The sequence below is a fragment of the Rhamphochromis longiceps genome, linkage group LG15, assembly GCF_057381845.1.
Source record: "Rhamphochromis longiceps isolate RC_006_pf linkage group LG15, R_longiceps_female_GT1.1, whole genome shotgun sequence".
NCBI lineage: Eukaryota > Metazoa > Chordata > Actinopteri > Cichliformes > Cichlidae > Rhamphochromis > Rhamphochromis longiceps.
The window spans coordinates 27910736-27981732 of record NC_140571.1 but is presented as its reverse complement, the minus strand read 5'-3'; the positions used below and the strand labels follow the sequence as shown (position 1 = coordinate 27981732).

Sequence of the window (70997 nt, the reverse complement as noted above, 5' to 3'; positions counted from 1 at the left end):
CAAAACACTGCCCCCCCCCCGCGTCCGCAGCGCTGTTGAAAAGGCTGTGGTAGTCCCTGTATTAAACACGTAGTCCTGTGACACAAAAATCACCAAACTCGGACGACCACAGACTGTTTTCCTTCGTGGTGATGAAGGAAAACGCTGGGTTGGCATGTAAAAGGGCATTTATTCCCTTCAAAGACCTGCAGTTCAACAAAAGCGCCCCTCCGACAGCCAAACCCATCTGTTCTCTGATTGGATTGTTACATTTGTGATTGACATGACATTGACCAATCAGATGAAAGGAAGAAAAATAGGGTCAAAATTCGTAGTTGTAACTTGCAGGTTTTTTTTGGCTAAGTCCACACACAAATCTTTTTTACACACACACAAATCTTTTTTACACATACAAATCTTTTTTACACACGCACAAATTTTTTTTACACATACAAATCTTTTTTACAAGTACAAAACCGATTTACAAGTACAAAATATTTATGACCACATTTTGAGCCCATACGCTTGTATTCAAATGGTTTCCACATGTAATGGTCTGCAAGAGGATGTAGAGAGCCATAGCCCCGTCCCCCAGGGCATGAAGCAGGCATGGAGGAGATCCAGGCCCCAGACATCTAGAGGCCCCAGAGTGCGAGAGCCCAAGGAGGACCACCAGAGGGGCATCCGTGCCACCCTCATGGGAAGGGCTGAGGATCCCCAGACGAGGCGTCACCCAGTAGCCACCGAGCAGAAGCTAGAGGGGGCTGCAGAGGGCTTTCTTATAAAGCAGCAAACTATTTCTCCAGGCTAAATAATGATCCTCTAAATTTGTGACACACCATTTCCTCTCCAGCTTATGAGTCATCTGCTTTAGGCTACGTGTTTGAGAATTATACCACGGAGTCAGGCACTTCTGATTAGAGACCTTAGTTTTCACAGGAGCTACAGTATCCAGAGTCGTACGTAGTGAGGAGGTAAAATTATTAACAAGATAATCGATCTCTGTTGCGTTCAGATAGCTGCTCTGCTCTATGAGCATTGAAGATGATAACAGTGGGTTGATTATATTCTTAAACTTAGTTACAGCACTTTCAGAAAGACATCTACTGTAATAAAGTCTGCTCCCCACTGCTGTGTAATCAATTATTGTAAAAGTAAATGTTATCAGGAAATGATCAGACAGGAGAGGGTTTTCAGGAAACACTGTTAAATGTTCAGTTTCTATGCCATATGTTAAAACAAGATCTAGAGTGTGATTAAAGTGGTGGGTGGGTTCTTTTACATTTTGAGAGAAACCAATTGAGTCTAATAACAGATTAAATGCCATGTTGAGGCTGTCACTTTTAGCATCTACATGGATGTTAAAATCACCCACAATAATTATTTTATCTGAGCTCAGAACTAAATTAGATAAAAAGTCTGAGAAATCAGACAGAAACTCAGTGTAAGGCCCGGGTGGACGATAGATGATAACAAGTAAGACTGGTTTCTGAGTTTCACAGCTGGGGTGGACAATGTTAAGCATCAGGCTTTCAGATGAATTAAAAGTCTGTCTTGGTCTTTCATTAATTAATAGGCTGGTGTGAAAAATTGCTGCCACACCGCCCCCTCGGCCTGTGCTTCGAGATTTCTGGTAATTAGAATGACTCGGGGGTGTTGATTCATTTAAACTAACATAATCATCCTGCTGCAACCAGGTTTCTGTAAGGCAGAGTAAATCAATTTGTTGATCAATTATTAAGTCATGTACTAACAGAGACTTGGAGGAGAGAGACCTAATATTTAATAATCCACATTTCACTGTTTTACTCTTAGGTTCAGATGTGGATACTGTATTGTTCTTTCTTTGTAATTGTTTATGTTTAAGTTGTTTGTTGCTGGTTTTTAGTTTGTGTTTTTGGGAGCTGACACAGTCTCTGTGGAGATGGGTTTTTGGGGGGGTAGCAGGAGGAGAGAAGCTGCAGAGAGGCGTGTCAGACTGCAACTCTGCTTCCTGGTCCCAACTCTGGATAGTCATATTTTGGGGGGTTTAATAAATTTGTCCATATTTCTAGAAATGAGAGCTGCTCCATCCAAAGTGGGATGGATGATGTCTCTCCTAACAAGACCAGGTTTCCTCCAGAAGATTTGCCAATTATCTATGAAGCCCACATCCTTTCTGGGACACCACTCAGACAGCCAGCAATTTAAGGAGAACAAGCGGCTAAACATGTCACTCCTGGTCTGATTGGGGAGGGGACCAGAGAAAACTACAGTACAATTGGTTCGAGGTTAGTAAGAACAACCAGAATTCATACTTCAGGCTCACCAGATCATAAGGCACACTGTTGATTTTTGAGAAAATTGAAGGACTTTAAGTGCGCCTTATAGTGTGGAAAAATACAGTAAGCTGTTAGTAGCGGGTGGAGCTACATCAGTGTTGTGGTTGGAGGTTTAGGGGGTGAGGTTAGACGTGCTCATCCTCTTCCTCACCGCTGTGGTTTGGATTTCCACCGTGTTATGCTAACGACGCCGCTGCTCTCTTGGGGAGAATTCCCAACGACGCGGTTTACAAAATATTCCAGTGAGGTCGTTGGAAATGTGATTCAGGAGTCTTGGGGGAAATAAGCTCACAGGGTGGTGTAATATCCTTACCCTGTTAGACGAAGCAATAATCTCCACAGAGCCAGCAAGGGGACGCCTGTATCCCCGGGACGCTGAGCAATGCCAGGGGAGAGACTGCTGGCATTCATGAGGCCGCCATCACAACTGGAGTCATCATGTTGTTAAATCAAAAGACACAATGTCGTAGTCTCATCCAAGCGCTTTATTCCTTATGCCATGTTTTACCGCTCACTCACAACTAAAACTCTCCGCAGGTAACAGTATCTCGCGATATAACAGAAAATAACAAGTTAACAATCTCCCTCTTTCTTTTAGAAAAATAAAAAATAAAAGTATAAACACCCCCTGCAAACATTTGTATACATATAGATATATAAACAAAACAAAAACAACATTTCAGTGTGCTTGCTTTACTTAAAGCATACTATCATTGCACACAATAAACAATAGTGCATTTTAATGCAAAGAAAACTTAGTAAACAAGGGATCACAGTATCCAGAGTCCTTCATGTAGTGCTTTTAGAAGGGTTAAAGGTGAAACTCCCTTTTTTGTTAGACAATCAGCAAGTTGGGATTTTGGAATCTGACCAACAAACCTGTCTGATTTTCTTGGCTTGTATAAGCTCTTTAATGCTGCTTATTTCTAGCCTCAGTCTCTTCTCTGTAACCTGCTTAGTGGACTTGAGTGCATCAAACAAGGAATGATTGTCAGTCACACAGATCAACGGAAGAGCATTCAGACCAGTGTTACCAGTTGTAAGCTCAGAAAAAAGTGTTGCCAGGAAGACAGCACTGTCTATTCCATCTGACATTCACTTCATCAAACACACCATTACTTTGCCAGCTCTCAATCTCCTGCTACTTAGCAGAATCAAAGGAAATATCTTTTGTTATTGTCATCCAGGGAAGGATGGATGTTGTTTTACTTTGCTGTGTTTTAATGTGAAGTGTGCTTATTTATTTTTTATATTGCATGTTTTGGTTATATCTTGTGGAGTGTTTTATTTATCCTGCATGTTTTGGTTGCATCTGTCAATTTGTCCTGGAGAGACTCCGCCCTTTTCCTGTTTTACTAATTGAACACACCTGAGAGGAAAGGAGCGAGTGGTAATTTACAGAGAGTGCTCAGTGACACATGGGACTGGTGAAGCTTGGCGTTCAGGGAGAGAGGAGGATACAGCACCAGCAACGCGGAGCGAGCAGTCCGACTGCTGCAGCAACAGGAGGCCAGATTACGCGTCTGCGGGAAATTAGAGGCGGCGAGGCGGGCTGGTGCCGATTGGCGGTTACAAAGAAGCGGCGGGCAGAGTTAAGAGCTCTGCCCACCCGGGGTAAGTCTTTTGACTTGTCCCCTTTTAATGAATGAAAGCTGCCTAAAAGAGTACTGACTGCCACTGCCTCCCTTTCTTTAGCGTACCGGGGCGCAGAACGCGGAGAGGAAGGCGAGGACGCCGCCAGGTTTCCCTCCTGCACCGCTTCACTGGATTTTTAATTCTTTGTAGTGCCTGTTTATTTCGAGTTATTGTCATGTTTATGAAAATAAATTTTTCATTTGGAAAAATGTTAACATGTGGTCATTTTTCATACATGTATTATGAAACACAACTACATATTAGTTTGTTTGGTTTTTTTAGACTTAGACTACCAGTGAAATACAATAACATTCATGTTTGAATGTTAGGGGGTGTAAGGAAGAGGACTCCATTACTGCATTTATTTATATTGTATTGTCTGTATAGCACTTTAGAGCACACCTTTCACTTTATTAAAAGCACCTTATCAAGCAATTTATGAGCATTGCACTTTAAGCATGGATTTGCACACAAGAAGTTTAAATATTTATTGACTATTTATTGGGAATTTTAAAATCAGTTGGTGGCCTTATTTCAGATCCTGCACAGCTGCTCCTCGTCAAGGAATGTGGTGGTTGTCTGTCAGGAGAGAAGAATGGTGATTGAGATTGTGATTAAGGTTTACCAATAAGGAAAACTAATGCAAGTGTGTGTGTGTGAAATCTAGGGATAAAAGTGGTGCAAATAAGTGTTTGTAAGTTAATGATTACTCACCTTTCTTGCCTGTGTCCTCTTCAAGGTGTTTGGGCAAATGTTTCCCCGGGGGTCCAGACACCATTTAAAGGTTCCGGGAGAGACCATTGGTAAAGAGAGTGTGGTGAATCTTTTTGTGCTTGGGTTTCTGGGTTTTTATAATATTGGGTTTGGTGTAACATTAAAGTGTGAAGTATTTATTAATATGTAAATGTGAAAATGTATTTATGTATTTATTTATTCTTATTGATATATTGTATACTGTGGTGGAAGGTTGGGATTTAAGAATTTACCTGAGAGTGGAATAATGGTTAAGTCTGTGACAGCTGAACATATTTAAGGCTGCCAGTTGTCATTAGAGGATGGATTTTTGTGCTGTGAAGAAGCGCGACAAGTTAATTGTTTTAAGGAGAGCCATATAGCAAATAAATACTTTGTTCCACTACACTTTCCTTGGTCTGTCTCACTGTGTTTCCAGCCGCTAAGGGCTGCCCTGTTACAAGTGGTGTCAGGAGTGTGTCACTCATGCCACAGTGAGAAGATGATGACAAGAGGTGGAAGAAAGCCAGGCCAAGAGGAGCAGCCTGATGAAGGAGTTGGAGCTTCATCTGAGCTAGAGGCCATGGCAGCAACAAGCCCTGAGAACAAATTGGAGGAGTTGACAGGGTTGGTGAAATCTCTTATGCGGTCTCAAGCAGCCAGAGACCAAAAGTGGGAGAAGGATTTGTCACGTCAGGAGCAAAGGTGGAAAGGCATGCAGCATCAATTTCAGCAAATCCAGCTACAAGTTAACGCTGTAACTGATAAGCCTGACCCACCAGAGGCGCCAGCGCCCCCTACAACATCTGAAGAACAAGAACTTGGATTCAATGGTGAAGACATTCCAGTGGCCAGTGGGTCCAGGTCTTTAATTGAACCAAAACTTTTTCCTCTGTCACCAGAAGATGACATTGAACATTTTCTGACTACGTTTGAAAGAATGGCAAACGTGTGTCGATGGCCCAGAGATGAGTGGGCTATTCGTCTGGTTCCCCTGTTGACAGGTAGAGCCCGCACAGCCTACATTCTTATGGATTTAACAGACTCTGAGAATTATGATAAGGTGAAAGAGGCAATTCTGGCAAAATATGAGATTACTGCTGACACCTACAGACGCCGCTTCAGATCTCTGAAAGTGGAGCCAGGTGAGACGCCACGTGAACTTTATGTAAGATTGAAAGACCTGTTTTCAAGATGGATTAAACCTGAAAAATCAACTGTAGAAGAAATATCTGAGCAGATAATTCTGGAGCAGTTTTTGAGAATGGTTAATCCAGAGCTGGAGATTTGGATACGTGAGCATGACCCGAAGACTGCAAAGGAAGCAGCTAGCCTCGCAGAGGTTTTCACTTCAGCCAGAAAAGGAAGCAAGAGCACCTACTTCAGCCGGGAGACCCACTACGCCCAACCAAGTAAGTCCATTGGGGGTGAACAGGGTTCTGGTCAAGTTCAGGCTAGAAATCTTTCTAGTTCTAGGCAGCTCCCTTCCCATAGACCTCACAATGTGAAGAAATCCTTTAAGTCTTCAGTTCAGGATATTAAATGTTATCACTGTCATAACTTTGGCCATACACAACAATTTTGCCCTGCACTTAAGTCAAAACCATCTCTTTTATGTGCAGTTCCAAGACCAGCCACAGAGCCAGTAGGAAAGAAAGCTTGTACTGTCCCTGTTTTAATTAATGGGCGTAAAGAGGAAGCTTTGCTTGACTCTAGGTGCTTCCAAACTCTTGTACACTCTAGCATAATTTCAGGAGAAAAGCTAAGTGGGGTTGGGGCTACAATAAGTTGTGTGCATGGAGACGAACACAGGTACCCCACTGCTGAGGTTTACCTGACAGTAGGAGGTCAAACCTACTTGTTAGTGGTAGCTGTTGTTCCCAGTTTGCCATATTCAGTGATACTTGGTAATGACATCCCCACTCTTTTTGATCTAATAGATCAGTCGGATTATGACCCTCAAGTGAGTGCTGAGAAAGACATTCAAGGCTTAGGTGATGAATCTGGAAGCTCACTTCCTCTAGATATGACAGTTGAGCCATTTAAATCCTGTCATGTAGTCACAAGAGCACAAAGTGCAAAGGAAATGATGCAAGAACTACCCTTTTTTGAGGAGTCTCTCGAAACGGAGCCAGGGAAGATTAGGAAGTCTAGGGCTCAGAAAAGACGAGAAAAGTTCAAAGGCTCAGGGGGAAAAGGTACAGCATTGTTCCCTAAGCCAAATAACCAACTTGAGTTTGATGTTCCCTCAGATTTAGGTGCACTCCAAAGAAGCGACCCTACTCTAAAACCCTGGTTTGAGAAGGTAACCGAGGTAGAGGGGGCTAGTCAAGGTCAGGTAAGCTGTCTTGCAGACACTGTTTACTTGATTAAAGGAGGCATCTTGTACCAGAGAAAGGGGAAGTGCGAAGCTGTGGCACTCCCACAACAGTTCAGAGACAAAGTTATGGATTTGGGTCATTCAATTCCATGGGCAGGTCATATGGCTTTTCACAAAACACTGAATAGGATCAGCAGCCGTTTTGTTTGGCCAGGGATGTATGTCCAGGTTTCTGAGTTTTGCCGTTCCTGTGAAAAATGTCAGTTGACCTCAGGTAAAGGAGTAGCACGAGCCCAGTTGCAACCGCTGCCAATTATTGAAACACTGTTTGAGAGGCTAGGCATGGATATCGTGGGCCCTTTAGAGAGGAGCTCCACAGGTCATCGCTACATATTAGTCATATGTGACTATGCAACACAGTTTCCTGAGGCCTTCCCACTCAGATCAATTAAAGCTCGTCACATTGCTAATCGTCTTCTGCAGCTTTTCTCTAGGGTAGGCATACCAAGAGAAATTCTGACGGATTGTGGAACGAACTTTCTATCAAAGTTTTTGCAGCAGGTTTATAAGCTGTTAGGGATAAAGGGACTTAAGACCACCCCGTATCACCCCCAAACGGACGGGCTAGTGGAGAGATACAACCAGACTCTCAAAAGTATGCTGCGCAAGTTTGTCTCTGACACAGGTGCTGACTGGGATCAATGGCTGCCATACCTTCTGTTCGCCTACCGGGAGGTCCCGCAGGTTTCCACTGGCTTCTCGCCTTTTGAACTTTTATACGGTCGCCAAGTGAGAGGCCCCCTGGATCTGCTTAAGGACTGCTGGGAGGAATCCAAAGCAGAAGGCGAAAACATCGCAGCCTACGTCATCACCATGAGAGAGAGGTTGGAGAAAATGGCATCATTGATGCAAGACAACATGAAAGCTGCACAAAAACATCAAAAGACTTGGTATGATCAGAAGGCCAGGGATAGGGTCTTCCTTCCAGGTCAGAAAGTACTGTTATTGCTTCCCACCAGCGATAACAAGTTGCTGACAAAATGGCATGGACCATACGAGATCGTCAGACAAGTGAGTAAAGTCACTTATGAGCTGAATATGCCAGAAAGAGTTAAAAAATATCAGACATTTCACGTGAACTTGTTGAAGGAATTCCACAGCCGACAAGAGCCGGTCTATCAGTTACTGGTGCGTTCAGTTAAGGATGAGGAGGTGACTGAGAAGTTCTTTCCAACTAACATTCAAGTTTGTGCTTCAGTTGACCTTTCTCATTTGTCTCCTACTGAGCAGGCTGATATAAAACCACTCGTGGACCCACAGCTCTTTCGAGAAACACCAGGTTTCACATCACTGGTTCAGCATAAGATACGGGTGAAGGAGGATGCACCCGTTCGACAAAAGAGCTACAGAATTCCAGAACGGTTGGTGCCAGTGCTGCAGAAAGAAATAAAACTGATGTTGGACCTGGGAATCATTGAGGTGTCAAGTAGTGAGTGGTGCAGCCCGATTGTTTTGGTACCAAAGAAAGATGACACCCTGAGATTCTGTATTGATTTCAGATATTTGAATGCAGTATCCAAGTTTGATCCCTACCCAATGCCCAGGGTGGATGACCTGCTGGAGAGAGTTGGATCAGCAACGTACATTACAACACTTGATTTGTGTAAAGGATACTGGCAAGTGGCTTTGGCACCAGAAGCAAGAGAGCTGACAGCCTTCAAAACTCCGTTTGGTATGTACCAATTTAAAGTCATGCCATTTGGTCTTCAAGGTGCACCAGCGACATTCCAACGATTAATGGACCATGTACTGAGAGATGTCAGCATTCTCTGCAGCATATCTGGATGACGTGGTGGTGTACAGCCAGTCCTGCACTGTAAAACCTAATAAGTTCACAGAACTCAAAAATTGTTGTGTAACAGATTACACAACAATTTTTTAGTGATGTTTTTAAAAGTTTTAAGTTTAACTAAAATAAAAATTATAGTTGCAGTTGCCTTAAATTACCTCAATGTTAACTCATAAATGTTGATATTCCTCAACTTATAATTAGGGAGTAATAAACTCAAAATGTTCAATTTTTTCAACTTAATTAAGGTGGGAAATACACTCAAAATATTTTACATATTGCAACTCATACGATGTGGGAAATAAACTCAAACTTTTTCATATTTTCTAACTTATAATATGGGAAATAACACTTAAAATCTTCAATATTTTTTAAAATACTGTGGGAAATACACTTACAAATAATTCTAAACTGTTTACCCAGTAAATTATAATCAGCTAAAAGTGTTAGAAAACATGAAAGTAACAACACTAACAATTTAACAACTTTTTATTAAACACAATGTGCTTTTAAAAAGGCACAAACAACAGAGCTCACTCATAAAAAAGTGCTTCATAAATAAAACAAGAGAAAAAGACTCCAAGGGTCTCCATCTCAATTCTAAAATTCAATAACATTTTCAGTATTAACAGCAATTGCAGCTATTAGAACATTGATGCATTTAACACTTACTGTACCTTGACAGCTGCAGCTCACTTTCTTTTTTAAAAATACATAAAAAAAACAGTACTGGTTTCCACTGCTGTACTTATAGGGAACAAACATCAAGGCAGTGCATTTACGTATTAGGCAACAGAACATTAAACATGAATAGTGAACTGAACAGTCATTCATCTTAAATGTGAGGTAGAAGAGGCAAATGATTAGGAAAAAAACAAACAAAAAAGCTTCCTCAATACTCAGCTTAACAAGTAGTCCATTCTGAGTGATTCACTCATTGAACAAATCATTCTTCAGCATCAGTAGACGCCCTTTCAGTGGTTTGTTGTCCTCAAGGCACATCACAACCTTCTGGATAAATGTGAATGTAAGCTCAAGTTTCTTTGGGTATTGTAGGTCTAATGCATAGATGTACCCAAAGAGCAGGAGAAATGACTCAACCAGATTTGTGGGACCATTCACAAGTATTTCATCCTCAACGACAATGCAGATGCTTTCGGGACTGAAGAGGGCCGAATCAGTAGTGTCATCCGTGACAACTGTCAGCAGAGCCACAGGAGTGTCAGTGAGGTCTGGACCATCTGCTGACTGCAAAACAAAAATAATACAAGAATGAGTTCAGCCCCACAAGGACACAAATCATGCTATTGATTAGAGGTGTGAATCTTCATAAGTCGCACGTTTCTTTTAGGATTATAATGTCAACGATTTAATTTGATATTGCGATACATCATGATGCATTACAATAATCTTAATTTGGGTTTGGTTTCAAAACATATGTGTAAATAAATGTTTTCAATAATAAATATATGCCAAGATATTTGTTTTTGTTATTTACCAAACATTTCTCTGACCACAACATGGCACCTCCAAAAAAATAGAACACTTGAATTTTAAAAAGGGAGATAGTTTTTATCTGCAGATTTTTTTTGTATAATAATCTTTCAACTATTTTCATGTTTTCTGGTTTATGCGTAACAATCTTCTTGCAATCTTATTCAACAATAGTTGATATATGGGAGAAAACAAGTCAGATGAGGACTGTGTTGAACATCCTTCCTGATATACACCCTGGTTCTCCTTGAGTTCTGAGCGATGTCATATGGTTGATGCTGAGGCCAGTACACTTACATCACAAGTCCTGAATAACGTGGAGGCATCTTCACGCAGGTACACAGGAAGTGCACGAAGGACGAGGGCCCGTCTTGTATTTACATCATGCTGTTCCTAGATGAACACACAATATCTATTAGAATAGTATTTACACAAATGCAGAGTAAAAACAAAGTGTTGGATAGCCATGTTCTGATTGTCATTGTTATAGATCAGGGGTGTCCAAACTTTTTGTGTAACGGGCTAAACCTGTCAATCTAGAAGGGTAACCCAAAAAAAATCTAAAAATTTTGAATAATTCAAGGCAAAATTCTCTAGTTTCTTTGTATTTATTTTTTATTTAAATTGGGACACAAATTATAAAACTCACCCACTGACAACTGGTGAAATGTTGACTCTCTGTAGCGCTCTTTGCAGTCTGATATCTGTAAACAATATGTGCACAAAGACGACTTATTAATGTTCAAAAACATTTTTTGCACAGCACACACACACAAGTAGTCAGCTGATCTCATCTGATGCAGATCTGCTCCTTGATCAAGTGACATTTGTCCGGATTTTTGGCACGAGTGACGTCGAATCAGCACCGCAGCTGGATGGCCCGATTTACATACCCAGCGCAGCTGATACTCACTACAATAATTTACTAAGATTATATGCACTCCTGTTATTAAGTCCAGTTCAGTCTGTTAATGTTAACCGTTTCAAACTAATGTTGATAGGTGTGTTGCTAAGCTTAATAACTTAAATAACAAACTTGAAATTTACCCGTCCTATTTTCCCTTTTATTGTTTTTTCTCTGTGCTGTAAATCTTCTGTCTAAGAAGAAATCTGAGGCTGCTGTTCTGAAAATAAGCTACCAAAGCTTTTTCTGAATGAATCAATAAAGATCCATTTATGGAAAGCTGTGATGAAAGCAGTTTTGTCTTTAATTATATTCAACAATATAACATATTCGACCACTTTTAAGTGATTTTGTGATCTTTAATACACTTTAATACACTAAAGTTAAGGTTATTTACCTAATTTCTAGTAAGTAGCCCTCAGTGAAAAAAGTTTGGACACCCCAGCCTTACAGGTTAGGGAGTATTTGTGATCCGCACAGTCTGCATCAATGATTCTTTCTTAGCCTGGGAGCAGAACGCGGCTCTTTATTTTCATTTCATTTCAATTTATCTAGCAAAGATCGATAGGGTCTGGCTTAAAGGTGTCAAGGAGGCGCCTCAGTCTGGCTGGTTGAGCCTTGTCGAATTAGCGCGAACAATTTAGCTGAACTTCGTTCGTAGCACCGAGTTCGACCAGTGTATAATGTTAGGCTGAATCAGGCGATGCATTTTTCCGCAAGCCTTGACTTGTAGAGCTCGCTTAGTGGAATACCCCTCTAAACTGTTAAAAGGATTTCGAGATTATCTCACAACCACACATTTGAGACTACGAAAAAATACAAACGTGTCTAATTACCATCATGATAACACACTCATGTTGTTTATTATTGTTCGCTTCATGCTAGCACACACACACAGCTCAACAGCGTAAACTACTGACTGTGTAACACGGACACTTATTGAAATAAGTATACTCACAATACGCACGTACATTACCGGCGAATACGACAACCAGTGGAAAGTTTTAGTAGAAAGTTCAAATGCATGGAGCTAGAACTGCCACCGTCAACTTCCCGGGCAAGAATACAATGCATTATGGGAAATGTTGTCCCCCACGGAAAACCGCCAAAACGTTACATCATTCTAATTTGAAATAACATTACGTATTTGTCACATTAGAAAACTTCTAAAATTACAATTACTTGGATTCGAATTCATTTATAACAAACATTCACTGTGCACAAAGTACGAATATATTTCCAGTAAAAAATAAAAAAGAATGTTTATCGAAATTAAATTTAAACAAAACAAAAACACGTTAGACTTACCAAATTTAGGGCAGTTGATGAAAAAAAATAAGGTGGTGGTCGTGGTGGGTTGAAGTTGGGGACTCTTAATCCACACGGGCTGGCCAAAACTTCCCCGTATCAAGGTAAATTCAAGATGGCTGACTAAGCTTTCCTGAGGGAGCGACAAGACTCCACCCACCAGAACGTCACTAATATATGCTTCTTAAACTTTTTGAGCGTTCCAAAAAATTTAGCTAAAAAATATTGAGCCCTGTTCAATTAAAGCTGCATAAAAGCCAACAGAGCTCAATACTTTATAGTTTGCTCAACTACAAAACGACATTTGAGTGTTATGAGCTTATTAGTTATGAGCTAGAACAACTGTTAGGGATTACAGTGTGGGAAGCGCATGTCATTCACCTACAGAAGGTGCTACACTCCATCAGAATGGCTGGACTGACTATCAATCCCAAGAAGTGCTCCATAGCCAAGAGAGAAGTGGAGTACTTGGGCTGTGTAGTTGGCTCTGGGAAGATAAAGCCACAGGTTGGAAAGATTGAAGCAATTCAGTCCTTCCCAGTTCCGACAACTAAAAGGAAGGTGAGAGGTTTTCTGGGTCTAGTAGGCTGGTACCGGAAATTCATACCTTCTTTTGCAGAGCGATCCACTGTACTTAATAACCTCACAAAAGGCTCAGCCCCTAACAAAGTGCGTTGGACGGAAGACTGTGAGCGAGCATTCAGAGACCTCAAGGAAGCAGTTTCCACACATCCAGTTCTACACAGTCCAGACTTCAACAAGCCATTCATCTTGCAAACTGATGCTTCGGGAGTTGGCCTTGGTGCTGTCCTTCAGCAAGAGGTGGATGGTGAAAGAAGGCCTGTGGTGTTTCTGAGTCGGAAACTACTCGACAGGGAGACGAGGTACTCGACGGTGGAGAAAGAGTGCTTGGCCATGAAATGGGCTATTGAGGCCTTGAGGTATTATCTTCTGGGACGTCACTTCACTCTGGAGACTGATCATCGTGCCCTCCAGTGGTTGAACCGCATGAGGGATGCGAATGCCCGCATTGCAGGATGGTACCTGTCTCTGCAGCCTTATGACTTTACGGTCCAGTATAGGCCGGGGAAGTCAAATGTGGTTGCTGATTGTTTATCTAGGATGACAGAGGACTGAAGCACTTCGCGCTTAAGAGAGGGAGGAGGAAATGTAAGGAAGAGGACTCCCTTACTGCATTTATTTATATTGTATTGTCTGTATAGCACTTTAGAGCACACCTTTCACTTTATTAAAAGCACCTTATCAAGCAATTTATGAGCATTGCACTTTAAGCATGGATTTGCACACAAGAAGTTTAAATATTTATTGACTATTTATTGGGAATTTTAAAATCAGTTGGTGGCCTTATTTCAGATCCTGCACAGCTGCTCCTCGTCAAGGAATGTGGTGGTTGTCTGTCAGGAGAGAAGAATGGTGATTGAGATTGTGATTAAGGTTTACCAATAAGGAAAACTAATGCAAATGTGTGTGTGTGAAATCTAGGGATAAAAGTGGTGCAAATAAGTGTTTGTAAGTTAATGATTACTCACCTTTCTTGCCTGTGTCCTCTTCAAGGTGTTTGGGCAAATGTTTCCCCGGGGGTCCAGACACCATTTAAAGGTTCCGGGAGAGACCATTGGTAAAGAGAGTGTGGTGAATCTTTTTGTGCTTGGGTTTCTGGGTTTTTATAATATTGGGTTTGGTGTAACATTAAAGTGTGAAGTATTTATTAATATGTAAATGTGAAAATGTATTTATGTATTTATTTATTCTTATTGATATATTGTATACTGTGGTGGAAGGTTGGGATTTAAGAATTTACCTGAGAGTGGAATAATGGTTAAGTCTGTGACAGCTGAACATATTTAAGGCTGCCAGTTGTCATTAGAGGATGGATTTTTGTGTTGTGAAGAAGCTCGACAAGTTAATTGTTTTAAGGAGAGCCATATAGCAAATAAATACTTTGTTCCACTACACTTTCCTTGGTCTGTCTCACTGTGTTTCCAGCCACTAAGGGCTGCCCTGTTACAGGGGGTGATCGTGGCTCAAGAGTTGGCAGTTCGTTTTGTAATCAGAAGGTTGCTGGTTCGAGCCCCGGCTCTGACAGCCTTGATCATTGTGTCCTTGGGCAAGACACTTCACCCGTTGCCTACTGGTGGTGGTCAGAGGGCCCGGTGGCGCCAGTGTCCGGCAGCCTCGCCTCTGTCAGTGCGCCCCAGGGTGGCTGTGGCTACAATGTAGCTGCCATCACCAGTGTGTGAATGGGTGAATGACTGGATGTGTAAAGCACTTTGGGGTCCTTAGGTACTAAGTAAAGTGCTATACAAATACAGGCCATTTACCATATTTAATACTAAGTAAAATTTTGATTACGTTCAGTTTACAATATTAAGTAAATGGAACAAAATTTTGGATTAACTGACCATCTATATTTCAGTTACATTGACCAGTGTTATTTACTCAATTTTTTCATGTTTGTGTAATGACTACAATTATTCATTTCAAATTAATATGTTTAAGCTTTAGTTATTCAATTGATCAAGTATATTGAACAGATTTGACTGGTTTCAAATCTACTCAATATTTTTAAGTGTAAAAGTGTTGCCTCGAAAATTTTAAGTAAATGTCAGTTTTAGTTTTTAGAGTGAACCACTCCTTGTAACTAAGGTATGAAGTGAAACATGCTGAACATCTCTCCACCCTCTGCCAGTGGCCAAAACATTAAACTTTCAGAATGTGGACAAAAGCTGACATTATGGTTGCTACCCCCATCTTTCATATGGGGGTAACATAACATGGACTGAACCACCACTCACAACCACTAGCACTTTATATAGCCTCTGTAGGAATTATATGTCACTTTTTTGGGTTTTTTAAAAAATATTTTTATTGAAAAAAGAAAACAGTACTTGCATGCAAGTACTGTTGTTAGTACTGTACTTATATCTGATAACATTTGGATAATTAAATGCAAATCAAAAGAATCATGTTGTATTAGCTGAATATCATAATGTTGATCTAACTAACCTTGTTGACTTAAATTGAGAAGACTAAATAAAACCTACTCAACCAAAACAAGCTCTACTTACTTTAAGAAATAACATGTTGTATTTACTCCACCCAGTTATGTCAACCGGTTCCACACAACTGGGTTAGTGAAATATAAAATGTATGATACATTTAATTTGAACAAGAAATTTTAAGTAAATCTGATAAATCTACTCACCCAAAACACGCTCTACTGAAACTATAGGATTAAATCACTTTAACAGAATTGCAACTTACTCTATTTAGGTTGTAAATTAAATAAATCGAACACAAGTTTATTCAGTTAACCTAACTTTAATAAGACTTTGTGTAAAACTTCTTGAAGCACACTTTGAGCAATTCAAATGCTTCTAGATCTTTTTTCATAAACAATCTTTACATATATTCAACTGCATTTTAAGTGCAGGAAGACAAGATACAGAATGTCACGTTAAACTGAAATGATTAAAACTGGAAATTGTTGTGATTCCAACATTTTTAACATCAACATGACTTAATTTAAACTTGATTTGGCTACAATGAAAAGCCCACAATACAGCCCTGCAAACAGCAGGTAGAAATTACTTTAGTGTCATTTTTGTCCATATTTAGAAAAATAACCTTTGCTTCAAAACTTCAACTGAAGTCCAAAGTTAGGAGCAGTCTTTTTCAGTATAGTTGGATGTTGGTAAAAGTTCAAGAACAAAGAACGCAGAAAAGTGAAAGGCCTTGCAGAAGTTCTTGTGGCAATTCAAACACAACAGTTTATAAAGTGCAAAGAGAAGGGTTCGAGAACCTTAAAGTTCAGTGTCCTCTATAGTTCAGTGCAGGCTGTTTTACTCAAGCAGTTTGTTTTTCAGAACCTGCACCTTCATGGATAGGTTGTTCCCATCCAACTCCATCAGCACCTTCTGAAGAAATTCAAATGTGTATTTCAGGTGCTTTGGGTAGCTCAGATTTAGACTGTAGATTAGTCCAAGCAGGAGGGCACAACCCTTTGGCACATCACTAAGAGCTTGCAGCACAGTGCATCCTTCTATGATGACACCAATGTCCTCAGGTGTATCTGCAGAGTCTGCTTCTTCATGTCTGACAACATAGACTCCCAAAGTCAGCTGCTCCGTTTCTCTGCTTGCTCCAAGATCCACATCCTTTAAATAAAAATAAAAGAAAAAGATAAGTTAATTGCATACATATACATATGAACAAGTAAGTCCACCTTCCATTTCCAATCCTAAATTAAAAAAAGGAAAATAACTGATCGTTTTCCTTTTTTAACTTACCAAGAATTCTTTGAACAGGTCATCTGGCTTTTCATTTAAGTAGACACAGACAGCTTTCAGAATGCATTCCCGTCGAACATCAACGCTGGGATTCTGGTGGAGATAAGAACTCAATATGAGAGAAGTTTCCTATTTTGGTTCCTTTCAACCTCTTTACAAAACAAAGTCAAAAATATTAACACATAATCCAGGTAAGTGATTAAGCAATGTTTCATAACGCACATCAGTGACGTGCAGTGAGGTTCATGATTGGTAAGGCACTGACTCCTCTGTGTCAGATTAACAAATATATGAACCCAAAAATCGAAGCTTTTCAATTTTGATATTACGTGAAAGCTTTCATTTTTGCATCCGAAGCTTCTCGGATGAGAGGTGAAACGTCTTCAAGCAACTTGAAGAAGTCCAGACGCTTTTCTTTCCAAGCTCCTTAGATAACAATAAGAGTTACAATAAAACATCATAATAGTATTTTTGCCTATAAATCTATCAATGCAGCCTCACAAATACTGCAAATTAAACTTCGCAAATGTGCTATTTAGACAAACCAGCAGTTATTTATCTTGTTGAATTGATGATAAGTTTGACATTAATGGAAGTAATAGTCTCAACTAAATTATCATTTTTTTTTTTTTTTAGAGGTTTGAAAGCAGTCTATCATTTTAATCACATAGGACGTGTGTTATCACAATATTGATAAGCGATGCAATAAGTGCCCAGCCCTACAGAAGATGCATTAAAATTTATTTAGGTTTGGTGTGTCTCATTTTTTGTGTGTAGTAAATAAATTGGTCAAATGACTTGGAAGCAATTATAGGAAAATCATTAATTTTACATCAATTTATTAATTTATAAATAAGAGATGCATTCAAATAAAATTGGTGCGTCTCATTGCTTAGGACTGATTTGGTGTCAATTTGTCCTTTGTGAAATTTACTTATGTTCCCTAAGTGCGCTGCTTTATCCACTGTGTCAATGGCGCTCTCAGTGTAATGTGATTACACTGTGAATCCATATACGTGTACCTCTTATACATGTTGCCTTTAGGGTTCAGCACTGCCCTCCATCAGCCTCACTCCATGCATTTTTGCAGCACATTTATGACCAACAACATTAAACATGTAACACACATTCATCAAATAAATTAGGTAGTCTACAGAAAGTCATCATTTGTATTACATGTGTAACCAAACATGTATGTTGGCGATTTAGAGAAACAGCAGAGGGATTGCGCATGTGTGTGTCCGTGGTGAGACACAGCATCATCATTGCCCCCTCTCAGCGTTTTACCTTGTATTTGAACAGAAAATCTGTAATGACGGCAATTTTGACCATAAAAATATTGAAATCACACAGAAAGCAAATTTAAAATCTAGTGTACAAATTGAATTTCTCTTTTGTTAGTATTTTACTTCTAATTAAGGTGCCTCACTTGACTGCATGTCACTGATTCACATGTATCCACAAAATATTCAAATACACAAAATTTCAGTTGAAAAAAATTTCTGAGTAATGACAGACACAGAAGTTGAAGCATTCAAATAATTTCAGAGCTCAATCAAGGTAAACTAAAATACATACCCCATCCATGGCTGCCATGATTAAGTTGATATTGCGTTTAGCTGTCCCCCCTTTCTTTTTGAACACTCTAAGAAGGTGGTCAGCGTAGTGGTCCAGCTTGGCCATGAAAGTCGACAACAAAGGGACCATGGTGATGCGGGTGAACTCTGCAACAACCTGAAACATATTAAAAATTACAACTAGAGAGTATTCTCTATTACCGTAATTGTCGGGCTATAAGCCGCTACTTTTTGCACAAGCTTTGAACCCTGCGGCTTTTAGTCAGGTGCGGCTTTTCTATGGATTGTCCATGATTTTTGTGATATCGTAAGACGATTTGTTTTATTTGTTCCGCTGTTGTACGGCACTACGTTGCCTGGCGGAAGGGCATGTGATCAGACACACAGTATCGGGGTTCAAGAGTGGTATGTTGGTCACATGTCCATCCGCCAGGAAACATAGTGCCGTACAAGAAGCGCGAAAAACAAACTTCAAAGTAGCGCTACGCGTTCAGCAGGAGGTGTGGATGACGAGCGGTGATAAACTTGCGAAAAGCAAGTTATGCTCAACTCCACCAGTGGAATCTGACAGCGTGGAAAAGTGTGAAAACATCCATGATCACCAACAGATTTCGAAGGGCTGGACTACTGCATGATGGAGAGGAGGACACCGCCACGGCCCTTCAGAGGGTGTTCGACTCTGACACTGACAACGAGGATTTGTTTGGTTTTGAAAGTGACAACGAAGGAAAGAAGCGGAGAGTGGATGACGAAGCCATCCTGAGCCTGTTCGTTTCCGACACTGGAGAAGAGGACTTTGGTGGTTTTAGTGCGCAGGAAGAAGAGAAAGATGGTGGTGAATGACTGACTTTTCTTTTTGTTAAAGCCGTGTCACTGCACCTGAGCCTAAAAGGTAGTGAGAATCTATTTTTCTGGTGTACTGTAGGTTATTGTTATGTACTACATTTGTTACTCATTTATGAAGCACAGTACATGTTTCGTACTTGTAATTACCGCTACTTGTACATATACCTAAAAAGTTATGCAAATATGTACCCATAACTTGTTTTTCAAAATATTAATAAAAGGGGCGTGTCTCCAAACAGCCATCTCTTTCCTGACAATTCCCTTTGTGCATATTCTCTTACATATGATAAGTCAACATTGAAACACCTGTGGCTTTTAGTCAGGTGCGACTAATGTATGTACAAAACAGGATTTTCCCCTGATTTTAGCTTGTGCGGCTAATATTCAGGTGCGCTTTGTAGTCCGGGAAATACGGTAATTTGATTAGAGGCCACATGCAAGAATGTTACAACTTTCAGTCAAACATTTTGTATCTTTTAAAATTAACAGTTTACAGTACTTTGTTCTTCTTCGCCTTGAGGCAACTTTTGTTGTGATTTGGTGCTATATAAATAAAATTGAATAGAATTCAAATACAAGTTCTTATAAGAATGACTTGCAATAACAAAGTTAGTAAGAATTACCTCAGTCTCTGAAAACAGGGCAGGCCATCTGTTTTTGACCTCTGCAATGAATGGCATGTCTTTGATGATTTCCTGTCTTCGGTAGGCAAAGGTTTTTTCCATTTTTCTTTTTATTAGTTGATCATTATTCTTCTTTTTGACCTCTAGTAGAAGAGCTTTCCTTTCTTCCTCAAGGCTCTCTTTAGTTTCACCTGGTGGATAATCCGGACAGAAGTTGACTTCTGCCTTCCGTGGCTTCTTCACCTGGTTGGGACCTGGACCCATGCCACTTCGCTTTTCTTTCACTGAATTAATGGTCAGCTCTTGGCAGCCGATGTTCCTTAGTCTAGTTCGATAGTTTGCCATTTTGTATTTCAGGCTGATTTTCCATCCATAATAGCCAGTGACTGAACCTTGCTCCTTTAAGCATGGATATTTTGTTATCAAGGCCTCCGCTACATTATCAAATTCTGCGCTGGAAGGATAGATTTTGTATTTGACCATTTCTGATGCCAAACTTTGCAATATATCAGATTTGAGTTTGGTACTTGGATGCAGAAGAGTACCATTGTTAAGGAAGGCTTGGTTTCCTTGTTCTAACTGAAACTGCACCTCATAACTAAACTCAGGTATTTGGAATTTCAAGGGCCATGGTTGTGATCTCAGTGAAGAATCTGATGAGGTAGATTCAGCAGAAGAAAGAATGTCTGTATCAGCTAGAGAACATGGGGTGGAACAGTCATCTCTTTCCTGGGGTGTGGCATTGAGGGAGACTACATCCGACTCAACTGGCAAGTAAACAACTTTAACTGTGGACTTGTCTTTGATTTCTGAAGGCAGTGTCAAGTTCACAAACTCGTTGTCAAATTCAATGTCTCTGTACTGAAGCCTGAAGTTTCCAGTCAAACCAAATTGCCTTCTAATTTCTTCCTTAAGGTACTCTAGTGAACTGGGTATCCCATTGGGAAGAGATAATTTTGATGCGTTGTCCTCTCCAAGAATGATTCTTAAAGTTGCAGCCATCTTGTTTTCATTCTGGAAAACAAAAAAAACCAAACAACTTTTCTTTTCATTTTGGTGGAATTTATTTGCAACTAAATTACCCGTTAATGTTTCTTAATGAAAACCAATCTAAAATTTAATTTTTAAGCCTAGTTTATACTTCTTCATCAGTGTGGGCACAGAGACGTGCCGTGTCATTTTGCGCAAGGCAAGCACCCTGTAGCAAGGACGGACAGAGACATGCCCAAGTTTTTAGATAAATATCAAACTCCATGGACAGCGCAAGCCTGTGATTGGTCAGCTAACTACTTCAATTCAGGAAAGTCACTCTTCCGGTTTTCTCATCTCACAAAAACAGCGATTTAAGAGGTAAAGAGAGAGTAGAAAGCAGAGTTCTACCATGGAGCCGATTGAAGAACATCTAGCTGATGAAGTCTGACAATACAAGCTTTAAACAATCGGTCCCGGAAAGATTAAAAGATAGCGAGTCACATGAGTTGTGCCAGTCTCAAGAAGCAATGCACCACCTTGCTGCCCTGGCAAATTGCTTTGAAACAGTCACAAAGCAGCAGAGAAGTTTGAAAGGATCAAAGCTCCGTCAGTGTGCCTGAGTGTATGTACTGGTCTCCTGGTGGAGAAGTATAAACTAGGCTTTGTGTTACTGTAAATGTGTCAAAGATCTGAAGTCACCACTAAGAAAAAATATAAAATAAAACTTACCAGCAACATGTACAAATCTTTTTAAGGTTACCATTCGTAGGGATCCAACTTTGTATTCAGCCAATGGATAGTGGTCAGCAAGTTCCTTCTGATCAACTGCTGCGAACTCTCTTGTTGGATGCAACTCAAAGGCTCGATAATGTTCTCTATAATCACTGCAAAAACCCACCTCCTTAATACTAGAAAAATACACTTATTTTTGGTGAAGATTTGCTTAAAACAAGTGAAATGTTGGTTGGCAAGATGGCGTCGTAGCGCGAACACCCGTCTCGCTGTGCTCCGGTGAGGTCCCCCGATTATCCATCTAAAATACGTGTTCACCTGGTGAAACGTTACAAATGTGCGTGGGAGTAACTCTATAATGAGTCTGGACGACTATTTTTCTAAAATGCCTAACGTCAGGTCTAAGAAAAAGACAGCTCCGGTTGTGCAAGCTAGCGACATTGTGGGTCCTATGGCGGCTGAGCCTGAAGAAGCTAACGCCAGCGACACAGAAATCTCCGCTGACGCTGAGGAAACTGGGAGTGATATCGACCCGAATATCCTTGCGGCTCTGAGTAAGATAACTGACAGCATTACAACTTTATTGGATGTTAAAGTTGATACTGTGCTGGCCGCAATCCGTGAACAGACGTCTCGGATCCAGGCTCTGGCGACACGGGTGGGAGACGCCGAGATACGGATTTCAGGCGTGGAAGACACGGCAGGTGTATTGCAGGCGAAAGTGGCTCGACTCGAAAAACAAGTAACTGACATGGCAGACCACATGGACGATTTAGAGAACCGCAGCCGCAGATGTAACCTTCGCCTGGTCGGGCTTCCCGAGGGCACGGAGGGAAATGATGTTGTCGCCTTCATGGAGTCATGGCTCCCCTCCTATCTCGAGCTCACAACTAAAAATGGGAAGATCAAACTAGACCGCGCTCACCGCTCTCTAGCACCGAGGCCGGGCCCCAGCCAGCGCGCCAGACCCATCATTATGAAGCTTCACAACTTTGCTGATAAACAACGTGTGATGGCCGCAGCTCGGCGCCTGGCTACGCAGCCGAACCAACCAACAAGTCGGATCAAAGTCTCCTTCTTTAATGATTATTCAGCGGCGGTAGCCAAGAAACGCAAGGCTTTCGACGAGGTGAAAAGCTGCCTGAGGAAGAAGAATGTGGATTATAAGATAAGAGATAAGATAAGATAGAACTTTATTAATCCCTCGGGTGGGTTCCTCTGGGAAATTCGACTTCCAAAAAGCACAGCAACGACCGAAGTTACAGTTACAGAATTGTTATATATATATATATATATATACACACACACACACACACACACATATATAAATACAGAGACAAATATAAATAAAATATACAAAGGGGATAAATAGAATAAATAGGAATAAAAAATAAATGCGCTTCTCTACCCCGCCACACTGAGGCTGTTTGCCAACGGCAAGGAGAAGAGATTTAACACACCGGAGGCAGCTGCGTCCTACGCGGACTCGCTGCCCTGAATCCCCGTAACCACCGGAGTACTCCTTTTCTTCACACTATGCCTTAATTAACCGGTGTGAGTACTTGCCGAATCTAGGCGTATATGACTCTTTTTTTTCGTCCTCGCTGCTTATAAGCGACCAGGTGAAATCTTCCACCCCATCGGGCACCGGACGGACTGTGTTTTCGTCTATGGGTAGGCGTGAGTTACGCGCGTGCAATGCCCTTCGGCTTTCCCGACGGGCAGGAGGAGATTGGTTTTTCCCTACATGTTTAGTAGGGCTGTTGCCAAATCACTGTTCTTTGAATGTTCCGTCACACAGCTCTTTCATGCCTTTTTTATTTTTATTTTATTTATTTATTTTTTCAACCAGGGTGTGGTGAACCCTTTGGCTCAATATGCTTTGTGTGATACATGAATAAGTCTAATAATGAGTAGGCTGCGAATATGCACCTGGAATGTACGAGGGGTTCACAGCCCTATTAAGAGGAGGAAGATATTTACTTGTCTAAGAAAGGACGGTGTAGATGTTGCTATGTTACAAGAGACACATCTTGATAATAATGAACACTTGAAGTTGCAACAAGGATTATATGGACAAGTGTTTTTTTCATCCTTCACTACAAGAAGTAGAGGAGTGGCAGTGTTGATTAGGAAAAATGTACCTTTTGTAGTAACTGATTGCGTTAAGGATCTGAAGGGCCGCTACGTGATAGTCAAAGGGATTTTGCAAGGCCGAAATATCTTATTACTGAATGTTTATTTTCCACCTGCCCACCCAACTACCTTTCTTACCAAAATGTTTCTGGAATTAGCCCCATTTCTTCCTAACTCTACCGTTATTATTGGTGGTGATTTCAACTTAATGTTAAATCCGCTTATGGACAGATTTCCACACAGCATTGCAACTCCTTCTCCTCAGGCCAAAGCGCTTCATGCTCTATGCGACGAGTTTGGACTTGTGGATGCTTGGAGATATACTCACCCCTCCGATAAGCAATACACATTTTTTTCGGCTCCGCATAGGTCCCAAACTAGAATTGATTACTTTTTTCTCCCGAAAACTGACTTAGGTTCAGTAGTATCGTGCGACATAACAAGTATAATCATCTCAGATCACGCTAGGGTAATCATGGATCTCGATCTTAAAGCTGCGCTTCATAGGTCCCGCCACTGGAGGCTTAATACCATTATTCTTAAGGATGAGGAATTTACCTCTCACTTCTCTGCAGAATTTAAAGCGTTTTTGGATATCAACACCCCCTCAGCTACTACTGCCTCTGTTTTGTGGGAAACATGCAAAGCTTATGCGAGGGGCCTAATTATTTCGTATTCTGCGACAAAGAAGCGACAACGGATGGAGGAACAAAAATCTTTAGAGAGCGAATTGATGGATAAGGAGAAAACATATATTGCCTCCCCATCACCACCATTATGGCAAGAAATAACCGCACTCAGGTCAGCGCTGAATTGCCTTCTTACCAGAGATGCAGAGAAGAAACTTAAATACACCAGACAGAGGTTCTACGAGCATGGAGATAAGGCCGGTAAATGTCTGGCGTACTATGTTAAGAAGCGCGCAGAATCGAATACCATTGCAGCGATATCTGATGAAGGTGGCCACAAGATATATGAAAACAAACTGATAAATGACTGTGTTAAGAAGTTCTACGAAGCCTTGTACTCTTCTCAACAAGTCCCGGAGGGGGTGCAGCTGATGCATAATTTCTTCACCCAATTCGACTTACCAAATTTGTCAGAGGAACAGAAGACTGCCCTTAACAGCCCTATAACTAAGACCGAAGTGTTTAAGGCTATTAAATCACTGCGAAGTGGAAAGTCGCCAGGGCCTGATGGCTTCTGTTGTGAATTTTATAAACAGTTTCGGGATATTATTGTGGAACCGCTTCTTGATATGTTCAACCACTCCTTCATTACGGGTGAATTCCCGCAGACACTGAAGGAAGCCAACATTTCCCTAATTCTAAAGAAAGGGAAGTGTCCTGATTTGTGCGGATCCTATAGACCTATAGCCCTCTTGAATGTAGATAGGAAACTGCTTTCTAAAATTCTGGCCACCCGCTTAGAAAATTTTTTACCTGTGCTGATAAGGGAGGACCAGACAGGCTTTATAAAGGGTCGAAACTCAGCCACCAATGTTAGACGCTTACTGAACGCTATTGTAGCTTTCAAGCAAAAATCTATTGACGGCCTGGTGCTTTCTCTCGATGCGGAGAAAGCATTTGACAGAATTGAGTGGTCTTATTTGTTGTATACTCTGGGCAAATTCGGCTTAGGGGAGAATTTTATAAAATGGGTCAAAGTTATCTACAATAATCCACAGGCAGCAGTCCTGACTAATGGACTTAGGTCTGATTACTTCAACACTCATAGGGGAGTTATGCAGGGCTGCCCCTTATCGCCCCTTCTATTCGCTCTGGCCATAGAGCCTCTTGCTGAGGCCATAAGGGCGACGCCCACAATACGTAGTTTAGAGATTGGACAGCTGTGTCATAAAATAACCTTATACGCGGACGACATCTTGATTCTTTTGACTAACCCTGTAACATCCGTACCCAGTCTCATTGAGGTGATTGACAGGTTTAGCCATTTCTCTGGCTATAGAATCAATTTGGCTAAGTCAGAGGCCATGCCTCTCGGTACTCTTTTCACAATGCCGGCTACTGTTCCTTCCTTTCCTTTTAAATGGTCTCCTAATGGATTTGTGTATTTGGGGATCTTTATTACCCCGTCTCTTGACCAATTGTACAAAGCCAACTTCACACCCTTATTTGGCAAACTCAAACAGGACCTAGAGCGGTGGGCGTCACTTCCTGTCTCCTGGCTAGGACGCATTGCCCTGATCAAAATGAATGTGCTGCCCAGGCTATTGTATCCTATCCAAATGATCCCCGTCTTGTTCTCTAAGAGAGTACTGAAGGACATAAATGGTTGGCTCACCTCTTTCATCTGGAACAAGCGCAGACCCAGACTCAAGATGGCAGTGTTGCATCTGCCAAGCTCCAGGGGCGGCTTGGATCTACCTAATATTAGATTGTATCAGCTTTCTGCCCATTTAAGATTTGTGAGCGACTGGGTTAGGGGTAAAACCTCAATCTGGTCGGATATTGAGACAGCTCTGTCACAATGCAAACTGAGCGATCTATTATTTTGTAATGATTTTAACGGAATTAAGGCCCTTTGTACAAATCCTGTAACAATCAACACCCTAAAAGCGTGGCGAATTGTCCGCCGTCTTGAGGGAAGATCGAGAATAACATCAACCTTTACCCCTATAATGAATAACCCTGCTTTCCCTCCGGGTTCTTTGGACCCCGGCTTTCAACGATGGTCTGATAAGAATATTAAGTCTCTTGGTGACCTTTTCTCGGGTGGTGAACTCATGTCGTTTGAACAGCTTACCAACAGTTACGGCTTGCCTAGACAGGATTTCTTTCGTTTTTTGCAAATACGACACTATATCACTCACAATACAACCCTTGCTGAGCACCCTGAAGTATCTGATGTTGAGAGGGTTTTGTTTGGGCAACAGCTGACGGTGTCTCTGAGTTCATTTTACCATGTACTTAATGCTTTGACTACCACTGATGCGCAGGGGATTAGAGGTGTGTGGGAGAGGGAACTGTCGGTAACCATAGATGAAGATAAGTGGGATACCGTTTGGTCTCTCGCAAAAAGGATTTCAATTTGTACTCGGACAAGAGCAATCCAATTTAAGATTTTACACAGATTACACGTATCTCCAGATTACCGCAGACACCTCTTCAGCCGCTCTCTTTCCCCTGTGTGTCTTAAGTGCAAAACTGATGTAGGGACTTTAACTCACTGTTTTTGGTCCTGTTATAAGCTTCAAGAATACTGGGCTGACATTACAGGTGAACTGGGGAAAATCTTCCACGTTGATATAGAGATGGACCCTTTGTCCCTGATTCTAGGTCTTCCAAGTGACCGCCTAAAAGCGGCGGCCAACAAAAGATTGTATAACACTCTAACATTTGCAGCCAGGAAAAATATCCTCTTACAATGGATCAACGATAGGACTCCCACTGTCTGTGGCTGGCGCAAAATAGTTTTTGAACTGATTCCTCTGGAATACCTCACACACGTTATACACCACAGTGTGGGTCAGTTCTATGGGATGTGGCACCCCTTTTTGGACTATATTGGACCGGACCTTTCCGCTATCTTATTCAAAGGACTACTACACACGTGATCACCACCCGGGCGCTGTAAGACTGACTCACCACCTCTTGTATGTTATATTTTGTATTTTGTATCTTGTATTATGCCTTATTTAAGAGCTGTTGTGTACGTTTTGTGTTTGTACTGTTTTGTTGTTCTGTGTCTACTGTCGAGACACTGTCGTGTTAAAGGAAAATCTGCAATAAAAACAATGATGAAAAAAAAATAAAATAAAACAAGTGAAATTATCTGCCCATGGGGTAAGTGTTTTTTTCTTAATAAGATTTCTTGAAATAAGAACAATATCTAGATTTAAATAAAGCTAAAAAATAAGTATTTTACACTCATTCCAGGGAACAAATCAGAACATTGAAACTTAAAATAAGCTTTAACCACTTATTGTAGGCCACAAATAAGATAATAAAGCTAAAAATAAGTCTTTTACACTTATTACAGGCAACAAATTAGAACAATTGAAACTTAAAATAAGCTTTAACCACTGATTGTAGGCCACAAATAAAGATAATAAAGCTAAAAATAAGTCTTTTACACTTATTCCAGGCAACCAATCATGGCTTGAAACCTAAAATAAGCTTTAACCACTTGTTCTAAGTAAAATGTTGAAGAAATTAAATCTGAAAATAGGCATAAAACACTTATTCTAACAAACAAATCAAGGCAAATAATCTAAAAACTAGTACATTAAATCATTTTTAAGAAATTTCTTCTTTTTAAATTTAGCTAAACACTACTTTAAGATTATATTGCTGATTAAGGACAAAACAAAACTGAAACAGAGTAAAAGTGTCCATCTTTATTTGTCCACTTTAACAATAACCTGCAGATAATAAAGATACAATTGAACAGTACAGGTCCAACATTATGAGTTTGTTTAAGTGGTTTCAACATTTCAACAGCCTTAGAGGTTTCGCCCTTGCCCCATTAAAATTGACGAGTGACATAGGAAGACCACAAAGATTCAAATTTCTTCCGAATGACACCAAATACCACAAAACTTGTCTGGGTGAGTAAATGAACATTTTCCATTTTAGAAATAAGACCCAGATTGAAAAAACAAACAAAAACAAAACAGAAGTGCCCTCTCCTAATCTTATCTGAAATTTACACACTACTTTCCAATAAATGCATGCCATTCTGCCAGGGCTTTTCTGTAAGATGATGTAGTGTCATGCTCATGAATGGCATCCTGGAGAACTTCTGTCTGAATGACAGACAGCAGGGTTGCCACGCATTTGGGGTAAGTCAGATGGAGTGCATAAAAGTATGCCATCACATATATCATAGCCTCACCAATTTTTTCTTTGTCAAATGTTGTAACTGGTAAATTACCAACAGCAATGACACACTTGCAGCCATCGAACATCACTACTGGACATGACAAGCTTCGTTTCTGGAGGACAGCATCTGGATCTTCTGTAGGCTGCAAGACACAAAAGACATGACAGTCAACATCTTATGTTAATTGTATGTTTTTTTGCTGGGAATTGGTCATAACATTGGAGATGTCATTATCTTGTTCTTTGTTGGTTACACACATTTTATAGTAGTTTTGACTTATGGTTTATCAAGCGACTCCTTATGTGACCACACTCGTGTACATTAAATACGTTATAAATTAATGAAAACAATAAATTATAGATTTAAGTCTTTCGGCTGAAACTGAAAAAGCATTTTTGAGTCATGTTTGACCGAAATATTTTGTTTGCCAAATTTTCTGTAGATCTTTATAAGCAAATTTTATAAAACTTACCTTCAGGACATGTAGAAATGCTTCAGAAGCATTCCCCATCTTTTTTGGTGGATGGGCAGGTGTGGGAAAGAGGGTTGGAAGAGCCTTCATCAGTGCAAGGTGGGCTTCAGCTGGACAAAGCAGAAACAAACCTTCATAAACATAAATTTTAAAGGATGAGAACTTTGTATTCAAATGGTAAAACTTACTTTTGTCCATGGTCATTGGTGGATTCATTGCCTTCTTTGACACACCGTAGAACTCTACCCTGGAGCAGAATTCTTCCCATCTCAGTTTTACTTGACTGATGAACTTGTTGTTGTGGGGATCCAAAATTCTGCGAAGCTCACCCAACGCCTACAATAGGTTTAAAAAAATAAGTAGACAAATAAAATCAAAATAACTTTACTACCACACCAAATATATTTGAAATTAAAGTGATTATTTATTAACTCTTCCAAAAACTTACATGATGCAATTCTTTAAAGCATGGATATGCATCCAAGATGAGGCAAGCTCTGTTCTCCTCTTTCATGGTGTCTGAGTCAATGAAGGATCTTCTGGCTTCAAACTCGAGGTCTAATAGCTGGGACACATCTTCTTGGTTTGGTTTTGCCTTCTTACACATTTCTTGTAATGTTTTGTAATGTCTTGCTTGTATTTGCCGACTATCCTTGTCAGCTAAGATAGAGAGAAGTACAAGAGCATTTTGGTTTTTCATTGTTACTGAAGTAGACTTCCACAAAACATTAGTCAAAGTCAAAGTCAAGTCAAAGTCAACTTTATTGTCAATTCTGCCACATGTACAGGACATACAGAGAATAGAAACTTCGTTACTCTCAATCCCTAGATAAAATAGAAAATGAACATTTAAATATAAGAGTGATTAAAAATGCAAGTGAAATATTTTAAAGTAAAAAAAATTAAATAATATAATACAATTTTACATATAACAAGAAAGCTATACAATATACAATATAATGGGTAAATGACATTGAGTGCAAACCAGGCAGAGTAGTGCAAATAGGCAAATAGTGCAAATGGAGATTTGGTAATGTACGGTATGAGATAGTGTAACACAAAGTCTTATGAGGTAATGGCAGTCCGATGCTCCACAAAGTGACTGGTAACTGGTGCAGGCCAGTGAGTGAGTCAGAGAGTGTGTGTGTGTGAGTGTGTGTGACAGAGTTCAGTGAGACCGTGGAGGAGAGAGGGGAGAGGGGGCAGAATCGGGAGGGAGTTAAGCTTCCTGACAGCCTGATGGATGAAGCTGTCCTTCAGCCTGCTGGTCCTGGCCTGGAGACTCCGCAGTCTCCTCCCCGACGGCAGCAGCTTGAAGAAGCTTTGCATTGGGTGCGTGGGATCAGCCGCTATGCAAAGGGCTTTTTTAGTGAGACGGGTGCTGTAAATGTCCTGGAGGGAGGGGAGAGAGACACCAATGATCCTCTCTGCAGCTCTCACTATGCGTTGGAGGGTTCTATGACAGGACGCATTGCAGGCTCCAAACCACACAGTGATGCAGCTCGACAGGATGCTCTCGATGGTGCCTCTGTAGAAAGTGTGCATGATGGGGGCTGGTGCTCCTGCTCTTCTTAGTTTGCGGAGAAAGAAGAGACGCTGCTGTGATTTCTTGGCCAGTGCTGTGGTGTTGTACGTCCAGGAGAGATCCTCTGTGATGTGCACACCCAAGAACTTGGTGCTGCTCACTCTCTCCACAGACGCTCCGTCAATGGTCAGAGGAGCATGTTGGGTGTGCATTCTCCTGAAGTTCACAACAATCTCCTTTGTCTTCTCCACATTCAGAGAGAGATTGTTGTCAGCACACCACGTGGCCAGGCGTCTCACCTCGCTTCTGTAGTCGGTCTCATCCCTGTTGCTAATGAGACCCACCACCGTTGTGTCGTCCGCAAACTTGATGAAGAGGTTGGAGCTGTATGATGGAGTGCAGTCATGGGTCAGCAGAGTGAAGAGGAGGGGGCTCAGCACACATCCCTGCGGGGCCCCCGTGTTTAAAATGATGGTGCTGGATGTGTTACTGCCGACCCGTACTGTTTGAGGTCTTCCGGTGAGGAAATCCAACAGCCAGTTGCACAGTGAGGTGTTGAGCCCCAGCTGGACCAGTTTTTGAGTGAGCTGTTGGGGGATTATAGTGTTGAATGCTGAACTGAAATCTATGAACAGCATTCGAACATATGAGTCTTTTTTGTCCAGGTGTGTGAGTGCTGAGTGGAGTGCAGTGGAGATGGCATCATCGGTTGAGCGGTTGGGCCGATACGCAAACTGGAAGGGATCCAGGGAGGGGGGCAGGACAGTCTTGATGTGTTGCATGACTAGTCGTTCGAAGCACTTCATCAGGATGGGAGTAAGTGCAACAGGACGGTAGTCATTAAAGCAGGAGGGAGATGACTTTTTTGGAACCGGAATGATTGTGGTGGCTTTAAAACATGTGGGGACGACAGCCTGGATGAGTGATATGTTGAAGATGTCTGTGAAGACATCAGTGAGTTCCACTGCACAGTCTCTCAGTACACGACCAGGAATGTTGTCAGGACCCGGAGCTTTACGTGCATTGATCCTGCTGAGGGATCTCCTCACGCTGTCCGGGGACAGAGTCATCACCTGGTCACCAGGAGGGGGTGGGGTCTTCTGTGCAGTGGTGCTGTTTTGGACTTCAAAGCGAGCAAAGAAAGTGTTCAGCTCGTTCAGCAGGGGGATAGTGCTATCACAGGTCTGTGGTGGGGGCTTGTAATCTGTGATGGTCTGAATGCCCCGCCACAGGCTCCGTGAGTCTCTGCTGTCTTTGAAGTGATGAGATATTTTCCTGGAGTACTGTCTCTTAGCCTCTCTGATGCCACGGGAAAGGTTGGCCCTAGCTGTCCTCAGGCTTGCCTCGTCTCCATCTCTGAAGGCAACATTCCGAGCTTTCAGCAGCCTGTAGACCTCTCCTGTCATCCATGGTTTTTGATTGGCCCGGACAGTTATGGTTTTCGTGACTGTTACATCCTCAATACACTTGTTGATGTAGGCAGTAACAGTCTCTGCGTACTCCTGGAGGTCAGTGGTGTTGTTATAGGTGGCAGCCTGCTTAAACATGTTCCAGTCTGTGGTGTTGAAGCAGTCCTGTAAAGCCTCTGAAGACCCTTCTGGCCACACTTTTATCTGCTTACGAACCGGTTTGGTGACTTTAACGAGCGGTCTGTAGGCAGGCATTAGCATGACAGTGATATGGTCTGAGGCGCCGAGGTGGGGGAGGGGAAAAGCTTTGTAAGCTCCTCTCTGGGTGGTGTAAACAAAGTCCAGTGTGTTATTTCCCCTTGTTGGAAAGTCAATGTGTTGTTGTATTTTTGGAAACACGCACTTCTGCATGATTGAAATCCCCAGCCAGGATGAGAAAAGCATCAGGATGGGCTGTCTGCTGCTCACTGATGTGCTGGTACAGTTCATTCAGTACCTCATTCCTGTTGTTGACATTGGAGGAGGGAGGGATGTACACAGCGCACAGTAGTATGGCTGTATATTCCCTCGGTAGATAGAATGGCCGGCACTTAATGACCATTAACTCCAGCACTGGTGAGCAGTGTTTGCAGACCGCAACAGCATCGCGACACCAGGCATCATTGATGTAAACACAAAGTCCTCCCCCGCGGGTCTTACCTCCTGCGACGATGACTCTGTCAGCACGGTAGCATGTTAGCTGGTCGAGCTGAATGGCGCGGTCCGGGACACTGTCGCTGAGCCATGTTTCCGTGAACACAAAAGCACAGCAGTCCTTTACATTCCTTTGAGATGAACCTAGCAGTCGGATGTCGTCCAGTTTATTTTCTAGCGAGCGTACGTTGGCCAGAACGATAGAGGGGATGGCGGGTTTGTGTGGGCTAGCCGCTAGCCTAGCTCGGATGCCACCGCGCTTACCCCTCTTCTGCTTCCTCTCACACCGCTTGAGGCGCATCCATTGTGGGCGAAGTGCGGGAGTGGGGGTCGGTGATTTAGTAGGCCTTCGGAGCAGACCCAGATCTTTCAGCTTCTTGGTGTCCACAGAGTTTAACTTAAAAAGTTTGTTTCTGCCGATGTCGAGAAGAAGTGTTCGGGCATATCCTCGCTTGCACACAGATAGTCTTACAAAAACACTGCAACTTACAGGACGAAAAACACGAAAAAGTAGTTTGTTTGGGAGAGAGAGAAGCCGCTGCGTGTGCACGCGCCGCCATCATTTTTTGGAAGCTACTACTGGCTGTGTGTTGATAACCATTTTACAAAATTACTAGTACTCACATGAAGTGGAGGCATTGTCAGAATTTCTGACAGGTGATAACAGAGTAGATGCACCACTGGAAGAACTGCGATCAGCATCTTCATCATCAGCTTCTTCATCCCTTGGGTAGAGGTCAGTGAGCCTTCTCTTGGGCCGTCCCCTCTCCGGTGTTGGTCCTTGCCTTTTTACTGGGGTTTTCATATTTTGCAGCCTTTTTTGTAACTTGGCATTAATGCTCTCCTGGTGAAAATACATATATATCATGCCCCCTGAACAAAACAAAATGATTTATATATGAGACACAAATACAAGAACTTACGTGTTTTACGCTTGCATCATTATCCTGCAGCATAGGATAATATTCCACAACTTTTTTAGCCATTGCAGTGATTTCGGTCTTAGAGGGGTATCGCTCCATTTGGCCTTGGCTTGCTCTCAAAAGGGACACCATACTTGTGATTGTATTTCTCACCAATCTGCATCTCAGTTCTTTTGACATGACGCATGCCTGTTCCCTGCCGGAGCAGGCCAACTCCAGGTAACTCTTTCGGCATTGCTCCAACTCACTGTCGGTGTACAGAACATATTCCGGAGGACTGGGGAGCTGCAAGGTTTTCAGCTGGCTTACATTAGCATCAGCAGTTGGAGGGCCTGTTGCAACTACCCTGGGTGAAGAAGTTGTTTCAGGTTTCTGTGGTAGCGGATGGTCTTCCTGGTTTAGGGTGAGAAAATAAAAATGTCAAGTACTGCTAAAATAAAAGCATACTTTCTGGAGATTAGTTGAACTAAATATTTTTTACATAATACCTCAGGATGAATTATTGACCACACATGTTTTCTTCTGAGAAAGTGCTCAGGCCCAGAAAAAAGGTCCCTCAGATCATCACGGGTCAATGTTAAAAGCATGCGCTCGTCAATGCTTGCAGCTAACAAAAAGACAAACACCAGTTAAACTGTGCAAGCACATAACTGCACAAACATAACTGTTTTTTTAATATATATATATATATATATATATATATATATGTATATATATATACATACACACACACACACACAAATATATTATCAAATATAACCTTTAAGGACAGATACTGTTACATCATCCAGCTTCTCCATTGCTCAGTCACCTGCAAGACAAATGTTTACAATTAGTGTTATGTTAAAAACATTTGAAAAGTTGAATCTTAATTGAGTCCCATGAGAATCAAATAGATTCACGTCAAAGAATCGTTTTGATTGTTCAACATTTTTACCCTTTTTAAAGCTATTATAGAAAAGAAATGTCCAGACAGCCCGGCTGAGGTCTGAAAGGGTTATACAATATTGCCCGGTGAACTTTTACTCACCCAGATTTGTGTCATTGAATTTCATCAATAAGATTATGCTGACTAGGGCTGCCAGATCATGCATCCATTGGACGTAAAATGTACAGCTTATTGCACCAGCAGTATCTGCTCTTACATAACGATCATTAGCTTATAGCTTTAAGTGTTTAAGGTATGTGCTAACTAAAAATAAAGGCAAGATGATAGTTTATTACATTTTAAAGAAATTTGCAGATTGCTCATTGCTATCTAAAATATAAAAGGACACCGGAGTATATTCTCCAGCATCTCACACTTCTGATAATCAGTTGTCTGCTTGACGTTTATTCAGCTGTGTAAAAACTATAACTTTAATCTCAGCCAAACCGATTTACTCAGGAACAAATAAAATACTGAAAAAAGCCAAACAATAACATTTTTAAGTTATTTAAGTGACTTATATATCATGTTCACCTGAGTAGTGAAAGACGGCGGTGGTCCGTGGACCGGCTCTACGTGGACGGACAGCTCTACCGCGACCCCGGCACCACACCGTGGTTATATTGACTGCACTCCAGATAAGAACCCGCTACACTCTTTTCTTATTCATTCACACTTTCCCCTTTAACATGGGTTTAACCTAGTAATATCAATATGATGTCATAGCAGATATAACACCGTCACCCTCCGTCATTGCTTTAATTGGAATGTTTCCGTTTCGTTTCTTTTTTGTTGTTGTTGCTCACAGTTCATGTGGTTTCTTTCTTTCTCTTGTCTTTCACTGCTGTGGTCACCTACTTCCCCACTCACCTACAAACAACACCCTCTATTTCTCCATATTTTCACACCACGATCACGCAAACACATCAGCTCAACGGCAGCACATTTACAACAGCCTAACAGCACGCACAGACTTGCAGGACACATAAGCAAGCCACGCTTGTTCATATTAGTGAATATTCACACACATAGTCAGACTTATGGAGCCTCTCACCACACTTCTTTTTCTCTTTCTATTTACAAACAAGGGATGTTTCCACATTCTCTCCACCTGTCTAAACGAAACACCCAGCGTACATCATTAGACATACACACACAATTATGGGCATGCTGAGGTTTGTCACATGGAATGTAAATGGAGCTGGCACCAGAGGAAAGAGGTTAAAGATATTTAACCAGCTTAAAAAACTACAAGCAGATGTTGTTTTATTACAAGAAACTCATAAACCTGTCACAGGTTTAAACGAACTTAAAACACCTGAGTCTCCTAACGTGTTTGCAGCCTGTTATAATTCTAGACAACGGGGAGTAGCAATTTTAATACATAAAAATGTTAATTTTACAGTACTCGATACAGTTATAGATCCAGAGGGTAGATTTCTAATTATTAAACTATCAATATTGAACAAAAAACTATGTATTGTAAGTATATACGGTCCAAATGTTGATGAACCCTCATTCTTCCACGGATTTTTTAGTGCACTCTCTGAACACCTTGATTGCACACTCATTCTTGGCGGTGACCTCAACCTTGGACTAAATGAAGACATGGATAGGCTCAACACAACAGGAACTCAGCGCAATTGGCAATCCACAAATATAATCAAACAGTATATGAGCGACTTTGGTCTTTGCGATGCATGGCGCTCTCTTCACCCCACCAGTAAGGAATATACTTTTTTCTCGCATGTTCATCACTCCTACTCTCGTCTGGATTATTTTTTGGTCAGCAGCTCACTGCTGTGTGACATTTCGGACACTGAGATTCATCCTATAGCTGTCAGCGATCATGCTCCTGTATCTTTAACACTAATGCACAAGAATAACACTACGCCAAGTAAAAGCTGGAGATTTAATACATCATTGCTTAAAGAGGAAGACTTTATTAAATATTTTAAAAAGGAATGGACTTCATATTTAGACTTTAATGACACTCCCGGAATATCTGCTTCTGTTCTATGGGAAGCAGGGAAAGCTGTGATGAGAGGTAAAATAATTTCTTTCTCATCACAAAGAAAGAAGAAAACAAAAATATTCAGGAATTAGAAAAAAACATCAAATCACTAGAAGAAGCCTACGCGTGCAACCAAGATCAGGAAACATTGAACAAAATATGCAAAACAAAACTAGAATTAAATGAAATTATTAATAAAAAAAACACAATTCCTTATACAAAGACTACGCTTGCAGAATTTTGAACACAGTAACAAATCAGGTCGATTTCTAGCTAACCAGCTAAAAATAAATAAAGAAAAAACAACTATATGTGCTGCTAAAGATTTATCGGGGAACACAACATATGATCCTGGAATAATAAACAACATTTTTAGGGATTTCTATGAAACTTTATACTCACCACAAATAAACCCATCTAAAAATGAAATTGATCTGTTTCTTGACAACGTAACTCTTCCAAAATTACTAGACAGTCAAGCAATGGAACTGGATTCGCCACTGACGCCAAGTGAACTCCAGGAAGCCCTGATAAGTATGCCCAATAATAAGGCTCCAGGTCTAGACGGCTTCCCTGCAGAATTCTACAAAGAATTCTGGACAATTTTGGCACCAGTATTCCACGGCATGTTGCAGGAAATCGAGGAAAATGGCAGACTACCACCAAATATGAATTCTGCCAACATTAGTCTCCTGCTAAAACCAGGCAAAGACCCTTTATTTCCCTCAAGCTATCGTCCAATTTCTCTTTTAAATGTAGACCTTAAAATAATCTGCAAAGCTCTTTCAAAGAGATTAGAGAAAATGACCCCCCTCTTAATTCATCCTGACCAAACTGGTTTCATAAAAGGTCGGCACTCCTCAACAAACACTCGTAGATTACTTAATTTAATAGACTACTCATACGATAAAAACATCGAAACCATAATATTATCTCTAGATGCAGAAAAAGCATTTGACAGAGTTAACTGGAAATTTTTATTCGCAACTTTACACAAATTTGGTTTTGGAAACTCTTTCATAAACTGGATAAGAATATTATACAATTCCCCAACAGCTCGTATCAGAACAAATGACCAGACATCCTCCAGCTTCTGTCTCCTGAGGGGCACCAGACAGGGATGCCCACTCTCCCCTTCACTTTTTGCAATTTTTATCGAACCTCTAGCAGCAGCATTTAGACAGGCTACAACAATTAAGGGCATAAAATGTAAGAACATAGAACATAAAATCAGTCTCTATGCGGATGATGTGTTGCTTTTTCTGCAAAACACACAAACCAACCTCTCTGAGGTAACTACTTTAATAAACTGGTTTTCAAGAGTTTCAGATTATTCAATTAACTGGCCAAAATCTACAGTTCTCCCCATTAACTGCTCCTTCCATAATTCTTCCTCTGCCCCACTGCAATCCGGAAATATTAAATATTTAGGTATTAATGTCTCTCCTAAGCTTTCAGACTTAACTAAATTAAACCACATCCCACTTCTAAAGAAAGTAGAAGGCGATCTGACTAGATGGAAATCTTTACCCATATCACTCATGGGAAGGGTCGCCACTATAAAAATGATGATCTTGCCAAAAATAAATTACTTATTTTCGATGATCCCTAACAAACCATCACAAGATTGGTTCAGATCTCTGGATTCATATATTTCCAAATTCCTTTGGAAAGATAAACCCCCGCGTATCAGCTTAAAAACGCTACAAAGAACCAAGGATAGAGGAGGATTAGATCTGCCTAATTTTCACCAATACTTCTTAGCCAACAGGCTTCAGTTCATCTCAGAATGGTTAAAACATACCTTCTTAGATAAGCCCTGGCTAGATGTCGAACAGGCACTATGCAAGGATCTAGAGATTTCAGACCTACCATTTATTTATCCACCAGTGTGTGAATGTGAGAGTGAATGAATAGTGGTATTGTAAAGCGCTTTGGGTGCCTTGAAAAGCGCTATATAAATCCAATCCATTATTATTATTATTATTATTATTAGCTCAAACATCAAAAGACACGAATGCTTTAAAAGTATCAACATCAGCTTTTCTCTGACAGCATGGTGGGAGTTTCTAAAAATAACAGAGTCTTCATTAATCCCATGCAAACGTACACCTATCTGGAATAACCCTGACATATTACAAAACAATAATATGATTAATTTCCCAGAATGGAGTTGTAAAGGAATTAAATACTTAGAACATATATTAGAGGGAACAGAATTTATTCCATTTGACAGACTAGTTGCACAATATGGGATCAACAAGACAAGATTTTTAGAATATCAACAAATTAAATCCATAGTAAAAAAAAAATTTAACCTCAGTCAACTTGAATTACAAACACCACCAAGTGCGGCACATTTTCTTACTCTTAAATCCCCCAAATTATTATCTAAAATATACAGAACACTTTCTAAATTAGATGAATCAATATCCCTTCCTATTGCAAAGTGGGAAGCAGATTTATCAGTCAGCTTAGACCAAAACTTCTGGTCTCAGATTTGCTTAAAAACCTTTAAATTAATTAAAAAACCCAGTCTGCAATTAATACAATACAAAATACTACATAAAGTGCACTATACAGGTCATCGAATGTTCAAGATGGGCTTTACATCTTCCAACAACTGCTCACACTGTCAAGGCAATACACCAGACAATTACATCCACGCTCTTTGGTTCTGTCCACCAGTGCAAAAGTTTTGGCGCGAGATATGTGAAGACTTATCAAAGTGTCTGAAATGTAACATTCCAACTTCCCCCTTAGTGTGTTTACTGGGCAGCTTAGATAATGTCACTTCAGAAAAGAATATAGCCCATATGATTTTCACTGCCCTATGCATAGCCAAGAAAACAGTCATGAACTGGAAAAATAAAAATAATCTTAATTCTAACCAATATAGAAATTATCTATTAGATTACATTAGTCTTGACACAGCCTCTGCCACCACATCAGATCAATTGCTCTGGGCTCCTTTTATCAGCTCCATCACCTAGTGGGGGTGGGGGGTCATAGTTTGGTCCCGCCTTCACTGTTGTGATTGGTGTGGGGGTAGGGACAGGCTTAGGGCGTCGGGGGGTTCACCGGAGACATCTTCCTTGGGGGGCTCAACCCGGGGTAGCGGTCATGTCCGGTTGGGGGCTCTGTTGGCTCTCAGGTGACTGTTTCCTCGTGGCTGCGTGCAGCGGGGCTAGGGGAGGGTCTGTGCTGACGGACGTGGGTTACTGACCTGGTAGCCTGGCTGGCCCTGGGTGGGTCCGGGATGGGCGTGGGGTTCTGGGGGTGCTCCGTCTCTGGGCTGGGGCCCGGGCCGGGCCTTGGGGGCTTGGGTCCTGGTTGGTGTGTTGCCGGGGTTGTGGGCGGGTGGGTGCATGGGGGCCCAGCCCTGGAGCAGGGTGCCGCCGGTGCGTCGAGCCGCCTGGGGGGCTCTTCAACTGGTGGGGGAGATGGTCACATCTTGCAGGAGCTTTCCTCTCTTCAGGAACTCTCTCTGCAGGAGGGGGAGATACAGGAGAGGTGGAGGAAGATCGCAGCCTGGGCGTTTACTGTCTTATGTAGTCTGGAAGATGAGTGGATGATGGGGTGGGTGCAGTTTTCTCTGTGGTGGGGTTGGGTGGACAGTCCCGGGCTCTGTGGGGCCGGGGGGCGCTGCTGCACTGGGCCCCGGTCTGGATGGGCCTGGGCCCCCTTTCCCTGGCGGGTCGCGGAGTATGGGAGTGCCTACTGGGGTCAGCGGGGGAGCTGGCCCCAGGGAGGGGTTACCTGCCCCTCCCTTCCTTCCCTCCCCATCTCCAGCTGCCTCCCTCTTCCCGCTCCACCACAACCACCCACACATGCAGGGCCTTGGAGTAGGGGTATGTCACCAGGGTGCAGAGGAGGCTACCCCCCCCCCCCCCCTGTCCCCTTCTAGCTGCCTCTGCCTCAATTTTATCCCACAACTTAGACATTCACATTATTCACACTCTCATTACACATACATATAGGATCTTGGGGGTGGGCACAATCACGGAGTCCAAATTACCATCAGGGTGTACACCTCACCCCTGGCGTCGTTGCCCACCTCTCAATTTTAAATACACTTAGACATTGAGGGCTAGCAGGAGGGACTATGCGCTTACCTGCTGCTCCTTGGCAGGTAGCTCCATGCCCTCCTGGGTTTTAATTGCACCTTAGAACACACATGCATCAACACTACAATGAGCGGGTGGAGTGAGGTTTGGAGTCTTCTCCCACCCCCGTTCTCTGCGGCCTGCTGGAGCGGGAGGGCTAGGAGGAGTTGGCCGTCCGACTGCGGTTTGGGGTGTGGGGCCTCCCTGCTGCTACGGAGTCGGGGTGGTCTGCTTCTCCCCACCGCAGGGAAAAGGGTAACACCACCTGGGTCTGGGTGCAGTTCCCCCCTCCAGGGGCAAGGGTACCTAGACCCGGTTTGCAGAGTACGCTTGGGGAGTGTGATCGTGTGTACAGCGTCTCTTTATGTCTGTCTCCACGTTGGTTGAGTGTGGAGTGAGTGCATATGAGAGCATGGGGGGGGGGGGGGGGGGGGGGGGGGGGGGGAATGGATGTTTGTGTCTGTGTGTGCCTGTATGTCTGTGTCTATATGTCAGGTTGGGTATCAGACGCCACCTCTCTGGGGACACCTCAGGCCCTCCAAGGTTTGGAGGCCTATCTCCGCCCACCACCACTTCCCCTGCCAGTGGCGGACTCCCTCAGGTGTCGGTGCGTTGGTGGTTCTTTGTGTCTGGGGGTGGGCGTCCAGGTACACACCGGCTCACTCCTTGGCGGCCGCTTATCGGGGCCTGGAGCCTGGGGCTCGCTTGGGCCCCTTCGGAGGTGGGGTGCCCCCGGCCTCTCGGCCTGGGGCTTGGTCACTCAGGCACAGCTGGGGGCCGGCGGAGCTCATGGGCGCGTCACTGCAACTCCCCCTGGCTTCTGCTCCGCGGCTGCTGAGTGAGCCCTCATCTGGGACTCTCCTCAGCTCTTACTGGAACAGTGGCGCGGCTGCCCCTCTGTTGGTCTTCCATGGTCTCTTGTGTTCTGGGGGCCTCTGGATGTCTGGAGTTTTGATCTCCTCCATACCCGCTTCACACCCCGGAGGACGGGGCTGTGGCCCCCCCACACTCCCTAGCAGATCATTACATGGAGAAACCTTTGGAATACAAGCGCGCTGATCCACACAGGTATGCACACGGGTGTTCACTGCTCGTAGACCCAAATTACACCTTTCTTGGCTGCTACTTCGAAGCACATCTGTCCTGCGTGCTGCACAACAACATTGAATATTTAGTATTTACTGCTGTTTACACTTAGCTAGATTAATGCGATGGTGTTGTGTTTAGTATGTTGCTTTGTTTTTTTTCTGCTTGTTTTCTATTCTTCTCTCAACAGGTGATCCAGGAGATTTTTTTTTTCTCCCCCCCTTTCTCACTGTCCCTCTCCCCTTCTGTTTTTCCTTTCCTTCCTCTTTCTTTCTCCCTTTCCTATCCCTCACTCATGTCTGTCCCGTCTGTAACATCTGAAAATAAAATATAATAAATAATAAAAACAAAGATCGACCAAATGGACCAATACGGCAATGCCACGATGATCCATTTGGCAAAGTAAATCCATTGGGTATCCTTGTTGGTCTTCAGACAACAATTCTGATGGCTAAAGAACCAAATGGGACAGGCAAAAAAAAAAAAAAAAAAAAAAAAGAAAGACGGCGGTGGTTTAGAAAATGGTTCGCCCGGAGTCCGGTGTTCTCACGGCTCTAGTGAGCGTTAAACCCCGGCTAGCTATCGAGCTAGTCGGTAACAGACGTCTCCGAAAACGTCGGAGCGCTTTTGAAAATATGTGGTGTCTTGATAAACTGTCCAGATATTTGAAGTTTACACGGCTACATTCTCGCCTGAAAATATGTTAAACGTTTATTTTGTGACCTAGAAAGAGTAATAAGAGAAATTTTAAAACTAACTAGCTCATTTTTGGAAACTGAGCTAGGCCGCGCTATGAATTCTGGGATACAGCTTCTTCTTCTTCTTCGGGGTTTAACGGCAGCTGGCATCCTTGCACATACAGTGCTGCCATCTTCTGTTTCAATTTTGAATCGATACACAGCGCTACTTGTTTTACCAACCAGCCTGATTCCTGAATAACACTGTTTTGAGCCCACTTTAATAAATCCAATTAATATCAAGTCGTGGGCAGCACGGTGGCACGGTGGTTAGCACTGTTGCCGCACAGCAAGAAGGTCCTGAGTTCAATTCCACCATCAGGCCGGGGTCTTTCTGTGTGGAGTTTGCATGTTCTCCCCGTGTTTGCGTGGGTTCTCTCCGGGTACTCCGGCTTCCTCCCACCGTCCAAAGACATGCAGCTTGTGGGGATAGGTTAATTGGATAATCCAAATTGTCACTAGGTGTGAATGTGAGTGCGAATGGTTGTCTGTCCCTGTGTGTTAGCCCTGTGACAGACTGGCGACCTGTCCAGGGTGTACCCCGCCTTTCGCCCTATGACAGCTGGGATGGGCTCCAGCGCCCCCCGCGACCCTGAAAAGGATAAGCGGAAGCGAATGGATGGATGGATGGATATTAATTTAAACCCACACCTTGTGAGGGAATTCAAGCAGCTAGTAAATCAGTCAAAGACAATTGGAAAACCCTGAATGTGGTTAATTAGCTCTCTTGCTAATTGAAAGAAATTCTCAGTGTGCCTATTAACTTAAGTTAATACAAACGGCTAATACTGCCCCTTATAAATAGCATAGCTAGGAATTCTCACAACATTACAGTAGATACTTCACTAAATAATGTTCTCTGAACCACATGCGAGGGCTGCTAAGCTAACGCTAGCATCCGTTAGCATGCTACATTACTCCTTCCCGCGCTCAAATTAAATTTATTATTCTGTCCGCTTGACTTTAAAATAGTGATTAGACTACACACTACTTACATTCGAAAAATTAAAATTGCTTACCTCTCTTTCTTGACGAAGTTTTCTCTCACAGTTTTTCTTTCAATGCTCAGGTGCAGAAGATTCCTGTGACTCCAAATTCAAACGGAGTTGGGTAACAACTAACATGGAACACGAAGGGGGGTGCACATCTCAATTTTTGCTTCTATATACAATTTAGTGGTTTGTACGTTCATAAAACACAGTCAGTATGATAGGTAAATTTCTTCTTCATTGATTTAAAATAAACTCTTATAGGTGTTATTTCATTTTACCTTATTTGTGACCATTTTTTGTTTTTACAGCTCCAGTTTGTAATACCCCCCTCCCCCCATGAACTTGGTATTTCCCAAACTAGCGCGGCAACAGCTCCACACTGCAACATATTTTTTGCTTGACTTTAGTCTAATACAATGGCCTGTTGGAGGTGTGTGATTTGCTTCGTCTTTGTGGCGTTAACATTGAAGTCTCTCTTAAGTCACATTAATACTGCACACAGTCGCAGTCCAGATTTCCGTGTCATTTGTGGAGTCGATGGATGCGCCAAGGATTACCGTGTTTTCAACTCGTTTTACCACCATCTCAGACGCACACATCCACAATACATCTCCACTGGGAACCCGCCTACAGGATGGCTGACAGCTTCATCCGATGCAAATGTATTAGGAGGCGAAAATTTTGGTACAGCCATTTTTGCCGACTATACTGCCGAACCCAGACAAACTGTTAGCAATGGCAATGGCACTGAAGTAGAGCCACCACCACTAGACCCCCCAGTAACATCGGAGGTGTTGGAGGAGGAGCGACAGGAAAGTCAGAACGTGATGGAGCAAGACGCGGCTGAGCTTCAAACACCTCGTCAGAATCAGGTAATGTACTTTATGTGTTTCTGTGTGTACGCGCGCGAATTTTTAAATGTATGTGTGTTGTTTAACCTTAACCAAGCACAGTTACCCCAATTCAGCTTTAGTAAAACCGTAGTAAAGCCTAACTAGAGAAAATGTACTCAGTTCAAGTGAAAATTATAGTTTTAAAGTTATGTGTTTTCTAAGATAAACTACTTGATTAGAATATTTTAATAGGTATGAAGGCCAGTGCTGAATTTCAAATGCATGAATCCGCTGAAATTCAGGCTTGCACAACAATGTAGGCTTAGTTACCATACTTAAACATAATAAATAAACTTATTTACCAGTGTTGTGTACCTGCCTTGGTTGTTGTTAGATGCTCCATGAACCAAGCAGCTTTCAAATTTTTCTTTCAGTTAACTTCAGAGTAGATTCCATAAAGATTGGTTAAGTTTCATTAAATAACTCTTAAATTGTTCATAACATTTGCAGCTTCATTAGCTATCCATTGTAGTATGAATCTTTTAATAGCAAAAATGTACAACAGTTTGGAATATTTCTTTGTTTTGTTTTGCATCTGGTGGAATTTGAAACACATTCTGAGTGAGTCATTTTTCTTACACAATTGTTTTTCTTTTTGTCCTGTTGGGTAAAAGAGAAACTGTTGATCTTGCCAGATGTGCAGCTGCATTTGCTATTGGTGTGCGGGAGCAATGCCACCTATCACAGGTACTGCTTCATCTGATATTATGGGGGTGTCATTGTTAACTTGTTAATAAGTCTGGTTCAATGTAAGGCTGCAACTAATGATTTTTTTTTCATAATCTGTCCACTATCTTTGCAATTAATTGATTGTTTTTCATCGCTGGTTTTATTCAGCTATTACTTTCACCTATATAAGTTATTAAGAACAAATGTACATTACGAAGAAGTTAAGCACAAGAGTTGTGCAGTTCACTGCAATGTATGTAACTCTGGGCACACTCAACAGTTTAAAATAGGCTTAACAGTGTAAAATGTGTTCACTTTTAGGCATAAAAGACAAATGAAGTAGAATTACATAAAAAAAATAAATGAGGTAATCATTTGTTCACTTTTTCTGTTGTAACCTTTCATGCTCCTCCATCTTGCTCGGTGCAATGTGTTTGTGCCACGTGAGTCATGCATGTGGCATGTCATGCAAAAACAATGCCAATTATTGGCTGATTTCTTCTTCTACTGCTCCACTGGTAAATTACAACATTCAGTGGCTCATTAATTTGAGCTAAAGAAATAGAGTTGCATTTTGCTTCTGTTATATTTTCTATTTACGCTTTCATGTCTCTGATGTGTTTTTTTTCCCCCATCAGAGGAGTGTCAACAACATTGTCCTTGGTGTCCAACAGTATCAAACAGCTCTTCTGACGTCCTTGAGGGGGAAAATAAAGACCATCCTTGAAAGGCAACCTGACAGCAATGGACCTTTACAACAAGAAGTTCTTTCAACACTGGACAACTTTCAGGATCCCTTTCCCATATGTGCAGCTTCAAACCTACAGGACCGTGTAACACAGATGCATTTCAACCCTGTCACACCTGAGGAGATCATCATTTCCAATTATGCCTGTAGAGTTAAAAAGGGAGAATCGAGAGTTCTTGCAATCAAAAACAAGTCTTTCTACTACATTCCTTTGATTGAAAGTTTGAAACAGCTATTATCCAATTCAAGACTATTTGACATGCTCAGTGCTGGACCTCAGAGTTGCCCCAACGCCAGTTTTTTGTATGACATTAATGATGGAATTATTTTCAAAACCCACCCACTGTTTTCAAAGAAGAACTCTGCTTTACAACTGATACTCTATTCTGATGAGATAGAAATGTGTAACCCCCTAGGGTCACGTGCGAGTGTAAATAAACTACTAATGTTTTATTACACCTTAGGCAACATAGACCCTAAGTTTAGATCAAAGTTGGCTTCCATCAGACTTCTCGCAATCGCAAAGTCTAGGGACATAGATGAGTGGGGGGTAGATATAATACTGCGGAGAATCAATGAGGACTTGAAGTTACTGTACGATGGTGTTATGATTAACACTGTCAATGGGGAATTTTATTTAAACGGAGCAGTTGTTGCTGTGTGTGGAGACACTCTTGCCCAGCATGAGCTTGCAGGATTTAAGGAAGGAGTTGGTTTTGCGTATAGCAAATGTCGTCATTGTGAGTGTACTTTTGATGAAATGCAAGAAAATTTCAATGAACATAGTTTCACCAGACGGACATTGGACGGACACATTAGGCAGTGCATTGAAATAGAAAGGGCAACTACCGAATTTTTGAAATCCTCGCTCAAAACGACTTTTGGCATAAATAGACAAAGCAAATTAGTTGATTTCCCAGGTTTTAATCTCATAGAGCAGATGCCACAGGATATTATGCATGTAATTCTTGAAGGAGTGGCACCAATGGAAATTAAGTGTGTGTTGAAATACCTTGTTTTATCTGGAAATTTGGATTTGGACTTGTTTAATTCTGCCATGCAGAACTTTCCTTTTTCATCAGTGGACATACGTGACAAGCCTTCACCAATTAGTATTGCTACTTTAGCTTCAAGTGACAACAGACTCAAACAATCCTCTGGACAAATGCTTATATTGATCAAGATTTTGCCATTCTTATTGTACAGTGTTGTAGAGAAAAATCCCTTTATCCAGTTTATTTTGGATTTAATTGAAATTGTTAAAATACTTTTTGCCCCAGTTGTGTCTTTACAAACTGTGTCCAAACTAAAAAAAAATGATAGAAGATCATCTTAAACAATTCAGGCAACTATTCCCAGAAAAAAATGTAATACCAAAGCAACATTACATGCTGCATCTTCCCTCTCAAATTATTGCCCTGGGACCTGTAATACGTCATATGTGCATGAGATTCGAGTCTAAACACAGTTTTTTTAAACAATGGTCATCCAAATTAAACTTTAAGAATGTGTGCAAGTCTCTTGTAAACCACAATCAGCTGCTGGAGTGTTGCCAAAGTGAAGCAGGAACTGAGCATCCGATATTTGTAAATGAGAAAGAACTAGGTCCTGTATCAGAGGTTGCTAATATGGACCATTTGCAATCAAAGGTTGTAGAGTTTTTGGGGATTGAAGATGCTATACATCATGCCGTTAGAGTAAAGTGGCTTATTTTACATGGAAACAAATACATCTGTGACAGGTCTCTTATACTCATTTCAGCAAATGGTTTAAACCCTATCTTTGGACTTGTAAAAAACATTTTTATTGTTAATAGTGTACTTTATTGTTTTGAATACCAGGTGTATGAAACCTTGGGTTTCAACAAAGACTTTCTTGCCTATGAAATTGCAATTCCCAACCTTGCCCAAGCAACTGAACTGACTGATGTTGAAGACCTACTTGATTTTACGTCATATTACCCAGTCAATTTCAGAAACAGTGTCTATGTTATGACAAAATATAACCTTGAAGATGTCCTTTCTTTAAAAACCTGAAATAAATACCTTCCAATGAGTGACTTTCTTATTTCAAGGAAAAAGGTGAATGTTTCTTATTTTGAGATAATTTTTGTTTTACACTCTATCTAAAAGCTATTTTTGCTTGAAATAAATGTAAAATGGTTCATTTTTAGATATACAGACTAAATAAGGAAAAAAAGTAATATATACTTGAAACAAGTCTAATCATCTAACACATGAGACTGGAAACTAGCTTGTAATGTTCAAAACAAGATGGACAAGATAATCTGGCTAAAATTAAGACAATAAATCTTGTCAAGCTACAAGGAATTTGCAGTGATAGGAGTTGAGTTTTTTAACAATAAGAGTCAACTCGTCTTTAATAATGCACAACTGCATTATTTCTGAAAATCCCGGAAGACCACCACAGGATCCATGCACAACTATCATGCCCTTTTTATATCTGATGCCATTGACAGTGACACTTTGGGCCAGGTTTATTTCAGAGATTTCTGGGTGCTTCTGTACAAGCGAGTTCACAACATCATCATGAAGGATATCAATTGAGACTCTTGAGGTTTGCAAAACTTCCAATGAAGACTTCTCGTTGTCAGGGCGAAGCAAATTATAAGCAACCATTAGCTGATGCTTGTTTGCCAGTGTAAATGTTACATTTCTGAAATTATGTATGTGCCTAACAACCTGCTTAAAAAAGCTATGTTTGGCCTCGAACCGCATAGTCCATAATGATACAAGAGGACCAAAACATTTAATCATTTCAGGATAGTGCTCCAGAAAATGATGTTTTGGCAACAACCTTTGATCAGGAAAGAGTGCTTGGTAGCATTTACGATGATCTGAGATTGTGCATTCCAGATATGCAATAGATTCTAAAGTATGAACATTTGCCACAACCAAATCTGCAATATCTTTCAAATACAATATCACCTGCCATGCAGGTTCATCAATAGGAACAAGTTTTCCAACAATTAGTGGAAGTAACCGAAGAAGGCACCAATTTTCATGTGCATTCCCACCAATTGTGTGCTTCTGCTGCAGGTTTTTGGGTAACACGTGAGGACGGTTAGTTTTATCCCCACATTTGTAGGGAAAAGACAGTATGAGATTATTCAGATGTTGAAGAGTAAATAACTTTTTAGATATTAGCACTGCAATGCACTTTGCCAGTTCAACGGGAACTATGCCTTCGAATAGATCATGGACAATGTCAGGTGGGTATCCACTTATCACATTAAAGTGAGATAAGCTCTTAGTTAAAACACATCCTGTCCTTACACCAAAGCAGCTTACCCCTTTTTCCTCACAGGTTTTAATGTGCAACTGATGAACCTCCTTGGTCCTACGGTCAAAGGCTCCTGATTTCACCTCGAGCTGCTGGATGTCTGAAAGCTGAGCTGTACAAAAGCGGCAAAAATATTTTCCTGAGAAACTCTCAATAAATCCAGCTAGGCCATGAGCCCCAAGATTATCAGCTATAACGCACTGAACGGTCCCTTTAATGAATGATCCAAGCTGTGGAATGAAAACCCCTTCCTGCTCTAAAGTTACTAGGTCATGCAACAGTGGCTCAAAAAGTTTTTGATAGCCGTATTCTTTGACAAAATCCACTTTGCACAGCAGTGCTAAATAGATTGATGAAAGGGCTGAGCTGCTACCAGGGGGCAAGTTACCAAAAGTCCAGTACACAGCACAAAGCTTGTGTTTCTTGCATGATGTTCCCAATGGATTGCAAACTTCAAAATCATCTACATATAAACACAGAGAGATCCGCAAAACTTCACTAGAAAAAAAAGGATTTATTTTGTAATATTCACCATCTTGAAAACAAGTGTATTGGTTATTACTTTCAAGGCAGGTTGTGTAGTTGTCAACAAGCTTATCAATTATATCTTTACGGCAAAGTAACTGATGTAAAGACTTCAGCAGGGGAACATACTGAAAAGTCTTATTGGAATATGCTTCAAGTTTATACTCAACAGGTTCCAGCACTTCAAAATATTCTTTATAATATTGTTTACGTTTAAATGAGGTGGAAAGTGGACCACCCTTCGCTATAGCTTTCACCACAGGATTATTTGCATTAATGGCAAGGTTAACTTCATTAATTATTTGAAAGTCAGCCTGAACTTTGTGCCTCCTGAATACCTCAACAGCGGTTGTGTTTGAAACGGGCACTACAGCAGAAGTAAAAATGAAGTGTAATTCTTCCAACAATTCATCAATGGCAGAGCTGGGTACATGTGAAAAAATCTCTAATTTGAGCAAGACAGCAGCAAATTTCCTAATTATGGTTTCCTGCAAGTTCTCATTTTCAGCTTCAACAAAACTAGGACCACTGGAGTTAGAGTGATTTTCTCTATCATCTGTTAAGTGTTCCTCAGATAGCTGATCTTCATTTACAAACCCTTTCAAAACTTCAGGTTTAAAGTCTTTTTCTGTGCAATTTCCATGTTTTCTATTCTTATGCGATTTGAAAGTACCATATATATTTGTTTGAAATGAACAGTTTTGAAAGATACAAGTGACTGTCTCAAAACACTTGAGATGGTTGTTAATATGGGAGAAATACTCTTTAACTGATATCAGTTCGCTTCCAGGACACAAGGAACATGTAAAGATAACTGGTTCTCCTGATCTACTTGAAGAATCAATATGACATCGACTCAAATGTGTTTTGAGAGCATTCCATGTTTTAAATGAACAAGGGCATTCATAGTATGTGCATGGATATGAGTGTCTTTGACCATAATGGCCATGCTTTAATCTGTAATGCTTTAGTAATTGGTACCTTGTCAAAACACTTTCAGCACACTGTCTGCACTTCCACATTTAAAACCTAGGGAAAAAAATGAAAGAAGTTTGTTAATCATCATCAATAACTGTTTTTTTTTAAAGAGCATAGATTTGTTTATCTATGTTGTACACGTTCCATTAATACCTCAAATACTTACAACCACATCTGAGCCACTTTTGTTGCATCTATTGAGAGACAGAACTAGCTAACCAACCTAAAATGAAAAGGGAACACACAAATTGTTACTTTGATAACCAATGGAAACTGATACAAGGAGTTAAATGCATTATATATATATATATATATATATATATATATATACACACATATATATATATAACAGTGTTACACATTATTCTGCACTTCAATGACAACAGATGAACGCATGTCTTATACTTTACAAATCAAAGTGTTAATCGCTTAAATCCCTGAGTTTGACACTAAACCAGAAATCAACATGGAGTCGAATTTTTTCAAACAACGTAGCAACTTAATTGATGCATGTTTCTAAAATACACTACACATGCATTTCATTCTTCAAACTACAGGATCGCTGGCGCTCCCAGTGGTCATTACTGATGTCAGGGAGCAGGTGCAGTAGATGTTGGGAGTAATTTTAAAACTGTCGGTCTCAGTAGGAAAGTCTAACCTTAACAGGAATCGCAAAAGATTTTGGAAAATTACACCGAAGCAGGTTCAACAATATTTGTTAAATGTCTTCATACTTCTAACACTTCTTAAGCTAAAGTGTTAAAAAATTTACCAGGCATCATTTGTTTAAAAAAAATGCAAAAGTATTCCCGAAAGTGTCAGAAGTTTATCAGTTAGCATACATTAATCAAATTTGTCATACTTAAATTGTTGTACTTACCAAATAATCCTCAGATGGCAATAGATCCTATCCAGGATACTAAGCACATGCAAGTCTCAGTTGAAAATGGCGGATGATCAAACTTCTACACTGCACATGTGCAAACTCAGAAGTACGGAGAGCCTCTTAGGACAATCCTCTTTAAATTAAAGTGCTCTTCATTTTAAATGAACTTTTTACGTTGGATTTAATTTACTGCAATTTGTTGTATTGAAATATTGTGTTGTTAATTAAATTCAAAACAACATACTTGTGTTTAAAGTTAAAAACCAATTGGTGGCATTAGTTTTAACATAAAACATTTACATAATGCTACCAACATCAGTGTGTCATTTCTTAGAGTGCAGTTACCGAAATACAATCAACCTTTCTTCATTTTCCTAAGTAAACAAAAAAAATATATATATATATATATATATATGGAAAAAAAAAACACAACGCCCCCCCCCCCCGTCCCACACAGATCAACACAACCATCAAACATAGAGGAATATAACAGTAACAAAAGTAGATTTAAACAGGCAATACCTCTAGACTAGCAAAATAAGAGATAAAGGGTTGCCACTTGTGAAAAAATTTGGCTGTGCAACCTCTCAACGTATATTTAATTTTTTCAAGTTTTAAAAAAAACATGACATCTTTAAGCCACCGGGAAACAGTAGGATACTTAACAGGCTTCCAATGCAACAATGTTAGACGTCTCGCTAATAGGGATGTGAAGGCTATAATATCCTTTTGTGTGGAATCAAGTGTAAGTGAGCGAACAGGAATCCCAAATACAGCAATCAGAGGACAAGGATGAAGAGTTACCCCAAGAACAGTTGACATAATAGCAAAATACCCTGTCCAGAAACCTTGTAGCTCAGGACACAGAAAAAACATGTGGCTAAGGTGACAAGGAGAACCGTGGCATTTATCACATTTATTTTCCACTTCTGGATACAATTCAGAAAGTCTAGACTTAGAGAAATGCACCCTGTGTATGACCTTAAATTGAATAAGTCCAAGACGAGCACAGGAGGTGGAAGATCGTACCCTTGTTATAGCCTGTTCCCAAGACTCCTCATGTATTCGAATTCCCAGTTCTCCTTCCCATGTACACTTAAGCTTAACATTAGAGTGGTTACTAAAAGACAGAATAGCATCATAGAGTTTCGAAATGGTTCCTCTGTGATGAGGAACAAATGATAACGTAGTTTCCCACTGCAGTTCTGGAGCTAAAGAGGGGAAATTTGGGAAACACTTGGCAACAAAATTTCGAATTTGAAAATAGCGAAACAAATGGGTAATAGGGAGATTATAACGAGAAGACAAGTTGGGAAAACTATCGAAAACACCATCCACATATAAATGTTTGAACTGTTTTATACCCTTGTCACTCCACACTGAGAGTCCAAAATGTCGATGTCCAATGTCGAGTCCAAAAGTGAAGGGGGAAACAAATGGTTGTTGCTTAGAGGACCCGAGGAAGACGGCATTACAAAATTAAAGTGACGTCTAAACTGAAACCAGATTTTGAGTGTGTTAAGAACCACCTGATTATCAGTGTACAGAGAGGGTCTTACGGGTAAAGAGGAATAGAGCAAAGCCGGTAAAGAAGAGCCCTTACATGATGATAACTCCAATTTACACCAGGAGAAGACTCCAAACCTCCCTCCACCCGCTCATTGTAGTGTTGATGCATGTGTGTTCTAAGGTGCAATTAAAACCCAGGAGGGCATGGAGCTACCTGCCAGAGAGCAGCAGGTAAGCGCATAGTCCCTCCTGCTAGCCTTCAATGTCTACGTGTATTTAAAATTGAGAGGTGGGCAACGACGCCAGGGGTGAGGTGTACACCCTGATGGTAATTTGGACTCCGTGTATCGTGCCCACCCCCAAGATCCTATATGTATGTGTAATGAGAGTGTGAGTAATGTGAATGTCTAAGTTGTGGGATAAAATTGAGGCAGAGGCAGCCAGAAGGGGACGGGGGGGGGGGTAGCCTCCTCTGCACCCTGGTGACATACCCCTACTCCAAGACCCTGCATGTGTGGGTGGTTGTGGTGGAGCGGGAAGAGGGAGGCAGCTGGAGATGGGGAGGGAAGGAAGGGAGGGGCAGGTGACCCCTCCCTGGGGCCAGCTCCCCCGCTGACCCCAGTAGGCACTCCCATACTCCGCGACCCGCCAGGGAAAGGGGGCCCAGGCCCATCCAGACCGGGGCCCAGTGCAGCAGCACCCCCGGGCCCCACAGAGCCCGGGACTGTCCACCCAACCCCACCACAGAGAAAACTGCACCCACCGAACCATCCACTCATCTTCCAGACTACATGAGACAATAGACGCCCAGGCTGAGATCTTCCTCCACCTCTCCTGTATCTCCCCCTCCTGCAGAGAGTTCCTGAGGAGAGGAAAGCTCCTGCAAGGTGTGACAATCTCCCCCACCAGTTGAAGAGCCCCCCAGGTGGCTCGACGCACCGGCGGCACCCTGCGCCAGGGATGGGCCCCCATGCACCCACTCGCCCACAACCCCGGCAACACACAAACCAGGACCCAAGGCCCCGAGGCCCGGCCAGGGCCCCAGCCCAGAGACGGAGCGCCCCCAGAATCTCACGCCCATCCCGGACCCACCCAGGGGCAGCCAGGCTACCAGGTTAGTAATCCACGTCCGTCAGCACAGACCCTCCCCTAGCCCCGCTGCACGCAGCCACAAGGAAACAGTCACCCGAGAGCCAAAAGAGCCCCCAACCGGACATGACCGCTACCCCGGGTTGAGCCCCCCAAGGAAGATGCCTCCGGTGAACCCCCCGACGCCCTAAGCCTGTCCCTACCCCCACACCAATCACAACAGTGAAGGCGGGACCAAACTATGACCCCCCACCCCCACTAGGTGATGGAGCTGATCAAAGGAGCCCAGAGCAATTGATCTGATGTGGTGGCAGAGGCTGTATCAAGACTAATGTAATCTAATAGATAATTTCTATATTGGTTAGAATTAAGATTATTTTTATTTTTCCAGTTCATGAGGACCGTTTTCTTGGCTATGCATAGGGCAGTGAAAACCATATGGGCTATATTCTTTTCTGAAGTGACATTATCTAAGCTGCCCAACAAACACACTAAGGGGGAAGTTGGAATGTTACATTTCAGACACTTCGATAAGTCTTCACATATCTCGCGCCAAAACTTCTGCACTGGTGGACAGAACCAAAGAGCGTGAATGTAATTGTCTGGTGTATTGCCTTGACAGTGTGAGCAGTTGTTGGAAGATGTAAAGCCCATCTTGAACATCCGATGACCTGTATAGTGCACTCTATGTAGTATTTTGTATTGTATTAATTGCAGACTGGGATTTTTAATCAATTTAAAGGTTTTTAAGCATACCTGAGACCAGAAGTTTTGGTCAAAGCTGACTGATAAATCTGCTTCCCACTTTGCAATAGGAAGGGATATTGATTCATCTAATTTAGAAAGTGTTCTGTATATTTTAGATAATAATTTGGGGGATTTAAGAGTAAGGAAATGTGCCACACTTGGTGGTGTTTGTAGTTCACCTTGACTGAGGTTAAATTTCTTTTTTACTATTGATTTAATTTGTTGATATTCTAAAAATCTTTTCTTGTTGATCCCATATTGTGCAACTAGTCTGTCAAATGGAATAAATTCTGTTCCCTCTAATATATGTTCTAAGTATTTAATTCCTTTACAACTCCATTCTGGGAAATTAATCATATTATTGTTTTGTAATATGTCAGGGTTATTCCAGATAGGTGTACGTTTGCATGGGATTAATGAAGACTCTGTTATTTTTAGAAACTCCCACCATGCTGTCAGAGAAAAGCTGATGTTGATACTTTTAAAGCATTCGTGTCTTTTGATGTTTGAGCTAATAATAATAATAATAATAATAATGGATTGGATTTATATAGCGCTTTTCAAGGCACCCAAAGCGCTTTACAATACCACTATTCATTCACTCTCACATTCACACACTGGTGGATAAATAAATGGTAGGTCTGAAATCTCTAGATCCTTGCATAGTGCCTGTTCGACATCTAGCCAGGGCTTATCTAAGAAGGTATGTTTTAACCATTCTGAGATGAACTGAAGCCTGTTGGCTAAGAAGTATTGGTGAAAATTAGGCAGATCTAATCCTCCTCTATCCTTGGTTCTTTGCAGCGTTTTTAAGCTTATACGCGGGGGTTTATCTTTCCAAAGGAATTTGGAAATATATGAATCCAGAGATCTGAACCAATCTTGTGATGGTTTGTTAGGGATCATCAAAAATAAGTAATTTATTTTTAGCAAGATCATCATTTTTATAGTGGCGACCCTTCCCATGAGTGATATGGGTAAAGATTTCCATCTAGTCAGATCGCCTTCTACTTTCTTTAGAAGTGGGATGTGGTTTAATTTAGTTAAGTCTGAAAGCTTAGGAGAAACATTAATACCTAAATATTTAATATTTCCAGATTGCAGTGGGGCAGAGGAAGAATTATGGAAGGAGCAGTTAATGGGGAGAACTGGAGATTTTGGCCAGTTAATTGAATAATCTGAAACTCTTGAAAACCAGTTTATTAAAGTAGTTACCTCAGAGAGGTTGGTTTGTGTGTTTTGCAGAAAAAGCAACACATCATCCGCATAGAGACTGATTTTATGTTCTATGTTCTTACATTTTATGCCCTTAATTGTTGTAGCCTGTCTAAATGCTGCTGCTAGAGGTTCGATAAAAATTGCAAAAAGTGAAGGGGAGAGTGGGCATCCCTGTCTGGTGCCCCTCAGGAGACAGAAGCTGGAGGATGTCTGGTCATTTGTTCTGATACGAGCTGTTGGGGAATTGTATAATATTCTTATCCAGTTTATGAAAGAGTTTCCAAAACCAAATTTGTGTAAAGTTGCGAATAAAAATTTCCAGTTAACTCTGTCAAATGCTTTTTCTGCATCTAGAGATAATATTATGGCTTCGATGTTTTTATCGTATGAGTAGTCTATTAAATTAAGTAATCTACGAGTGTTTGTTGAGGAGTGCCGACCTTTTATGAAACCAGTTTGGTCAGGATGAATTAAGAGGGGGGTTATTTTCTCTAATCTCTTTGAGAGAGCTTTGCAGATTATTTTAAGGTCTACATTTAAAAGAGAAATTGGACGATAGCTTGAGGGAAATAAAGGGTCTTTGCCTGGTTTTAGCAGGAGACTAATGTTGGCAGAATTCATATTTGGTGGTAGTCTGCCATTTTCCTCGATTTCCTGCAACATTCCGTGGAATACTGGTGCCAGAATTGTCCAGAATTCTTTGTAGAATTCTGCAGGGAAGCCGTCTGGACCTGGAGCCTTACTATTGGGCATACTTATCAGGGCTTCCTGGAGTTCACTTGGCGTCAGTGGCGAATCCAGTTCCATTGCTTGACTGTCTAGTAATTTTGGAAGAGTTACGTTGTCAAGAAACAGATCAATTTCATTTTTAGATGGGTTTATTTGTGGTGAGTATAAAGTTTCATAGAAATCCCTAAAAATGTTGTTTATTCTTCCAGGATCATATATTGTGTTCCCCGATAAATCTTTAGCAGCACATATAGTTGTTTTTTCTTTATTTATTTTTAACTGGTTAGCTAGAAATCGACCTGATTTGTTACTGTGTTCAAAATTCTGCAAGCGAAGTCTTTGTATAAGGAATTGTGTTTTTTTATTAATAGTTTCATTTAATTCTAGTTTTGTCTTGCGTATTTTGTTCAATGTTTCCTGATCTTGGTCGCACGCGTAGGCTTCTTCTAGTGATTTGATGGTTTTTTCTAATTCCTGAATATTTTTGTTTTCTTCTTTCTTTTTGTGTGATGAGAAAGAAATTATTTTACCTCTCATCACAGCTTTCCCTGCTTCCCATAGAACAGAAGCAGATATTCCGGGAGTGTCATTAAAGTCTAAATATGAAGTCCATTCCTTTTTAAAATATTTAATAAAGTCTTCATCTTTAAGCAATGATGTATTAAATCTCCAGCTTTTACTTGGCGTAGTATTATTCTTGTGCATTAGTGTTAAAGATACAGGAGCATGATCGCTGACAGCTATAGGATGAATCTCAGTGTCTGAAATGTCACTCAGCAGTGAGCTGCTGACCAGAAAATAATCCAGACGAGAGTAAGAGTGATGAACATGCGAGAAAAAAGTATATTCCTTACTGTTGGGGTGAAGGGAGCGCCATGCATCGCGAAGGCCAAAGTCGCTCATATACTGTTTGATTATATTTGTGGATTGCCAATTGCGCTGAGTTCCTGTTGTGTTGAGCCTATCCATTTCTTCATTTAATCCAAGGTTGAGTATGCAATCGAGGTGTTCAGAGAGTGTACTAAAAAATCCGTGGAAGAATGAGGGTTCATCAACATTTGGACCATATATACTTACAATACATAGTTTTTTGTTCAATATTGATAGTTTAATAATTAGAAATCTACCCTCTGGATCTATAACTGTATCGAGTACTGTAAAATTAACATTTTTATGTATTAAAATTGCTACTCCCCGTTGTCTAGAATTATAACAGGCTGCAAACACGTTAGGAAACTCAGGTGTTTTAAGTTCGTTTAAACCTGTGACAGGTCTGTGAGTTTCTTGTAATAAAACAACATCTGCCTGTAGTTTTTTAAGCTGGTTAAATATCTTTAACCTCTTTCCTCTGGTGCCAGCTCCATTTACATTCCATGTGACAAACCTCAGCATGCCCATAATTGTGTGTGTATGTCTAATGATGTATGCTGGGTGTTTTGTTTAGACAGGTGGAGAGAATGTGGAAACATCCCTTGTTTGTAAATAGAAAGAGAGAGAGAAAAAAAAGTGTGGTGAGAGGCTCCATAAGTCTGACTATGTGTGTGAATATTCACTAATATGAACAAGCGTGGCTTGTGTTATGTGTCCTGCAAGTCTGTGCGTGCTGTGAGGCTGTTTTGAATGTGTTGCCGTTGAGCGGATGTGTTTGCGTGATCATGGTGTGAAAATATGGAGAAATAGAGGGTGTTGTTTGTAGGTGAGTGGGGAAGTAGGTGATCACAGCAGTGAAAGACAAGAGAAAGAAAGAAACCACATGAACTGTGAGCAACAACAAAAAAAAAAAGAAACGAAATGGAAACATTCCAATTAAAGTAATGACGGAGGGTGACGGTGTTATATCTGCTATGACATCATATTGATATTACTAGGTTAAACCCATGTTAAAGGGGAAAGTGTGAATGAATAAGAAAAGAGTGTAGTGGGTTCTTATCTGGAGTGCAGTCAATATAACCACAGTGTGGTGCCGGGGTCGCGGTAGAGCTGTCCGTCCACGTAGAGCCGGTCCACGGCGATGACAGCACGGGAGCCTTTCTGGATGAAGCTACGTCGAACTGGGAACAGGACCTTGCGTCGTTCCAGGATCTCTTTGGGGAACTGGTCGTTCACGCTGAAGTCCGTTCCTTTCAGCTCTCTGCCGCGACTCTTCACCTGTTCCTTCTGTTTGAATTGACCGAATTTGGCCACAATAGGCCGTGGTCTCCCGGTCCGCGACCTCACGCCCCCCAAGCGATGCACTCTATCGAAGTCGATGTTCTTTACGGTGTCTTCCGGCAGCTTCAGGTGGATTTTAATGAAGCTTTTCACCGTTGCCTCCGCGTCCTCTCCGGCAGATTCTGGAATACCAGAAAACACAAGATTATCTCTCATGCTACGGGCTTGTAGATCGATAACGGACTCTTTTATTTTTTTATTTTCAATGTTTAGCTGGGTCACGTTATCGGTGAGAGATTTGACCGACTCCCGTAGCGTGGCATTTTCAGCGGCAAGCGTTTCCACCTGCTGCTGGCTGAATTCCAGGGATTCTCTCAGAGATTTAAATTCCCGGTGTAAAATCTCCACCAGGGACAGCCTCGCATCGAAACTGGACAATCGCTTGTCGATTGACTCCAGGATGTCTGCGATGTCTTTGCCGGCAGGCGATGTTGTACCGGGGGAGTCTGCCGGGCGACATCTCTTCGATGACGGCGTCTCAATTTTGGCCGGGGAAGATGCACTCTGGGCCTTCTTCATTACTAAATCTTGAAAACAGCGGTCGATGTAATCTTGGAGAGCGTCTAAACTCTCCCCATTGTCCTCCAGGGTGTTAGAGATGATAGGACAGATGTTGTTAGTTATATGACAATTGATTAGTATATTTGGTAATACTGAAGCTTGAAAAACCTTTGTTAAACTCTATGCTACCATTTGCTTTTTTTCCCGCCAAATCTCCGGCGTCTGACGTCACCTACAACATGGGTCGCTTACCTTACTCGTCACTTCTGTCACTTACCGTCCTAAGAGATTCTACACACTGTTGACGTCTGGATTTTTAATTCTTAGTGACTCTTATACCGTGGCAGACGCCACTGGACTTTTAATGTTGTGTTTTATTGATTTTTACTGTGTTGTCCCCTGGCCAGGGTTGTTTTAATTCATTTTATATTTTTAACTATTTAAATATAATAAATTATATTTTAACTATACAGTTTTTATTCGTGTGCTTTCCCTTGGCGGCTCCACTGCTCTGTCCGTTTGGAGGAAGGTTTCCCTCCTTTAAAAAACACTGTGGAAATAAAATCACCTTCGCTCCGTTACATAATTGGCGTTGTCGACAGAATACGGAGTTAAGAGCAGTTGGGCTAGTCAGGGGAATAGCAAAGATGATGATGCCTGTATATCCCGGAGCCCCGTGGCTGCCGAAATTTAAAGGGCCTGATCAGGATGTGCAATATCAGGATTGGAAGGAGCAGATGCAGGGGCTGCTGGGATCGCAGGATTTGCCTGAAGTGAGGAAAGTTGCTATTGTGTTGGGAGCGCTAGCAGGTGAGGCTAAACGTCAGGTCAGTGTTCTTGAAACCAGTGAAAGAGACCAAGTACAAAAAATCTTTTCTTTTTTAGACTCTTTATATGGTGATCGTGTCCCCACCCCAGTTCTTAGGTCACAGTTTTTTAGTTGCACTCAGAACCCAAGTGAAACCGTATCTTCATTTATTTTGTGGTTGAGAGAATTATACTGTAGGTTGCGAAAGCATGATCCAGATAATGTCCCCTCTGATGCAGCCCTGCGAGATCAATTGTTGCTAGGATTGCGGGAGGGCCCTGTAAGTCAGGCACTGAAAGTCTATGTGCGGCGTAACCCAGATCAAGATTTTGCTGCCATACGCCAGGAGGCACTGCTGCTTGACTCAGAACATGTACAGCCCCAGTCTGAGGTAACCTGCCTGTCTGTAAATAAGTCTCATGCTCCTTTTAAGGTTGAACAGAAAGAAGATTGGAGACAGGTGTTAAAGCAGAAGATACTGGAGGACGTCAAGGCACAAATGAAGGGATTGGCACAAGAGCTAGTAAGAGAAATTAGAGGCTCCACTCAGCCAGCTGTAGCTACTCTTCCGCCTGCACCTCAGTTTAGGAGAAGACTGCAACAATTAAATGCTAGCTGGGATGCACAAGGTCGGCCTATCTGTCGGAGGTGTAAACAAGCAGGACATATAGCTAGGTTTTGCCGGACCTCCATTTCTTCCCAGCCAAGTTTAAACTAGATGACCCTGCTGCTGAGGTCCGAGGGGCGGGGGCTTTTGGTTCACCTAAGCAATTAAGGGCCACAGAAACATTTATTGGGCGGTGTCCAACAGTGAAGATAGTGATCGAGGGGGTGGAGCTTCAAGGCTTGTTAGATACAGGATCACAAATGACTTTGATACAGGAGAGTTTGTTTAATGAGCATTTTTCCCAGGCTAAGCTTGAGAAAACTCCAACTGCCTTTAAGCTGAGAGCCGCCAATGGTCTGGAAATTCCCTATACCACCTATGCTGTCCTGGACATGGAAAAGGAAGGTGTTAAGGTTCCTGGACGCGGGGTTGTGGTGGTAAAAGATGACCATTGTACGCACCCACTGATTGTTGGAATGTATTTAAGTGGCCGGAAAAGACTGTTCCTGTCCCACAGCAATTAACGAATCAACAGGCCTGGAGGACTGCCTTCGCAACATGCAGACGGATAGAAGCAAGTACAGTGGAGGACGGAATGGTGGGGTATGTACGGCTAGCTGGCCGACGCAAAATTAAAGTTCCCCCGAGGAGTGAAATAATGGTGTGGGGCCGGGCTCAGATGGGTCCACAAGGAACAGATTATTGTGCCCTAGTGGAGGCACTGCCTGAAACCCCTGATGTGGGGGTGGCGAGAACCCTTGTCATGGTAAGGGTGATGTCATCTGCTGGGTTCAAAGCCGAGGGGACATACCTCCAGCTGGCGGCCTCAGTCAGCTCCTGTATTTCGGCAATACGAGTACTTACAAACACTTTATAGTGGCAGGACTCGGACTGGATCCAGTTCAACACAGTGGTAGAATCGGTCCATAAAGTAGTCTCACTAATGGGCAGAGTAAGCTCACTGAGGAGGAGTCTAGACAGTTGTGCCCCAGCCAGTACGGCACACAGCTCTAAACGGGGAATTGACAGTTTCTTGCGGGGAGCTACACGTGATCTGGCCATGATAAAGGCAGTGTGGACCTCATGTTCTGCCGATTTAAATCTCAAATATGCCACTGCTCCGTAAGCACTCTCTGACGCATCACAGAATACATGCAGCTGGAAAGTTCCCTCTTGGGTTGCTGGGGCTGTGTAGCATCTAGGCAGACAGATTTCTGGTAGATACTGTAGCTCACTCACCCACTCTTGCCATCGCTGGAGTAACTCGCCCTCGATGGGATCATCCCAGTTCCTGTCGTTCTGCCACAGACGTTGAACAATAACCTTTGCCCGGGTCGTGAAGGGGATATGAAACCCAGTCGGTCGTATTGAGAGGCGAGGATGCTGTAGATGTTTCTCATGGTTCACTCCTGAGGAACCACTGGCCGACATCTGTAGGCGATCTGGTCTGTGGAGCAGTGCCATGCCAAGCCTAAGGTTGGTTCTTGGGGATCTGGTTGGTGTTCAGTCAACCACAGCTCGCAGGTAGGGGACTTTGCTTCAGAGGGGAGATGAGCAATGGCCTCTGGGTAGTTACTTGCCCACCGTTGGATTTCGAAACCACCAGTAGATAGCAACTCTCTGATGTTATCGACAAGTGGTCGTGCCTGCAAAGCAAAGGGCAGAGATTGCAAACAGTTATCAACATAAAATGAGCGCAGCACTGAGTTTAGTACTTGTTCATTGCCATCTTTATGATCCTGCACATGACGCTGAAGGGCATACGTGGCACAACAGGGGCTGCATGTGGTTCCAAAGGGCAGGACACACCACTCATAAATGTCCGGGCTCCGATCTCTTTCCATATTTCTCCACACGAATCTCAGCAGGGGCCGGTCATGCGGAAGAAGCCGCACCTGATGGAACATACCTCGTATGTCCCCACTCACAGCAACAGGGTGCTCCCTAAATCTCAACAGGACACCTATTAAGGATGGACCGAGAGTTGGACCTGGTAGCAGCTGATCGTTAAGGCAGTCTTGCCTGTATTGGAAGGAACAGTTGAAAACTATCCTAGGCTTATTGTTATGATGCCCAATATGATACCTGAGGTACCCCTGAGCAAGGTACCGTCCCTACACACTGCTCCCCGGGCGCCTGCTTAGTGGGCTGCCCACTGCTTCACTGAGTGAATGGGTCAAATGCAGAGAAAAAACAAGTAATTTCCCCATGGGGATCAATAAAGTATCCATTATTATTATTATCATTATTATTATTATGATGGGGAATGAACCAGGATTCATCTGTGCGGTTTGCCTCTTCAGGAGTGAGTTTTCTTACATAACCTGCTTGTTCCAGTTTGTGTATTTCTGCATTGTACACAGCCGCTAGATCAGGAACTTTAATCAGGCGCTTCTCTGCAGACCGAAGGAGAGCCATCACTGCGCCATGGTCAGTTCGTAGTTTAGTGGAGTCTCTGCGGCGAAGCAGAGGAGTAGCATAGCGAGCTATTCCATCCACCTGTACACGTTCTGTGGTTTTCTGCAGTAACTCCAGTGCCTCTTTGTCTTGTTTAGAGCGAGTTACCTCTTTCTCTGATCGAAAGGGGAGCACATCTAACTGCCACAGCTTCTCAACGTTCTGTCTTAGCGCTTGAGAAGGAGTTGGTAACAGGGATGTGTGCAGACATGAAGCTTCAGTAGGTAGATGTAGAAAGGTAGCCGGTCCCTGGATGGCCCAACCGAGGTTAGTGTTGACAGCAACAGGGCTGCCTAGTGGACCAACTTTGACAGGTGACAGAGGGGTGATGAGCTGGACATTATCTGAGCCTATAAGAAGCATAGGCTGCACATCCTTAAATGCTTTGATGGGAACGTCGGCCAGATGTGGATATCTCTGATGGAGTATGTCCACTGGACAGGATTGTTTTGTCAGATTAAGTTCTTTAGCAGTAAAAACACATCTGATGTGATGTTTGATTTGGGGAGAGCTGGGTGCGCTTAGTTCAAAAGAAACAGATGCGCCTTGTAACTGTGACACCTCCTGCCTGATGGTTCGTAGTTTGAGGGACTCCTCTGTGATATTTAATTGCAGGTAATGAACCGCTGCAGATAGAACAATAGTCCGCTCTGATCCATCGTCAAGAATGGCGTAGGTGGACAGAGATCGCCCATTATTGTGGAGGGTAACTGGGACCACTTTAAGCATGACTCTGCCTGAATGAGTGACTTGGTCCAAATACACCATGCTGGAGGCTGTACTCAATGTCAGGATACTCTTGTTTGAGCAAGAGGCAGCTTCATGAAGGATCTGCAGGTGTTGTTCTCCACAGGTGGCACAAGGTTTCTTCAGATTGCAACTGTCAGGCTGGTGACTCCGACCACATCTCCAGCATCTCTTATTGTCATTAATCCACGTAATAATCTGTGTAGTACTCAGCTTACTGAAGTCAGAACAGGAACTCAAGTAATGTTCTGTACTGCTACAGAAGGGGCAGTAGGGCTTAAATTTCTCTCTTTTCTTCCCTTTCATAGGTTCTTTACTGTCAGTAGGGGCTGAAGTGGTATTAGCCATCGGTGTTGTAGGCTTGTCAGTGCCATAGTAGACTGATGAGGATGTCTTTAATGGTTGTGATGACTTGTCTCTACGATCTGAGCGGGGTTTATCAGATATGTAGCTTTCTGTAGCCCTTCGTGATATCTGTATGGCCTGTGACTTCCTCTCCAACCACTGTGCAAAGTCAGGGAGAGTATAGGTGTTAGCTGAGTCACTCCGCAAGATGCCCTTTGCAAGACAATATTCAGCAAAACTGTCTTGATAGGAGAAGGGGAGTTTACTCAAAAGCCGGTCCACATGGGAGCCACACTCTAGTTCGCTCTTAGCAGCTCCTTCCATGGAGTTTAGTAGTCCCACCAAACTACTAACTGATAGAGCAAAGTCTTCAAACCCCTGTGCATCTCCAGCTTTCACTGTAGGAGCTCTCAAAATGTTGTTAATTTCACCTTGGACTAATTGGCGTGGTTGTCCATAGCGCTGCTGTAGAGCCTGCATTGCTTTAGTGAAGGGCATAGGGTCATGCACATACCTCTTTGCAAGCTGAAACGCAGGAGGAAACTTTAGATGATCCAGCAGTACTTGGAATTTGTAATCCTCAGACAGATGTGGATGTGGTCCCAAAACTCCATCCAGACCTTTCTTCAGTAGCAGGAAATCACTCTCTTTTCCTGTGGTGAAGCGGATTAGGTTGGGTTTAGGGATGCCATAAGAAGAGGAAATAGCCATCTCCATCAAGTTCGGTCTCTGAGAGGAAAGCAGAGATGAGGAGTGTTGTGGGCTGCTCTGAATTACATCATGCTGTGAACTGACAGGTGGCGGTGCAGCTGGAGCAGGATGCTGATAGGTATACTGTGAGCTAACAGCAGGTGGCAGCACTGGTGTAACGTATGGCTGACTGAGAGGTGGGCCTAAAGTCCAAGGTGGATAACCTGGAGAGGGCATGCCAGGCGGCAGCGTGACAGGGTACTGCATAGTGCCAGGGATACTAAACTGAGCAGCACTGTGTGGCACAGACCACTGTGGGGTTGATGACTGCCAATTCAGGTCTCTTTGTTGATACCAGGGAGGACGTGGCTGATCTGTTGCTGTAAATGCAGACCGGGGTACCACTGGTGTTGGCTGAGCAGCTGATGGCATAGAAGAGTGGACGTATAGAGGGGGCTGAGGAATAGGTCGGTTAACAGGGAGAGTAGGAGCTGTTGACTGTAATATTTGAGGGTTATCAACATGATGAGCTGTGGAAGGGGAGGTCTGCTGTACAGTATGAAACTGAGGGCCAGGTATTACTGGAGATATGGGAGGGATGTTTTCTAGTCCGCCCATAGGAGGAGCTTGTGTAGGATTATTATCCACAGTTAGTAAAGGCATACTATGGCTCCGGACCTGGGTTTGTAACTGTACTTAGGGGGTTCTTTGGCCAAAGTTCAAAGACACTTGTATAGCGCTCTGTATCTCCCTCATCTGCTCCTGTACCTGAGTAACACACTGCTCCATCCTCCTTATTCTCTCCATCTCTGGTGAGCCGTCGATGCCAGCGGTTTGGTGTATTGGAGTAGCTGCGTTAGTATTCGGTGGAACTGGGTTAGTCGGCTGTAGGTCCAGATGAAGTCATCCAGATATCTTGGAGCCCTATGTGGTCTCCTGTGCTGGGCACCTGGTTGTTCTTCATCATATCGGGATGTCGGCATGTTAGGAAAAGCTGTAATTACTCCGGCTCGAAGGACCACTTGAACTGGACATGTGTGTGCTTAATAAACTGGCAAATTACAGCAGGATTTTCCTATCCTCGGTCAGAAGGCACAGGTGACTTATATGATGAAAGAGAGGGTCCACAGCAATGATAATTAGGGTTCCTTTAATCCAAAACATCTCCAGAAGTGAATTCGTGTGAGTATATGTATGTGTGTGTGGTTCTGTAAAATAACAGAAATTACAATTAGCAAACAATTAAAGTCAACCAAACTGGTCTAAATAATACAGAAAGGGTTGAACAGAAAGACTAATTCGAAAATGACTAAACACCACCCCCTGGTGGACACAAATGGGCTGCTGCACAGGGATAGACTCCATCTTTACTTTGGGCAGCTCAGTTCACAAGGGTAGCACCATTTTGGTCAAATCAGCGTGAATATACAGTGTCTCGTGGCTACACAAACCGCTGGAAAACTCTATAAAAGCATGACACAATGTACATAGGCAAGTATATGATAAGTTACAACCATAGAACAAACAAATACAAGGCACTTACTTATCATTCACGCACACGCACGACACATATTCAGTACAACAGCCCAGCTCCACCAGCGCTATCACGGTGAACCAGCGCAAACACAAACAAAGGATGGGAGGAATGTACCACCTTAGCAGTGGTTAGAGGGGGTCCGTGGAACAGTCTATATGCACAAATCGCAGGGGTTTTATACAAGACTGCTTTTACTACCCCAGTCGGGTTGTTTGAGTTCGAGCGGATGCCGTTTGGTCTGTGCAATGCACCCGCTACATTTCAACGGCTGATGCAGCACTGTTTGAGTGGACAGATTGCAGAGTCTTTATTGGTGTACTTGGATGACATTATCATTTATTCACCTGACTTTTCGTCTCATTTACAGCATTTAGATGAAGTGTTTCAGAGGCTGTGGCGTCATGGGTTGAAGTTACAGCCGAAAAAGTGCAAGTTCCTGCAACAGGAGGTGAAATTTCTGGGGCATGTAGTGGATAAGTGTGGTGTAAGACCAGACCCTGATAAGATTTCTGCAGTGATGGATTGGCCGGTCCCTGATACCATCAGACAAGTCAGATCCTTTTTGGGCCTGGCTGGCTACTACAGACGTTTTGTGTCCGGCTTTGCTAAAATCGCACGCCCTTTAAATGCAATATTGACAGGGGTCCCTGTGAACAAGAAAACAGACCGTCGCAAAGTGCAGTGGTCCCCAGAATGTCAAACAGCATTTGAGGCACTCAAAGCAGCTTTAACGCAAGCACCTGTTTTAGCATACGCAGATTACTCTCTTCCCTTTATTGTGTATACTGACGGCAGTGGTTGCGGGCTGGGAGCCATTTTGGCCCAGGTTCAAGAGGGCCAAGAAAGGGTAATAGCGTACACCAGCAGAAGCTTACACCACACGGAACGGAATGACGCCAACTATAGTTCCTTCAAGTTGGAGCTGTTAGCCCTTAAGTGGGCAGTTACCGAAAAATTTAAAGACTATCTGACTGGTGCACGATTCGTTGTGTATACTGATAATAACCCTGTGGCCCATTTACAGACTGCTCGCTTGGGCGCAGTAGAACAACGTTGGGTTGCCCAGCTGGCCTCTTTCGACTGCGAGATGAAGTATCGTTCGGGTAAGAGTAATATTAATGCTGATGCCCTTTCTCGATTCCCCACTGTCCCAGCAGAGCACCTGGAGGGGGCTGGATCAGAGCGTGGAGTCACTTCAGCAGCCATTGAATTGACCTGTGAGGTAGAGGGGAGTGACTGGGCAGAAGCACAAGCTCGTGATCCGGATATTCAAGTAGTAAAGCAACTTCTGGAAGCCCAGGTCGCACCCACAAAGTTAGAACATCAGACATTGTCACATGGTGTGCGACGACTCCTGCAGCAACAAAAAAGACTTTTTATTAAAGACGGAATACTGTGCCGTAAAGTGTTGGATGAATATACCCAGGAGACTCGTTATCAAGTTGTGTGTCCTAGTTCCAGGTGCCATGAGGTGTGGCGGAAGGCTGCTGCTCATGCGGGGGTAGATCGAACCCTCTCGGATACGGCAGCGGTTCTACTGGGTTAACATGGAAGCGCAGGTACGTCAGTTTCATCTGGGTTGTGTCCCCTGTAGTCTACAAAAAGAGAGGGTAGAACCTAGGGCTCCACTGCACCCTATTTCAGTCTCATACCATTTGGAGGTTGTAGGCATGGATTTTCTGTCCTTAGGCCGGCCAACTGACACTTATCAAAACATACTTGTGGTTACTGATCTGTTTACACGGTTCACTTGGGCTATCCCTACAATATCAAATCAAATCAAATCAAATCACTTTTATTGTCACATCACATGTGCAGGTACATTGGTACAGCACATGTGAGTGAAATTCTTGTGTGCGAGCTTCACAAGCAACAGAGTTGTGCAAAATACAATAATGTAAACCAAAATAAATATAAACCAAACAGCAGAGACTACAGTAAAGGCTTTGTGGAAGTATGTGATACAGCCGTGCAGTTGCCCAGGCCGACTCCACTCCGACTGTGGGTCTAATTTCAAATCTGCATTAATGAAACAACTCTGTGATACCTATGGTATAACTAAAAGCCGCACGACACCTTACCACCCTGCAGGGAATGGTAGTGTAGAACGTTTCAATCAGACCCTATTGAACATGCTTCGCTCACTAGAATCAGTTAGACAGAGTCAGTGGGTAGGAAATCTGCCAGAACTCATCCATGCTTATAACAATACTATCCATAGTTCCACAGGTTATGCGCCTGCCTATTTGATGTTTGGTCGACACTTGAGACTTCCTGTGGATGTGGCATTAGGCGTGCCCCCCCAGCAGGCGAGGCAGGATGTAAGTGAGTGGGTATATTCTCATCAACAGAAACTCTCCCTAGCTTACCGTTTGGCTGGGCAGAGGATGTATAGTGCGGCCTCCCAACACAAAAGCCAGTATGAGAAAAGAGGTTGTACCCTCCCATTGTTGCCCAGGGAGAGAGTCTGGGTACGTGACCGAAACAGACAGGGCAAAGGAAAACTGTGTTCCTGGTGGTCTCCTGAGCCGTATGTGGTGTTGGAACAGGTGGGAGATACGGGCTTAGTGTATAAGGTCAAACCAGAAAAGGGGGGTAACATACAAACTTTACATAGGAATGCCTTAAAAGTGTGCATTGCTCCTCAAACAGACTTTACCCCTTCTACGGATGTCATGGTCCGGAGTCTGCGACTCCGTGTTTATGTTTAGTCTATTAGTATTCTGTGGTTTTGGTTACCTTGGGTGTTTGTATTCTTCTGTTCATGTTCCTATGTTCTGTGTCCCCCAGTCTGTGTTTAGTTGGTGTGTTATGTCATTGCGTGTATGTGTTTCCTGTTTTATTGTGAAGGTCTGCGTCTTATGTGAGTGTTTTCAGTTTGCCTCCCTAGTCTCGTCACGATAATCACTCCCAGCTGTGTTCCCCACCTGCGTGTAATCTCCCTGTGTTCTCTGGGTGTATTTAAGTTGTGTCTTCTGTCATGGTAGTTGCTGGTTCGTCTGTGTTATTTCCCTTCCACCCTTCTGTGTTGATTCTCTGGTCATTCTCCCTGCATGTCACGTTCGTATTCCGCAGCCTGCAGTTTGGATCCATTATTATTCACACGGCTTGCCCCGGCAAACCGTGACAGTACGAACCAGCCACAACATGGATCCAGCAGACTTGCCCGGGGAGAGGGATCTGATGCAAGTCCAACGCCTGGTCGACTGGATAACCCACACCTCGAATACGAGAGCAAGGATCGTTGGGATAAATGGTATCGAGGCGATCCTCAACAGAAATCCCTATCTCCGCCAGGTCAGAGGATGTTTGGACTTATTGGCCAACTTGTATGAAGCCCGGGAGGCGGCGCAAGCTCGGGAACTGTCGAACTGGGTCCTGCAGCAACAAACTACAGCCACCCCGGAGCAGCCGCGTCTGCCTCACCTATTGGATGCGGTTTTTCCAGGCCCGTCGGAGCCCTCTGCGGGGAGGAAACGCCGATCGCGCCGCGGGCGCGTCACCCCACAGCCGGACGTTCGGACTTCTAATTCGCCGGCTGTGGTGAGTGAGGACTCTGTGTCTGTTCCAGACTTTGTGACTGTTCATTCAGGGGCTGTGTTTTGTGTGGCGGATGTCAACATGAGCTGCTTATCGCCTGTCCAGCCTCTCTCAGCTCAGTTAGCTCCCCCGCAGCCATTCTCAGCTCAGTTAGCTCCCCCGCAGCCATTCTCAGCTCAGTTAGCTCCCCGGCAGCCACTTTCAGCTCAGTCTCCAGTGTCACTTTCAGCTCAGTCTCCAGTGTCACTTTCAGTTCAGTCTCCGGTGCCTCCTTCAGTTCAGTCTCCGGTGCCACCTTCAGTTCAGTCTCCGGTGCCACCTTCAGTTCAGTCTCCGGTGCCGCCTGTAGCGCAGGCCCCAGTAGCTCCAGTGCCCCCGCTACCCGTAGCTCTGGCTCCAGCATTACCGGTTCCACTCATTCACTCCATGCAGGGAGAAAATTTAAGGTCCAGTCAGGGAGTTTCTCGCGCTTTAGCTGCTTCAGGCACCGTTCTGCACTCCAGGGCTTCCCCAGAGGCTAGGTCTCAGTCCCCAGCTGATTCTGGACCCCTGAAGATTAAGCAGCCCTCAGAGAACAACTCCGTGTCAGTGCTGTCTGAGCAGGGCCAGTGTTCAGCACAGCACCCATTGCCTTCGTGTCTGCCAGAGGACTCCATGCCTGCTGGCTTTGTGATGGCTTCTGCTGGAGGGTCCAAGGGGCCCGTCCAGCCTTCATCTCGTGTCTCCGCTGGAGGGTCCGAGGGACCGCTCCGGCCTTCGTCTCGTGTCTCCGCTGGAGGGTCCGAGGGGCCC

At 42.6% G+C, this 70997-nt stretch overlaps 4 protein-coding genes and 1 pseudogene across 7 annotated transcripts; 2 read left to right on the top strand and 3 right to left on the bottom strand.

Moving 5' to 3' along the window:
• Positions 1-9307: 9307 nt before the first annotated feature.
• Positions 9308-12832, bottom strand: LOC146652844 (uncharacterized). 4 transcript variants are annotated; one of them, XM_085381493.1, is made up of 4 exons: positions 12193-12531; positions 10984-11034; positions 10628-10723; positions 9308-10084 (listed from the first exon to the last, which is right to left on the bottom strand). In XM_085381493.1, exons 1-4 carry the CDS (start codon positions 12205-12207, stop codon positions 9767-9769), a joined length of 480 nt encoding a protein of 159 aa, XP_085237619.1. In that variant the 5' UTR covers positions 12208-12531; the 3' UTR covers positions 9308-9766. The 4 variants fall into 4 exon arrangements, 1 of the variants encoding a protein (XP_085237619.1); XR_014907528.1 differs by lacking the exon at positions 12193-12531 and adding an exon at positions 12543-12832 and having other exon boundaries at positions 10042-10084; positions 10980-11034; XR_014907529.1 differs by having other exon boundaries at positions 10042-10084; positions 10980-11034; positions 12206-12536.
• Positions 12833-16096: 3264 nt separating this feature from the next.
• LOC146652843 (uncharacterized) lies at positions 16097-20258 on the bottom strand. Its single transcript, XM_085381495.1, has 4 exons — positions 19899-20258; positions 18431-18586; positions 16853-16945; positions 16097-16720 (listed from the first exon to the last, which is right to left on the bottom strand). Exons 1-4 carry the CDS (start codon positions 20241-20243, stop codon positions 16406-16408), a joined length of 909 nt encoding a protein of 302 aa, XP_085237621.1. The 5' UTR covers positions 20244-20258; the 3' UTR covers positions 16097-16405.
• Positions 20259-28144: 7886 nt separating this feature from the next.
• LOC146652841 (uncharacterized) lies at positions 28145-51506 on the bottom strand. Its single transcript, XM_085382469.1, has 9 exons — positions 51465-51506; positions 34366-34416; positions 34094-34212; positions 33606-33998; positions 33307-33526; positions 29504-29715; positions 29244-29391; positions 29056-29165; positions 28145-28725 (listed from the first exon to the last, which is right to left on the bottom strand). The coding sequence occupies exons 2-9, from the start codon at positions 34403-34405 to the stop codon at positions 28414-28416; spliced, it is 1554 nt and encodes a 517-aa protein (XP_085238595.1). The 5' UTR covers positions 34406-34416; positions 51465-51506; the 3' UTR covers positions 28145-28413.
• On the top strand, positions 43885-48040 carry LOC146652842 (uncharacterized). Its single transcript, XM_085382607.1, has 3 exons — positions 43885-44329; positions 44924-45048; positions 45669-48040. The coding sequence occupies exons 1-3, from the start codon at positions 43885-43887 to the stop codon at positions 47112-47114; spliced, it is 2016 nt and encodes a 671-aa protein (XP_085238733.1). The 3' UTR covers positions 47115-48040.
• Positions 51507-61149: 9643 nt separating the features above from the next.
• On the top strand, positions 61150-70290 carry LOC146652840 (uncharacterized; annotated as a pseudogene).
• Positions 70291-70997: the final 707 nt, after the last annotated feature.

Excerpts from the sequence above, each read along its gene's own strand:
- LOC146652841 (XM_085382469.1), bottom strand. The coding sequence starts at position 34,405 with ATGGAGAAGCTGGATGATGTAACAGTATCTGTCCTTAAAG. Across the intron at positions 33,999-34,093 it reads GGTCAATAATTCATCCTGAG|GAAGACCATCCGCTACCACA; the intron begins GTATTATGTAAA and ends ACCCTAAACCAG. Across the intron at positions 28,726-29,055 it reads CATTTCTACATGTCCTGAAG|CCTACAGAAGATCCAGATGC; the intron begins GTAAGTTTTATA and ends TGTGTCTTGCAG.
- LOC146652844 (XM_085381493.1), bottom strand. Across the intron at positions 10,724-10,983 it reads CAACATTTCACCAGTTGTCA|GAACAGCATGATGTAAATAC; the intron begins GTGGGTGAGTTT and ends GTGTTCATCTAG. Across the intron at positions 10,085-10,627 it reads CGTTATTCAGGACTTGTGAT|TCAGCAGATGGTCCAGACCT; the intron begins GTAAGTGTACTG and ends TTTGTTTTGCAG.
- LOC146652842 (XM_085382607.1), top strand. The coding sequence starts at position 43,885 with ATGGCCTGTTGGAGGTGTGTGATTTGCTTCGTCTTTGTGGCGTTAACA. Across the intron at positions 44,330-44,923 it reads GGCTGAGCTTCAAACACCTC|TGAGTCATTTTTCTTACACA; the intron begins GTCAGAATCAGG and ends ACACATTCTGAG. Across the intron at positions 45,049-45,668 it reads AGCAATGCCACCTATCACAG|AGGAGTGTCAACAACATTGT; the intron begins GTACTGCTTCAT and ends TTCCCCCATCAG.
- LOC146652843 (XM_085381495.1), bottom strand. The coding sequence starts at position 20,243 with ATGGCAAACTATCGAACTAGACTAAGGAACATCGGCTGCCAAGAGCTG. Across the intron at positions 18,587-19,898 it reads CCCTGTTTTCAGAGACTGAG|GTTGTTGCAGAGTTCACCCG; the intron begins GTAATTCTTACT and ends AATATGTTTCAG. Across the intron at positions 16,946-18,430 it reads TCATGGCAGCCATGGATGGG|AATCCCAGCGTTGATGTTCG; the intron begins GTATGTATTTTA and ends TATCTCCACCAG.